Here is a 67,985-nt window from a genome sequence, read left to right on the forward strand (position 1 = left end):
GAAATTCAAGAGGTCAGGCTCTGCTACTAGAATTGAGATTTTCTAATGCTGCCTGTGCCTGCAGAGCAAGTTTGGTTATAGGCAGAGTGGTGCAATACTATTGTTGCCAAGGACCCAAGTGCTGTTCTGTAAACTGCTTTAGTGGAATAAAGGTGAAATGCTAATCTCCCTTGTCTGACTTTGGCATCTATCTCTAAATTGACTCAGAACACAGGTAGGGAAGAGAGGAATATTATATTTGGGGCTTCCTAAAATCCCTACAGACAGATGCGGTGAGGGCTGGGGTTCTAATACTCACACATGGACTGTAGACATGGCCCTGGGCCATAGATGGTGAGAAGCTGAACCGGGGACTCCTTCAGAAAGCCTGGATCCTCCAAAAGCCATCCCTTCCATTCCAAGGAAACCAGAAAATCCTCAGTCTTTTTCAGACATGGACCCCTCTAGGAAGCTCAGACTTTTCCTGAAGCTTTAGGTTGAAAGATATAAAAACACAACAGGAAGAAACCAAACCCCAAGCCTGTGCCAGAGATGGGATCTAAATTCGTATTACCTGCACCGTATGGGAGCCGCAAGGAGATAAGTTAACACAAAATCTGATTCAGGACCATCGAAGCCCCTGCGACCCTGCCAGAATCAAACCCAGGGACACTTTCACAACTGGGACACATGCAATGAACCAAGAGAAAACAACCCCCACAGAAGATGCGTGTACAAAAGTTAGTTACAGGGGCCAGTCCTGTGGCCTAGTGGTTAAGTTTGGCACACTCTGGTTCAGCAGCCTGGGTTTGGTTCCCGGGCGTGGACCAACGACACTCCTTCAAGGCTGTGCTGTGGTGGTGACCCACGTGCAAAATAGAGGAAGATTGGCAAAAGATGTTAGCTGAGGGTGAATCTTCCTCAGCAAAAAAAAAAGTATGAGTTACAAAGCCCTGAGGAAACAACTCTCCATGTGAAAGAGTTAGCAGATGTGCAAACAGAACAATCAGGACCAAAGAACTACAGATAGCAGATCAATATGAGAATCATTATTTAATATGTATTTATAATCATTAAAGAAAAAAAAGAGGGTTAGAAACCATAATAAAAGAAGAAAACACTAAGAAAAAGATAATGAATTTGAAAAAGTACCAAAAAGACTTTCTACAAATGAAAAAGATAGTCATTAAAATTAGAAACGTAAAGAGAGGTAAAATAGCTGTCCTGCCACAGTTCAAGATAAATAAGACAACGAGAAGCTGGCTTGTGAGGAAATTCCCCAGAAAGCAGCACAGAGATATAAAGAAATGGAAAACGTGAAAGTGTAATTAAGAGACATGAAAGGTACATTGCAAAGGTCAAACTTTTCGAAGTGGAGATCCAGAAGAAGAGAATGGAGAGGTTAGGAGATGGGGTGTATGGGTGGGGGGGAAATAGACAAATACACATATAAGAACAAAGTAGAACTAAAATTCCAAGCAGGAAAGTCCTAAAACAGGGGTGGGCAAGGTCAGAGTTTTGTTTAGGAGGTAGATGGGAGATACTGATTAATTTTAGTCTCCTGTGCATTTTAAAATTTAATGGAATGAACTCTCAGAGTGCAATAATAAGAAAACAAACAAACCAATAAAAATGGGCAAAAGGTTTAAACACACATTTCACCAAGGAAGATATACTGGTGGCAAATAAGAACATGAAAAGATACTCAACATCATCTGTCATTAGGGTAAAGTAAATTAAAACCACAGTGAGGTACCACTATTCACCTATTAGATTGACTGAAATTAAAAAGATTGATCAAAGCAAGTGTTGGCAAGTAAGTGGAAGAAACAGAACTCTCATACATTGCTGGTAGGAGTGTAAATGATACAAACACTTTGGAAAACTGTTTGACAATTTCTGAAAAAGTTAGACATACACCTACCGTACAGTCTAGCCAGTCCATTCCTAGGTATTTACCCAAGAGAAAAAAAAATCATCGTTACTGGATACAAACACAGGTTCTTTTACCCACCACAGAAGACGGGCCAAAGAAAACTGGAACTCCAGGCTTATGGCAAGGAAAGAGTTTCTATTTCGAGTAATGTCAGCCAGGAGAAGAGGGTAAGCCCTCATATTGTCTCTCTGGAAAGATGGGAGGCAAGGGGTTTTAAAGGTTGTGAGGAATGTGGCTGCTTGCAGGGAGGGGGAGCCTGTGGCCTTGCTGGTTGGCGCTTCCCCACCAGCCTTCCTTTGGCCTTGTGAGGCTGCTGGCAGGGAGGATGGTGGTGAGATAAGGGAATCCGCAGGTGGGTGTCCTTGGTCGTCTGCCCCCTGTGATGGGTGGTGGATTCTGGCGCCAGGGAGCTGGGGAGTTGGGGTCTGGGAAGCCTCAGCTTCTTGATATCGTGTGGGTATCAGTTTCCCTGTAATGAATCTCAAGAACTGGTAAGTAGGCACAACTTCAGTGTGAGCCAAGCGTGAGGCCACCTGGGCTTTTAACAATTTGTGACTTCTATTTGCCTGTGTGTATGGGGCATACAAAGGTTAAAGAGACCAATATAAACATATGAAGGAAACTAGAGAAGCAGGGAAGGGGATGGCTGTTTTTGGTTTTGACTTCATATATGCTGGGTTTAATGTAGGGAACAGATATCAGGGTGGCAACAGCGTTGTCCACACATAATCTTATGCACAAATATTCATAGCCACATAATTTGTAATAACAAAAACTATAAACAACCCAAATGCCCTTCAGTGTGTGAACTGATGAAACAAATTGTGAAATATCTATCAATTGATGAATTTAGGTGAATGGTAGGCATATTTTTATTGTCCCATTCCTTCAACTTTTCTGCATATTTGAAATTATTCAAAATAAAAATTTTGAGAAAACTCAGCTATATGTGTTCATAGGAGACATAACTAAAATATAATTACTCAGAAAATGTAGAGGTAAACATGTGGAAAATACACACAAGTAAACCCTAAACAAAAGAAAGCTGGTGTGGCTCTAAAAATATCAGATAAAATAGATTTTAAGGCAAGAAAAAAATTAATAGAAAGAAGTTCATGCGTCAATGATAAAGAACACAACTCTTCAGGAAGTCTGAATGCTTAAATTTATACTCATTTCACAATATTATCTCAAATATGTAAGGAAGAATTGTCATCAGTACATACAAGGAGAAATCAGCAAATTCACAATCACAGCAGAACTTTTTTTTTTTTTTTGGTAAGGAAGATCAGCCCTGAGCTAACATCCAATGCTAAGACTCCTCTTCTTTGCTGAGGAAGATTGGCCCTGGGCTAACATCCGTGCCCATCTTCTTCTACTTTATATGGGACACAAGCATGGCTTGACAAACATTGCGTTGGTGCACACCAGGGATCCGAACCTGCGAACCCTGGGCCACCAAAGCGGAGTGCATGCACTTAACCTCTGCGCTACTGGGCTGGCCCCCACATTTAAAATGTGGCAGCACATTTTAAGGCTCTTTCTAGGAAATACATTTATCAATCAGACAAAAATTGGTAAAGATATGGAGGACTTGAGGATATAATTCATATGCTTAATCTAAAGGGTGTTTATAGAACCCTATACCCAATAAAGAACACACATATTATCTGCAAACTGTCATGAGAACACATATTATTTGCGAACTCTCATAAAACATTCATTAAAATGAATAATCGTGTAAGCCACAAAGGATGTTTTCAACAAACATGAAAAAATCTATATCATTCTCTGCCTACAATGCAAAAAAAAAAACAAAAATAGCCAATGCTTGCCTCCCATAGATTTGAAAACTAAAAAACAAAAGAAATATACACTGATTCCAAGAACCTAGCCAGCAATTAATTCTCTGCATCAATTTCCCTTCTGCTTAAAATACCTAGAGAGTTCTTGTTTTCTTACTTACTTACTCCTGACTGATACCGTATTCATGGATTAGGATATGGAATATTTTAAAGAAGACCATTCCTATCAATTCAAACTATAAATCCAGTGGGATTTTAGTAAAAATTCATTAAGAGTGTTCAAGGAACTTCACAGACCAATTCTAAAATTCCTGGGAAAGGTGTAAAAATCAAGAAATTGAAAAGGTAGGAAAGCAATTTTTAAAAGTCAGGTGAAACAAAAAAGAGGAAACCTGCCTTATCAGATATTAGGATTTATAAGAGAGAAAATAGTGTGATATTGACCGAGGTCTGGGAAAAAAATAATAAAACAATGAAACAACTTTCCATCTAGAAACAAATCCACATGCATATTGAAACTTAGTATGTGAGAGAGAATAGCCAATTTGAAAATGGTGTTTGAACGATTGACTATCCTTATACAAAAATGAGATTCCTATATCGTATCAGAAACAAATATAAATTCCAGCTGTTTAAAAGAATTAATTGTACAAGACAAAATGTTGAAAGTTTTGGAAGATAATATAGCAGTAAACCTTTATAACCTAAGAGTTAAAATAAAAAGATTTCTTACAGGCATAAAACAACACAAACCATGAAAGAAAAGATTAACTGTTGCTTACATTAAAAAGCAAGAATTCATGTTCAACTATATACTACAAAGATATTAAAACCCAACACATAGATTGGTATAAGACATTTGTTACCTACAAAGCCGACAAAAGATCAATATTGATGATACATATAAAACTCCTAGAAATCAATAAGAAAAATCCAAATAATGCAACTGAGCATATGAACGGTGGAAAAACCCAAATGACACATAAACACATAAAAAGTTGTTCAACTTCTTTAGTAATTGGGAAAATGCAAAATAAATTATACCTTTTCATTTATGTAAAATTGGCAGAAACTTGAAAATTAGGTGTTGGTGAATATCCAGGGCAATAAAAGCTCTGACGAAAAATGTTCTGGTCAGAGTGTAAACAATAGTTTGAAAAACAACTTGAAAAGACCTATTTTGGATTTGAGAACACATAAAATTTTCTGGCCCAGAGTTCCACTTCTCTGAACATACCTGAGATAATATTGCCTAAGGATTGGCTTAGTGGCAAAACAATTGGAAACAACATAAATATCCACCAAGCAGAGAATAAACAAATAAACAGTGGTATATGCATTACATATCTTTGAAATTAGTAAAGAATCTACTTGTACATCGTGGATACATCTTGAAAACACCATTGAATGAAGAAAGCAAGTCACAGAAGGATGCATAGAGGAAGAGATTTATAGAGTTTATGGATCATACATATAAGATCTGCAGTTTAACAAGCATCTAGACGGGGAGAGAGATGCAAAGCCCCACTTCCTGCAGGTCCTCTCTCCCACCCCCACCATTTCCTACAAAGTGATTTTCTCAGAGCTTCTCCTTAATTGGCCTACACTGTTAATAGAAAAACCTCTAATATTTTCCCAGGGGGACAGAATGGAATAAATCCTTATAGGGAACACCTCATGTTCCTTCTATACTTTTAACTCCTGATCCCAAGGATGTCTCATCTAATGCAAAACCTTCTGATTTTGAAGCAGAGCTGGTTCTGCCACGTCCTTAGGAAGTCCTGCTCAGATATGTCTAGGAGATCTCTTTAAAATATATATGTATCAGTTAGCTAATGCCATGTAACAAGCAACCCTAAATTTCAGTACCTTAAAATAATGTGTTTATTAATGCACACAATGCCATCAGCTGGGCATTTTTGCTGCCCTGAGCCAGGCTTAGCTTAACTCAGCTAAGCTTACTCATGCTTCTGTGGTCAGCTGGTGGGTGGGCAGGGGGTTGGCTGAAGCTGAACTAGGATGGCCTCATTTGCACGTCTGGTGTGGGCTGAGGTGGCTGGACCTCTTATCTCTCATCATTCAGCAGGCTGAGACTTGTTGTCATGGTGTCTGAGCAAGATTTTAAGAGAGTGACAGAAGCATGCAAGGCCTCTAGTGACACAGACTCCACAATGGCACACTGTTACTATTTGCATTCTACTTGCCAAAAGAAGTCACAGGTTAGCCAGATTCAAGAGTAGAGAAATAGATTTTTTCTGTTTAGTGAGAGAAAATGAAAAGCCAAATTGCAAAAAGCCTGAAACAAGGAGCAGGGAAGCATCCTGGCTCTTTTTAGCAATCCCCACAGAGGGCATACTTAGCATCCATCGTTGTGTGTCAGTCAGGCTAAGTTACGATGAATACTGTAACCAGCAACACAAAGATCTCAGTGGCTTTTTTCTTCTTCATAACCCAGTCCACTAAAGGCCAGCGTGTGTTAGAGAGAGAAGAATCTCTGTTCCAAGTAATTTTTCAAGGCCCCAGTTTTGATTCTACCTTCCTCTAAAACCTCAGAGTTACTCTAGAATATTCCATATGTAACCCTCAGGTGAGGGAGAGAGAATGCGTGAAGGATCACGCAGGAGGTGTCAGAGGTCACACCTGGCTATGTCATTTCCATTGGCCTGAACTTGGCTCAGATTTCATTAACCATCTAACGGCAAAAGGAAGCTTTTTTGGTGCCAAGAAGAAAATGAAACAAGTTCATCTACACTGTCTTCATCTTTGAGGCTTCAGCCCAAATTCAAAGGCTGCAGAAGCCCCATTCTATATCCACCAACCTCCGTGTTCTTCCTCTATACACCAAAGGAACTGCCAATGCTGTGCTTAGGTCATCTTTTTTTTTTCTTTCCTTGCCTTTTTTATCCTTCAGAGATGGTTACCTTCATGAGACACTCAGTTCCTTCACACGGGGGAGTGGAAAGAGATCAAATAAGTGTCCCAGGGTCACTATCTGTCTCTGCCAGGCCTGATCTAGGTGTGGGCTTGTTTGTGCATCTGAAACTGCCAGCCCTTTGCATTCATGTAATCTATGCCTTCCTCGCATTTGAACATGAGCCAGAGGAGGCCATGTGAGGCTGTACTTGGACTCAGCTCCTTCCCGAGCAGAGGGAGCGCCCTCCACCTACTCCATGCTCACTGATCTTTCTAGACACTGTATCGCTGTGGTTACCAAGCCACTAACAGCTCCCCAGACTATGAGACCAGACACACTGGTTTTAAACTCCACCTCTGCCACTACAGTTAATTGCGTGACCTCTGGCCCGTTGCCTAACCTTTCTGAACCTCAGTTTCCTCCTCTTTCACCTTGGGATGATCCCACCTTATGGGGTTATAGTGAGGGCTGTCATGACCGTATAGCACGTAGTACAAGGTGGGCAGTCAATCATGGAACTTCTCTTCTACCTTCCTCGCCCATCCCCAGGCACCACGTGAGCGCAGCAGGGAGAGGAGGAGTGTGCCTGGAACTAGGCAGAGCTTTCTTGAGTGATGCTTCTGTGAGGAGACAAGCTTGTGGACAGACACAGGGAGAGGTGCTGTAGGACTTGGTCTCGGAGTGTGCAAACATGTGTTAGAGAAGGTAGAGTCATATTTACAAATAAGCCCATTTTCATTGTTCCAATGAAGTTTCAAAAACAAAAGCAGAAAGATTAGAGACAGAGAGGTGTAGGGTTTAATATGAGGCCGCGCATTGTTCTCACAGTTGTAAAGAGTAGGTTTTTTTTCACCAGAGCTCCTTCTTCTGGTAATTCAGAAGCTTGCCCAGATGTCACCTCCATTCCACAGCCTGTGAGGCTGTGATAGGCTGTAAGGCGATATCACTGGCTTTGTAGCAAACAGATGGCTCTTCCCATTCCCCTGACAGCCAGGTGTTAAGTCTCACTAGAAGGCAGTAATCATCTAATACTTCATTCTCCACGAACTCATCAAACCAGTGCACCTTTGTTTTTTCCTTCTGCTTCTCTATATGAAGCTAGCATTTATTCAACACAACATAGAAGAAGCCTCAAGCTTGTCTCCTCCTTATTTTGCACCTGACTTGGAGAATCACAGAATTTTTAAAAGAAGGTAATGGCCACTCCTCAAGGTACAAGCAACAGGCTTCCCACTGGGGTTCTCACAGCTCAAATTAAGAGACTTCAACCTGGCCCTGGACGTGGATGACAAGATAAGTGTCTAGTACCCTCTGTACTTAACAAAGAGTCATATACTTGGACCAACTGCTCTTTTTCCTAAACAAGAAGAAAAAAACATTAAAAAAAATGTATACACTTGGTGGAGATGTAGCCCACTTTCCTGAGGCAAGAGCTATCTGGTTCTCTAAACAAGCTTCGTCTTAACCTCATGCTCACTTTCTCCCCCAGTTCCCTCCCTCTCACTTCCAAATTCATTGTACACCCAAGGTTGGATTTTTTTAAAGAACCATTAGAGTAGGGAATGAAAGAAAAATACAGAAACATTGAAAGGGACTGGCAATAATAGGAAATTTTGCCATGCTCTGTGTACCCCAAGGAACCTGGGGCTGTGGGGCCCGGGATGTGCCAAGAGGGAATTTAATGGGGCATGAGTTAGTCCCAGAGAACTTCCAGGCCACTCTTGACTCCAAAGCATTGACTTCCTTCAGGGAACTTGGACAAATATGAAACCCAGTTCTGCCTACCTCTATGATCAGGGACCATGAGACCTCAAGAAGGTCTAACAGCTAATAAATGTCGACACCAAAGGCTTCCATCTCTTCCATAAGTTACTCCAATTACAGATTATCACTGCTTGAGACTTGGACCTTAGAAACTTTGCATTGATGACTTACAGTATTGTTGGTGAGCTGTGAATGGAGCAGGAGTTAGCTTGAGACATGCAGACTGAGGTGAGATAAGAGATAGCTCCAGAGGTGCTGGAGGTCAGGTCATGCCCAGTGTCCTTGGGACTGTACCTGCCTCCATCTTCATTTTGGAAATGGCTGTGCCATTTGCAAGTGGCATTAAGTAAGTGGAACCTAGAATTAGACTGGTAGACGCTGACCAGTCCAACAGGCCAGGTGGGCATACTTTCTCCAAGGTCTTATTCTAAACAGGATGACTCAGGTTAGTGACTGGGTCACTGGAGCTAGAGTCTCCAAAATCTGAACTAGGGAACTAAACAGATAAACTGGTTGGACTAAGGAAAGGGCATCAAGGCTGCAGCTCTATTCTTTTGGCTGACTGACCGTAGGGAAAGAAGATAGCAGAAGGGAGCTGCAACCAAAACTTACTCAATCCCTCATGTAATTAATACTGCCAGTAGATCTCAGATCTAATTGGCAGTGAGGAGTGTGGGAGCCCCTCAGTCATCTGTGTCATTGAGTCTTGGGTCTGAGCGTAACACAGTACCCAACCTGGAATGGGAGTCATGCTGCATCATCCATCTCCATCAGGAATAGCTCAGGGAGCTGAGCCTGCAGCTGGAGAGCATCAGCAGAACCAGCTGTGACCAGCTGGGGACTCAGAAGATGTGAAAGTGAGGCTAGGGCTAATGCGGCACTGAAAAAGTTGTATCTCTTACCGTATCCACAGCAGTTACCATACAGGAGCTCTTGATAATTGTCTAAGCTGAAACACACTAAAAATGACATTTCCTACCACCAGGAATTATTAACAACATTGACATGCAGAAATGAAAGGAAGGGGAGACTGGGAGCCATCCTTTAGCCTTGAAGCAAAAATCCAAGCCTGCTGGTTACTTCTTTCATAAGCTTCTAATTTATATCTTTACCTCCAAATTTTGCTTCCTCTGTGAATAAAAAACATCTGATGCTCAGAAGACAAGGAGAAGGAAAGAGAAATCCATGGAGGAAGCTTTAGCTCTGTATTGATGTAAGTACTTCCCAATCTTTATTTTTCAGCCATTTAGGGGGAAAAAAAAACATTTTAAAGGATAAATTTAGTTTCTTCTCTTTCTTAGAAAATTTAACTTTGGGCATAGACATCATGTTAATGATAAAGACAACATATTCCATCTGCAGTAACAGTGGAGGTCAATGTTAAAATTTATCAGCAAAATAGAATAAATATTTGTAGTACTAAGGGAAAAATTCTGACAGGGCATGGTGGCTACTTATAGGATAAAAAATTAAATTCTACCCCTCTTTGTCTAACTTAGCAACTGACTTTTAAAAACTTTAGTAACTTAACATTATATCTCCCTAGTGACAATGGTATTTTATCCCTTAGCATGTGAACACCAGGAGGACAGGGAATTTTGTCTGTTTTACTTACTGATATCTTTCTAACACATAGAACCTAGTGAACACTCAGTAAATATTGTGAATAAATGAATTACTTCAGGGCTTATGAAAGAAACAAGTTTGAAAGGATTACATCTGGTTATCTACAGCCTTATACCCATTTCAGTGCTTCAATGAGGGCTCAGCTATTCCCATGACTTCACCATCTCCTTTCACTTCCTTCTACTCAATAAATCATGGAGGTCTGGGTTTACCGAAAACAAGAGAAGAGATCTCTGATTCTGAGCATCCCATTTGATTCTGCTCTGATTCTTAAAGAATCCAGTGGAAAAACCAAAGGATGAGAGTGAGGCTGCAAAAATTCCTGAGAATATTTCAGAATGCACAGAGTAACGGGTTAGGGACAGTTGTGAAAGGACACAATTCCCCTCCCAGCCTCTGCTCTTGATCACAAAGAGCAGAATGGAAGGATACATTGCTTTCCTTTGGGACTTGAATTCTGTTCCTTGAGTTGCTTCTCATCCTCTTTCTCAAAAACCCTGTCATCATAACCATGTTCATAGTTAATACCGCCATTGAAATGCTCCCATTGACAAAGGGTGCCATTGTGCCCCTTCCCACAAAACAGTAATCATGCCTGTGGCTTCTTTCTCACTTGGATCATGGTAGGCTGTTTGGTCACCTTTGTCTGACAAGGAAGGGGCACAGTCAAGGTACTGATTCTGCCAGGCTCAGCCAAACATCCTGAAATGTTTTCCAACATTTGGAATTTGACAAAATCTCAAGCACATTTGGCTGTGGTCCCCCTTTTGCCCTTAATTGCTGAGCCCAACAGAAAATGTAATCCATCTGCTTCAGAGTCATTTTCCCAAAACTCATCCAAGTTTTCCTTGGTGAGAGCTATTTGACGTCCTTGTCTTCCTGGGCCTAACACCTTCCTTCTCACGATTTCTTTCTTGGAACTAGGATGCAGACAGAGCCAAGAGTAACAGGACTCAGTTTCAAACACAAGACATAATCTGCCAGGTCAGGTGCTGGGGTGGAGGGTCAAGAGTCTCACTCCCAGGATTACAGCCGCGAGACATCTGAGGGGGGGTTAAGGCAGTCTCCAGAACAAAAGTGTCCTTAGAAGGCAGGAGAACCCAGTTAACTGAGGATGGATTCCCCTCCACCCCAAGACAGCAGCAACTGGGAGCCAACATCTCACCACAGTTCCATAGTGAGAAAGTTGGAAGCAGAGACTCCACCTACTCCTGCGGTCTGCTGGTTGGTCAAATTGTGAACACTGGACTCAGAACACAAGACAGCTCACAAGATCCACCTAAGACCTTTCAATAAGACCCCGGAACTCAAAGTGAGACAAAAATGGGTCAAAGTCCTACCTCCTAACTAATATGGCACTTTGTAGTGTTGCAACCTTGGGCAAGTTCCTTAATATCTCTGAACTTATGTTTTTCCATTGTAAATAAAGATAATGAAACCTTCCTGGTATATTTATTGTGAGACTCAGGTAAGATTATGGAGCTTAGCACAGTGCCTAGCACTTGGAAAGCACTCAATTAATGACAGCTATTCAGACTGTTATTGTTATTTTTTATAACAGCTTTATTGAGATATAATTCACATACCACATAATTTACTCATTTAAAATGAACACTTCATTGGCTTTTGGTACATTCACAGAATTGTGCAACCATCACCATAATCAATCTTAGAACATTTTATCACCCTCAAAAGAAACCCTATACCCCTTAGCAGTCATTCCCCATTCCCCCTCAATCCTAGGCAACTGCTAATCTACTTTTTATCTCTATGGATTTGCCTATTACGGACATTTCATATAAATGGAATTATACAATGTATAGTCCTTTGTGACTGACTCCTTGTTTTCAAGGTTCATCCATGTTGTAGCATTTACCAGTAGTTCATTTCTTTTTATTGTTGTTGAATAATATTCCATTGTATGGATATACTACATTTTATTTATTCATTCATCAGTTATTAGAAATTTGGGTTGTTCCCATTATTTGGCTATTTTGAGTAAGTCTGCTATGAACATGAATGTACAAGTTTGTATGCAGAGCTATGTTTTCACGTCTTGTGGGTATATACCTAGGAGTGGTATTTCCGGGTCATATGTTAGGTCTAGTTAAACATTTTGACCAACTGCCAAGTGTTTTCCAAAGTGGCTGCACCATTTTATATTCCTTTCAGCAGTGTATGAGGACTCCCACTTCTCTACATCCTCCCTCAATACTTGTTATTGTCTGTCTTTTTCATTATAGCCATTCAACTGGGTTTGAAGTCATATCTCATTGTGCTTTTGACTTGCATTTCCCTGATGGTTGATGATGTTGAGCATCTGTAATGTCCTTAGTGGCCACTTGTATATCTTCTTTGGATAAATGTCTATTCAGATCCTTTTGTATTTTTTAATTGGGTTTTTATTATTGAGTTGTAGGTGTTCTTTATATATTTTAGATACAAGCCCCTTATCAGATATATGATTTGCAAACATTTTCTCCCAGTCTTTGGGCTGATTTTTCACTTTCTTGATGGTGACTTTTGAAGCAGAAAAGGTATTAATTTTGATGGAGTCTAACTCATCTATTTTTTCTTTTGTTGGTCATGCTTTTGGTGTCATATCTAAGAAATCATTGTCAAATCCAATATCATGAAGATGTTCCATCATGTTTTCTTCTGGGCATTTATAGTTTTAACTCGTACATTTCGGTCTGTGATCCATTTTGAGTTAATTTTTGTATATGGTGTGAGGTAGGAGTCCAACTTCATTCTTATGCATGTGAATATTCAGTTGTCCCAGCACCATTTGTTGAAAAGATTGTACTTTCCCCATTGAATTTTTTCCCACCCCCTGTGGAAAATCAATTGATTGTAAATGAGAAGGTTTATTTCTGACTCTCAATTCTAATCCACTGACTGTATGTTTATCCTCATGCCAGTACCACATTGTCTTATTAATGTTGATTTGTAGTAAGTTTTGAAATCAGAAACTATGAACCTTCCAACATTTTTTTTCTTTTTCAAATGGTTTTTCTAGATACAAGATCATGTTATCTGCAAATAGAGATAGTTTTACTTCTTCCTTTCCAATCTGGACACCATTTATTTCTTTTTCTTGCCTAATTTCCTGACTGGAACCTCCAGTACAATATTTGAAAAAAATGGCAAGAGCAGACAACCTTGCCTTTTTCTTGACCTTAGGGGGAAATCTTTCAGTCTTCCACCTTAAGAATGATGTTAGCTGTAGGTGGTTTGTGGAAGCTCTTTATCAGTTTGAGGACGTTCCCTTCTACTCCTACTTTGTAGAGTGTTTTTATCATGAAAAGCTGTTATTGTTATTATACGAAAATGCAGCTGTTCTGTTTTTTCCCTTTTTTCCTCTCTTCTTTCACTTTATGATTTCTTTCCAGCCCTGGGAGGACACTAGGATGACATCAGGAAAGAGGAAGCCATGGGCTGCTGTGTATCCCTTCCCTGAATTGCCTTACGAGCAAGCATCTGCCACCTCCTCCCTCCTGTCCGCTCTCCTGCCCTGGTGGTGCCCTTGTTGTCATGCCACAAGCTGCGTCCCTCCTGCTTTGATCTGCTGTGCTGGCCTACCATCTCCTGGTTCTGGGTCCCTGGTTTCCTGTCCCTCATCTTCAGGGTTCAGATCCCTTTTCTACCTTTTTCCAGGTGTCCTAGACTGCTGTGGCAGTGACTGGTGTTTGGAAAGCCAAAGTCTGTTTTCCAGGCAGTAGAGTTTCCTTTTCAGTCCTGTACCCAGTTTGACTCCACAAATATTTCATGAGAACGTTTTAATGCCAGGCATTGCGCTTGTTCAATCCTGATAATACTCGCAATAATCTCCTGATGTTATTCTTAGTTTGGTCCCATTTTACAGAAGAGAAAACAGAGGCTCCATGTGGCTAATTTGTCTGAGGTTACATTAATAGTAAGTGGCAGAGCCAGAAAGTGATTAGAGATCTGTCTGTTTGGAGCGAAAGAGAGGGACATGCATACAGTCGTCATTGCTAAGACGGAACTCAGGGCATCAGCTGACATGTTGGAATAGCCAGGAAGAGCTAGGAAAGTGGTGCATCTCATTTCAAATACAAGGTTTCTATTGCTCTGGCCTTTGCCACCTTAGCCAGCCCTCTCTTCCAAAATACACATGCTCAGCCACCCAGGACATGCTGAACGACTTCTTGCTATCTCTTGCTGTGCTTTTTCATATGCTGGTGTCTATGCCTCAAAAAACCTGTCTCTACTACTCAACTGCCAAATTCTAGATGACTGGCCAACTCCTATTCCTACTTCAAGGCCAAACATAGAAAGCACTTCCCCTGAGAAGTCTGTCCGAGTCACCGCAGCCTGCACGCCATCATATCCCATACATGCCTATGTCATAGTACTCACCACATTTATGTTCTCCTCTCTCTCCCCCAAAACCAATCACCAATAAATCATGAGTGTTTTCAAGGTAAGGGCCATGGTTAGTTTACTCTGTCTCCCAGGACTCAGGAGAGTTCCTGGCCCAATGTTTCTTGAAGAACTAATTGAATCTTTAGGATGAGCTCCTATAGACACAAGCCCTCTCTGGTAGGAGATTTAAAACCTCTCTCCACCCAAGTAGATGCTGGGACAATTTCTTGAACTCTTCCATTGTGGAGAATCTGAGTCTTAAACCAAGGGGCTCAAACTGGTGAAATTTGAACCTAAAACAGTAAAACCACTTTTCCACTCTGCAAAACATATCTCACAGTCCTGGCATATCACAAAGAGAACTTGAACAGTCACATAACATGCTGCCTAGTTATTGTTCCATTATTATGAAATGGAGCACATACTGTGTATCCAAGCGGACACACAAAAATACATATAAATGGATTAGCAATTCCTGTTTGGTTGATTCCAAACTCTGAGAACCTAAACAACAATGTGTTTCTGCCTTCTCAGGCAAAAAAGAAAAATTCTTCCCTGTAGTTGGGGAGGAGTATAGGAAGAGAAACTTTGGGGAAAGTGGACCTTCTTACGTGTTTTATGCCTTCCCCTTTTCTCTCCCACCTCTGGCTCCTGAAATGGCTGTGATCTGATGGGCTGCACGATGCAGTCACCCTGGAGGTATGTGGTACACCAGCACAGGTCGGGAGAGATGGAAGGACGTGCGTGGATGCTCCCTGCCCCTCTTTTTTTCTGGTGAAACCTCAGAGGCTGACACTCCACTTTCGAAACTGGATTTGCATGTGGGCCGCTCTGCAGGCTGCCTGATGCAGAGAGGATTCAAAGGGAAAAGACTTAAAGTGCCTGGGCTACTGCCCCCAGGCCAAGGTTGGAGGGGCTGTTAGAGATGGTGGAGCACCACGGGGAGAAATGAACAGCTATTAAGAATGAATAAATCTTATCAGGTCACACATCAGCCAGCCGGAAATCCTTGAAAGCTCATTTGTGTTCTAGGTATAAAGTCCAAAATGCTTGCCACGGCCTTCAGCACCTCCCATGGCCTGACTGGCTACTTCTTCAGCCATGTCTGAGGCGCCTCTCCTTCTCTTTCATTGCTCCAGCCATAGTGGCTTTTGCTAGTTCCTCAGTTTTACAGTTTCCTCAGACGTGATTGGCTCTCCTGCCTGAGGGGTTTTGTGCAAATGGTTCCTTCCATGTGGAACAGTTTTCTTCCCCAAACTTCACCCAGCCAACTCCAGCATGTTCTTCCTTGACCCCTCAGACATGGTTAGTGCCCCAGTTTTACAGCCTCTAGCACCCTTCACTTGCCCTTTCTCGAAACCCATCACCTTTTCAACAGCCTGTCCACTGTGTCTTCTTCACCAGACCATAGGCTTCTTGAGGGCAGGCACCAAGCCTTCTCATTGGTCCCAGGAACCACCATGCCTATCCCCTTGCTGGATGGACACCAGACTCTTGAGAAATATCTGTTTAGTGAATACTCGTCTCAAAGCTTTCAAAGATAATTCTCTGAGCTGACTGGGTGGTGCTACCAGAAACATGAGCCCCGAATAGGCTTTTCCTGCTGTGTCTCCCAAATCCAGCCTGGAAGCAGGAGGAGTGAAGGGCAGGCATTGGAGATGGAGATTCTGGGTGAGGAATCTCAGCCAGGGAGCCCTGCCAAGACTCTCACTGTGAAATAGGAACATTTTCAAGGGAAGTGACCCTCTGCTGGAACTCCTCAGCTCCAAGGTGGTCATTAACTTTGAATTGTTATGTGCGGTGAATAATTCGCCTGTGGAAAAATTTAGCACTGACAGTAGCACTCCTTTTGTCATTAAAAGCCTGAAATCCTAACTAATCTCAGCTGGAGTCAGTCCAGACTGTGCCACTTCCAGAACATTAAATATAACCCGCAGCCACACCACCAAAGCCACCCATTAACAAAGAAAGGACCTTAATACTGTCAAGGAAGGATTGATGGAAGGTAAGGAATCTAGAACCCCAAAAATGATGACTTGGGAAATAATTTGGCTTGAATTAAATTATTAAATAATAGTAAATTATTATTTAACGTAATCAAATTAACCCTCTATATCTGGGTGGGTTTTGCTTCCTGGGTGTTTTATTTGGTCAGTCTTCTGTAAATCGTTTAGTCACTTATTGATTCTCTGCTCAAAGACTATAGTCTTCATGCTTGTGTTCAATGACTCTATATGTAAAATTTCAACTTGATCTATTTAACATGAGGCATTTAGATTTAGTTTATCTAAAATTAAATTCCAGCTACATAATGATATTTTAATGACACATTTATGAGGTATTTGCTTATTTGCATAATTCCGACCATATGCCACAATGACTGGGGCAGGGATAGGCACATGGTTTAGAGGGAATCATGGAATCATGCGGCATCTACTGGAAAGAAATGCCCTTTTTTGCTCGGCATGAGCCTGGGAAGATGCAGGTCTACCTTTTGCTGTTAGCAGCAATCCTGCCACCAAACACAGCCCAACATCAAAGACAACTTGAAGAAGAAGAGAGATAAATTTGAATGTCAGTTTGAGCGCCGGTATCAACCCCTACCTGAGGCCACTCTACACCTGGCCTTGCATGCAAGTGAGCCCCAAATTCTTTTTTGTGTTCAAGCCATGAGTTAGGTTGGCTGTGACCTGTCAACCAAAGAGACCTAACTGATTCACTTTCACAAAAGGAGCAAGGCAGGAAGGAAGCTGCACACAACACAAGTATAAGTCACTCTGTATTTATTCGGCATTCAACACACTTCGCTTTGCAGAGACAAAACACACAGTCTGAGGAATTCCATTGTCATAAATCCCCTGCTTCCAGCTTTACATCCTGAATTTCCATGCCCATTAATCAAGGTTCAGTACCTTCACACACAGTGATTAAAAATTTTTCCGTGAGATCATCAAGGTTACGGCTTTGGCTACAGAATATCTTGAGCGGCCAAAATTCAGGAGAAAACATAGGAAACTAGAAGTCTTTTGGTGGTGGAAGAGGTAGACGACTTAAGTAGAATTCCTGAGAAAAAGGTGCAGAGTCAACCAGGCCACTAATTAATATTTCCCTGGCTGGGAACTATTGTCCCTCCAACATCTCCACACATTCTAGAAGGCAAATTCATCTTATTGCATATAAAGACACTTTATCACAATGCTGTGCTCAAAGCATTTGGCTTTGGATAACTGCCAGAAAGATCTGGATGCCTCAGTTTCCAGGAAAATGCAGAGCTAGTGGGGTATGGACAGCCTTTCCCCAGTGTCATATGGGAAAAAGAAAAACCCAGAAGTGGATGATGGGGAAAAATGGTGATCACATTATGAGCTCTGTCAGGCCCCCAATGTTTTTCAAAATGGTTTGATATCAAAACAGCTAGTGAGCCTCCAGGAGGAGGAATGGGGAGAGACTAACTGCATTATCACCTAGAATCCCAGGCACATCAAGTCCCCAACGCCCAAGGCAAAGGGACATCAGCGCGTGTCCTCCAGCCAGTGCACTGAGAGGCAACCCTGAGGGGAAGGCAGCGTCCAGCAGCCCCTCCTGGGGGCAGGAAATCACAGCCTGGGAGGAGCCAGCTTGCGGGGCTGGGTCATTCTTACCTTCTGTTGTCGTTCCTCCTCCCCCCTATCCCCCCAACATGGCACAATGGAACAACTGTTCCCTGTTGAGGACTTCCCTTTGCAAACATAACAAGCAGAGGCTTCCCTGATCTGACCCATATTCACAGTGGAAGAAGGCCGCGGTCCGCGTGGGGAGAGGGGATAGGAAGCAGGCGGGCGAGCCGGGCGTCAGGCAGACACGCGCAGGGACGCCGTGCTGGGGAGGGGCAGGCGGAAGGGCAGAGAAGGCTGAGCATCCACGGGCTGTGGCGCTTCCGGAGACACCATTCCCTGGACACGAGGTGCCCAATCCTCTTGCTTAGGTTCTCCCGGGGTAGTTCCGACAGGCTTTCACCAGCTCTTTCAAGAATTCAGGAACCCCTTTCTGCAAAGCAAAAGAGACTGTCACTTCTCTGTCCTCATGGCAGTCACTCCTGGTTCTTGGGGATGTGACAAAAGGTAAATAGAGATGGCTTTGGGAACAACAAAGACAACAGGGCCTCTGACCAGATTCCAACAGAACGTTGCCACAGATACTGACTGACGAAAGGTAAGAGCCAGGACGTGGGGGAGACTGCACGACAGGGGCCACGGTTACAAGACGCTGCCTTATATTTTGGCTTTTGCTGGTGAAAACCTAAGATATTTCTGAGACATCGTTTCTTGAAAAAAAAAAAACCAAAACACAGGAAATGGGGTTGGGATGGGTTGTTTGAGTCTTCCAAAGAAATGAGAGAAAGGACTTGCTTTACAGGATTCGAAATGGTAAAGATTTGGGGACAAGAGATAGACTATACTATTATTTAGTTAGTGTTGAGCACTGTGCAAGACTGTCCCCAAACACTGTCTTCTTTAATCCTACTCCACGAGGTAGGTAACATCCACCTCCATTTTTAAAAATAAGAAGATCTATGGCAGGGCCAGGATTCAAAATCACATGTGTCTGACTCAAAGCTTATGTGCTTTTTCACTCTCCCAAGGAAGCTGTTGAGGCCTCCAGCCAGAAAGTAGGACGTGCACAAAGCAGGCTGAATGGGCCCCATGAAGCCAGGCTCCAGGCAGTCTCTAGCGATCTGGGCAACACCTGCAGTTTCCCCTCCTTCCAGAAAAACAAAACAACAATAACAAAACTGGAGGCGCCCCCAGGCTTGGCCACATCTCGTTGTCTCCTCACCCATGTCGGCCTGTCTTACTTCTGCATAAGCCGATACAGGATCCAAGGGTACCACTGTTCCTACAAGGAGCAGGCTATTGTCCAGAGGATCCAGAGAGCAATCCTGGCGGGGTCTCGGGGCACCAGCAGGGAGGGGCTGGCATCCCAGCTAAGGACTCTTTGTCTTTTGTCCCAGCCTCCGTACTGGGAGGTGGCAACTCTCATCCCACCCGTAGTCACTCAACCAAGCTGCTTCATAAAAGAGCCTCATTAGGCCTGAGACAACCCCACAGGCTAAGTCAACATTTGTCAAACATGATTACCCCTCCTGCCTCCTGGGATCTCACCTTGGCAGCCCAGTCAATGAGCCGGGTCAGAATTTCGCCACCCAGGTTATCGAAGTAATACATGAAAACTAGAGAGGGGAAGAAAGGACCATTCAGAAGGAGGAAAACCATGAGAAAGATACAGCAACAAACCCTGCAAACCTTCCACCATCCTATTTTCTGAATACAGGCCCAGAAAGTAGGGAGGGAGGTAACACACGATTCAGGCATGTTCCCTGCTCTGCTTTGTCTTAGAGGATATCTATCTATAATCATTTTTGAAAACACAGCCACAGGCACATCTTGCTGCTATTTATTAAACACCTGGCAAGTGCCAGACACTTGGAGACAGTCTCTCATTTAATTATTTCTCTCATCACTTCTCCTAACAATCCTAAGGAATTGGTAAAATTACAATTATAATTCCAGTATATTAATGATAAAATGGAGGCTCAGAAAAGTTAGGTGACATGTCCCAGGTGACAAATCTAACAAGCCTCAGAACTCCGGTTCAGATTTTGCCTCAGACGCAAGGCCACACTCGTTCCAGCAGAGGAGGTGGCTGCAGGCTGCGCTCTCCACCCACAGCTTTCCTCCCCGCGGCTGGAGCTCAGGGCAGCCAGGTCCTGAGTGTCTGGGTTTCTGCTGAGTGGGAGCTGCGTCCTCAGAGACAGTCCCGCCAGCCGTCTTGCCCACCCCCAGGACTGGCGGATGTGTCCACAGGACAGCCTGCTGTGAATTCCTAAACCTGCTGGTTCACTTGGATGCTCTGACTTCACCTGGACAATGCAAGAGTCAGTCAAGAACGCACCGAGTCAGAGTTAGACACCCACCTTCCACTGCACCCACTCTCTGGGGTGACCTGAGTCTCTCCCCAGCTGTGGATGTGGATCCCTTGTCTATTTTGCACCCATGCCATTCTCTGACCTCAGGGAGCAAGCTTTGAGCACTTTATGTGCCTCTCAATCAGCACGGCCCTCACCCACGTGACCCTGACCCTCCACTCCCCTGGCGCTGTCTTTACCTTTGCTCCCGTTCCCGCCATCACTTGTGAGCGCCAGACTCTCCTTGTACTGCGTCACCCGGATCACACCGGACCTCTCGGGAAACTCTGGATGGGAGGTGCTCTGGGCCAGGACCACGTGGATCTTCCGCCCTTCCACGTCCAGCTCTCGCCTCTCCCGAATGTAGACGTACTGCACTGCCAGTCAAGGCATGACACCAATGCCAGCATTTCAGACGGGCAGAAGGAAAGCCCCACAAGCCGGAAGACAAGGGAGGTTGTTCTGTTCCTCCCACGTGGCTCTTGCTCCCTTGTGAGGTTGCTTCACTTACCTGCCCCGTCTCCCTACCTGCACTGCAAGACTGTGCCCATCCCACCTGGCATTCTCATCTGAGATCATGCGTCACCTCTGACAATGATTCCTTGATGCTGTGAAGCTTTTAATTAGGCAGGGAAACCACTCCTTCTGTCTCCAAGAAGGCACTATGAGATATCAGAGGATGGTCACTTATCTGCTGTGAGATCCTGGGTTAGTTACTCCACCTTTCTGAGGCTCAGTTTCCCTACGTAGGAAGATGGGGCAACACGGCCCAGCAGGGAGGCTTGGTGGGGGCACTAGGGAAAGACTGGAGCAGAATAAGCAGTCGATAAACAATGGGGTCATGTCTCCTTGTCCTGCACTCCCTCAAAGCTCTAATTACTGCCCTCTATGCACAGAGGATGGTCAAGCAACGTTCCCACACCTGGTGATCACAGGAAGACACACAAGCACCTGAATATTTAGAGGCAGAAGTCCTCTCTGGGTTAACACTGGTTCACCAAGAATAACCAAGCCATTTCATCCCAATAAACACTCACAGATCAACCATGGTACCTGTGGCACTATTCTAGGGGAGACAATTAAATCCTAGGAAACAATAAGAGTCACCACTTACTGAGCCCTTACCATGTAATAAACATCATGTGCTTTACACAGAGCATCAATTTTGATCCTGAGAAAGTCCCTGTGAGTTTGGTGTAAGTATCCCCATCTTCTAGATGACAAAATTGAGGCTCAGAGAGGTTAAGAAACTTGTCAAAGATCCCACAGCCCAGCTGAAGGCATGGAACCTGAATCTGAACCCAGATCTGGCTCCAAAACCTAGCTAGACTTTCATAGCTGGACAGGGCTCAACCCTTAAAGTTTTCATTATACTTTCGAATGACAGAATTTTAGGTTTCACACTAGAAGAAATTAAAAGCCTAAATCCATCAAAAAAATCACTCTAGGGCCAGCTTTGGTGGCCTAGTGGTTAAGTTCGGACACACTCCGCTTGGCAGGACGGGTTCAGTTTTCAGGCGTGGACCTACACCATGCATCTGTCAGTGGCCATGCTGTGGCAGCGACTCACATGCAAAAAGAGGAAGACTGGCAATAGATGTTAGCTTAGGCATAATCTTCCTAAGCAAAAAAAAAAAAAAAAAAGAATCAGTCTATGTATAGCACAATTACACCCACTATGACAGCAAGAACCACAGCCCCATGCCATTCAGGGTCTCAACAGCTGCCACAGTTGTCCCACCCCTCACTCAGGCTCCCTGCTGGATGGGCTATTGGCCCCACTCTCTACATACAGATGAGTGAAGTTCTTAAATCTTTTAGGGAAGAAATGATGTTGCTTTGGCCCTGGCTTACTCTTTCCTCGCAGAAAATATTGTCCCACTCTCTCCCACAACCTGCTCAGCTCAGGCGACAGACATCTCCTGACACTCCATTAAGGAAAACTTAATGTATTGATTAAAATTTGACAGAGGTCTTTGAAGGGTTGGAAGGTCCAGCGAGCAATAAAGCCTAAGACTGGAGAACCACCAGTTCCCTGAGGCCCAGGGAGTGAAGCGCCTTTTCCAAGCTCACACAGCAAACCAGGGAAGGAGTTCACACTCAACCTGGGATCTTTTGCTCTAAAACTAATGTTTTCTTCTATGGCACTATTCTCTGTTCTCAGAAGTTTAACAACCCTTATTGGAGAGACATATGTGCATATATAAAGACTAAGAAACTCATTATGGGATTGTGTGGCAATGGAAAGCCAATGAAATAGAACTTCGGGCCAGCCCCGTGGCTTAGCAGTTAAGTGCATGAGCTCCGCTACTGGCAGCCCAGGTTTGGATCCCGGGCACACACCGACGCACCGCTTCTCTGGCCATGCTGAGGCCGTGTCCCACATACAGCAACTAGAAGGATGTGCAACTATGACATACAACTATCTACTGGGGCTTTGGAGGAAAAAAAAAAGAGGAGGATTGGCAATAGATGTTAGCTCAGAGCCAATCTTCCTCAGCAAAAAGAGGAGGATTAGCACGGATGTTAGCTCAGGGCTGATCTTCCTCACAAAAAAAAAAAAGAAAAGAAATAGAACTTCAAGGAGCCCCAAGTGTCCACTCCTGAGAACACCTACCCAGCAGTGTCACCGTGAGGTCGGAGTGGTGGATCGTGCCCTGGTCAAGATCACCATCTCTGGAGACAGCTGGACCTGGGTCTCGAACCTACCTCTGCCACCGCCTAGCTGTGTGACCCTGAGCAAAGTTCTAAATGTCTCTTTGCCTCAATTTCCTTAACTGTGAAATGGGGATGATGATGCCTACCTTGCACAGTTGTTGGCAGGATTAGAGAAAACCACATAAAATCCAAGGGATTAAGTAATCCACAATTATTTGAAATATATACCATGTGTATCAAACTACCTAGTAGTATGTGGGCACTGAGCCAAGAAATAAACTCTTATGGAGTTTATAATCTAATTAGGGGCAGGGTAGATGAATATGTTTAGACAGAAAAACACAAAACCATACACAGAAAACACACCCACATGCTCCCTCTCTTTCTAGAGAAGAATTACTTAGGAACATACAGACCTATAGAATGTTAGAGCTAGAAAAGATCCCCACAATCATCTAATTCAGTGGTTTTCAAACTTTTTTTTTAATCCAAAGATCTTCTATTAAAAGGATCTTACACGGAAATTCAGGCTGTAAGACACTCAGCCGTTGTGATGGAAGAGGACAGTGAGGAGTGGAAACCTTGCCTGTCACTCATCCTCCCCCCGCCCCCACCCACCCAGCAGATGTCCACCCCGCCCTCCCAGGCTAGTCCTGAGCAGGCTTCCTAGAACCTTGAATGTCAGCTAAAACTCCCCACATCCCAGTCAACTGCTTCATGTCATAAATGAGGAAACTGAGGGGAAGAAACCAGCCCAGTGTCCACAACCAAGAATCAAGGAGGGATCGCTGTGGGGTCAGTGAAACGGGAGAGGAGACGGGAGAGCTGGGAATGTGGGGGCCTGAGTTCCCCGCTTGTCACTAACCACCCATATGTATGCCTCTGTCACTTCACCTCTCCAGGTCCCCACTTTCTCCTCTGTAGATTGAGGAGTGTATTAAACATTCCTTATAAAGAATTCTTTCCAGGTCCCCAAGTCTGTGGCCCTACAGTTTCAAACCCTAGGAAACTTCTCAGGAAAGTATGAGCTGCCCTCCAGTGACCACAATTACGGGACGTTCCATGTGGTCAGACCCAGAAATCACACTCGGACGTCTCTGAAAGCCACAGAAGAAGCAACAGCTCCAGAAGATGCTTCTGCAAGAATCAGAGACAATGTCCACACCTGCTGGACCTGCTGCCATTGGCCGATGGGCCAAGGGCAGAGAAACACTTAGAACGGCGAGCAATGGTGAACTTGGGAAAGGATACATCTTTGTTGGGCTTAGAAAAAGGGCACCTCACTTGCAAGTAGACCATGGTCTGTCCATTGCATTCTTTTTCATAGAGTTCTAAGGAGAACAAAAGAAGTTAATGTATCTGGAAGCCTCTTTGACTTCAATTAACAAGGAGCCTAGGGATGATGACCTCACAGAGTATGATAAACCACTAACTTACAAGGCACAAAACTCTAGAAAAAGTCAGACAGATTCATTACCACTGAAAGCTTGTTGCCTGAAGGCAGAGTCTAGTAGATATAAAAATACAGTAAAAATAAAAGAACCCAACAAAACTTATCCATCACATATCACAAAGAAGATTTCAGATAGAATGCAGTGAAACAAAATACGCCATCCAAAAATACATTTGCAGGTTATAAATCAGAGTAACCACCAGATGTCACTAGAGCTCCAATAGTTTTGCTTTTGAGCCCTTTCTTGCTTTTTTCCTGACATATTACAGCTAGCCTGGCACTGAGCCACCCAGTCTAGTGTGTTCAGCTGAGATCAAGGTCCCACAGAGGGCAGTGTCCTTCCTAAACAGCTAGAAAGTGGCACAACTGTGGCTCACCCTAAGATTCTTGCTTCCCTTCCAGGTGTCTTTATACTCTACCACAGCTACACTGACCAAATTTCCTTAATATTCCATCATGCTATTGTGTGCAAATAGCAGCCACCTCCTGGAGGGAGAATTCAGTGACATGCACACCCTCTGACCCCAAGCTGTGCAGTAAGTTTCTAACTAAGCACTTAGAGAAGGAGGCAAGCCAAGGCTGCCAAAATAACCAAAAGAGTCCCCTGAGGAGATGCTGATGGGGAAATATATGACTTAACTCAGCTTTTGAAAGAAAATCCATTAGAAGCAGACCACAGATGAAAGAGCTTGCCCGCCCATTGGTGCCACAAGAGGCTGGAGACAGCCCTTGAAAGGAAGGAAAGGAGTGGACATCTGTTGCTTTTGCGTGCTCAGTACTGACTCTCCTCTTCTTGGGCCAGCATCTTACTTCTCCTTCAGGGCATCACCCTACCCCTCCTTCTCAACTATGTGGTTTAAGCAGGACTGACTCAACTTTAGTTTCAGGGCTGGGAAAATGAGCAAGTCATGACCATGGTGATTAGTTCAGGGATGGTGCCTCAGGCCAGGGTCATAGTGAGATAGGTAGCTAGGCAGACATGAGCGGGAGATCACAGCTGGAGACCTTGCTGCATCAATGGAGTGTCTTACTGGCATCCAGACATGAGCAGTGAATCACAGCTAGAGACCTCGCTACATCAAAGAAGCGTCTTGATGGCATCCCACAAGATACAGACAGCAGCAGAGTCTGAGATCTTCAACCACGGCAATAAAAGTAACAGGTGCAAAAACAGCACATGCAAAGCCTTCTGCTCTACACCTCTAGAGGACATTGACCTTTCTTTAATTTACGTACAAACTCCATATGCATTAGCCTCCCTTCCTCGGGGGATGACTGCCATGACAGTTCCAGAGACTCCCCTAAAAGGTCAAGAACTCCCCCTCCCGACGTGTGGGTGGAGGAAAGACCATTATTGGCGGATAACCAGATAATGCAAATTCCCTCTAAACAGCCCAAATAAAAATAACATTAACTCAAGAATTGGGGCAGATGCATTCTCTGCCCACTCCCACTTGGAGTGTATCTGACCTTTCTTCTGATAAATCTTCGCTTTCCTGCTGCTGCTGTTGTGTCGGTGTCTGAATTCCTCTCTTACGCTGACCAAGAACCCGGGCCATCGGACTCTTCAGTCCAGTTGAAATAGCTTGCCACTCTAAAAAGTTTAGGCCAAAAAGTGGCTCAGTAAAGGCTCTCAAGTAGCTCACAGAATATCTAGGAGGACCAGAGTTAGGTTTAGGACCTCAAGATTGTTCCAGAGAAGCCAAATGGCTGCTGCCACTGGACTGGGCACCACAGCGTGAACTGCTGATGCTGAGTACCAAACACCAGAGGCTCTGCAGCTGTTTCCCCCAAAGTCAGATGCCTTAGCCGGGACCGTCACCGGAAAATGGATTTTTGCATGGTGCAGCTTCCTCACGTTGCTTTCTCCCAAACTGAAGCCACATGTGCGTCTTATTGTCAACGTCTATATCACCAGACTGAACCCTGGCTGCTAGGGAGACTGGGACAGAGAACGTCTGGCTTCGCCCTTGAATAGATAAGTATCACAATTCTCCCTAGATAGGAAAGGTATTTGAAAGCACTAAGTCACCCAGAACCACAACAAACGTCCACAGGAAATAAGCACGTGATCCATGCTGAGGCTCTGAGAGCCAATCCTGGACTCTGGCTGCCATCGATATGAAAGTGGAATTCTCATTCCTGTTCCTCTGGGGTTATTTCTATGGTTAGAATATAAGCTTGGATCTTCTGCTGGCCAACTCTGCCATGACCTGAGAAACTGCCTGAGAATTAGGTCATCACAGGAAAAAAGAGTCGAGATGGAGAAATTATTTAAGTATTAGATGCAGCTGACCTGGAATCCAGAAACCCATGGACTTTTCAAAGTCATGAACCAAGAAACTCGCTTTCCTTTCTTACACTGGCATTTGTTGGCTTTCTGTTACTTGCAACCAAGAGTCCTGACTACAGCAAGGGTCTTGCAGAGTTAATGTGCCCCTGGGCTGGCTCGGTAGTTCTCCTCCACCGTGACTGAGATGGCAGAGGCCACGCCCAGCTCTAAGTGGCAGGGGGACTCCCTACTTAATGCCTCTCATAACGCTCCACCACTTAGAGGGTAAAATCTAAGAACTGTAGCCTGGTGGCCAGGCCAGGCCCTTGGGGATCCTCCCACCCTAGCTCAGAGTCTGCCACCCCAACAACCCAACACCACCAACCTGCTCTCAGTGTCTGCACATCTCATGCTGTTTCATGCCTTCCCCACCTTACTCATGCTGTTCCTGGGCCTCAAATGCCTTTACACCACTCATCCCCTCACCCTCTCACCTCCTCACATATATGTATTGTTGTTGTTTATAAAACTTTATTTCATAAACATTGGTTATAAACTCTTATGTTTTAAAATACTTTAGTAGTTTAAACTATTATGTTTTATAAGCTTTTATAAAACATAGCTTGGACACCACCTCCTGTGAGAAGCCTTCCATGATGACCTAGGTATATGGGATGACAATGAACTTAAAGTGAGAACAAAGTAGCCCTCAGAGAAAACTGGACAGTGGATCTAAGAGCATGCAAAGAGCAAGTCCTAGAATAGCAAAGGCACATGTCAGCCCAGCACCTAAGACTTTCAGGCCAAAATGAAAAAAGAAACATAATATAGTAGAAATTAAACCTGGTGCTTTCTACTGGCTAGAATAAGTAACAATAGATTCTACTTTCTAATTCACTTTTAAAACATAGTAGGTGTCACTCACCTTCAACACATACGCCCCACTGTTTTCTATAGTCTAGGTCCATACAGACATTTGCAAGTTGATCCGGTGGGCAGTCCTTCAGAACACCAAAGCCTTTATACTTATAAAGTCCAGTCTCCTGTGAAAACAGAACAGGCAGAAACAACCTATTGATGTCCAAGTTGAGAGACAGCTGGATTACACAGCACAGGAAAAACAGCTGTTCATGCAACACCATTTATTGGGAGCCTTCTCTGTGGTCTCAGTGACACAATGGTGAGAAAACAGATGGGGCCCCTGCTCTCATGGGTCTTATATTTGGCTGTAGGCTTTGGGGGTGGTGATAGCTATAAACACTGTCCAGGTAATTTAAATAGGATATAAGAAGGGTTGTGTCATAAATGATGTCTGCTTTGGGGGCTGGGGGGCGGCATCCTATATAATCAGGTGGTCAGGAAAGGCGTCTATGAGGGATCGCATTCATCAGACCACCTTGTTCTAAATATTAGAAGGAGCCACCACGGAAGATGAGTAAAGCCCACTCTCAACCGGGTCCTCAGGTTGACAGATTGGAATGTTCAAAGAACAGGAAGTCAGGGGTCTGGAGAACTGGATGAGGGAGATGGGTAGGAGCCGAGGTCAGAGGGGTAGTGAAGGACTGGCCCCAAAGGGCTTTGGAAACTGATGGTGCTCAGGGCAAGCTACCCCAGGAGGCACCACTCTGGTATGTGGATTATTTCGAGCTGAAGACAATAAGGACTCAGAGAACTCAGGAAGAATATTTGAGTTTCCCCTCCCAAACTGCCTAAAGAATTTAAAACAAAAGATCTGTTTCAGGAAGGAGTTATTATCATGATGGCTGTAAAGATAATGTAGGATAGAGGTTACAATAGGAAAGACACCAAGCCCCTTTTATCAAAAACTCTGTCTCTCCCTGACCACATTATCTATAGATGACCCTGAAAAGAATTGTCTTCCTGGCCTCTGAAGTCCCAGACCACTACCCACCCCCAACACATTCCTCGCCTCTAGCTGCAATACTTAAGCAAGCAGCTTAGACACAGGGACGAGTTGCTCATTTCTGAGTTTCTCCCATGTATACATGTTATTAAACTTGGTATTATTTTCTCCTGCTAACCTGTCTTGTTAATTATTTGGCCAGCCATAAGAACGTTAAGGAATACAATTTTATACAATTTTAAAACACCTATGTCAATAACATTTGCCCACATAATACCACCTAAGAAGGTTTATCATCACTTGTCTGACAATGCTTCCCATGTAGTTTAACATACTGAATCAGCCTAATAAGTTTAGTATCTTTCTCTTTATAGGCAGAGAGCAAATTTCTTTGAGAAGTTCCAGGGCCCTTTGAAAATTCTCAAAGAAAAAAAGTAAAAAAAATACTTTATTTAAGATATGAATTTTGGAGGAGCTTGTCAAAAATATAAGCAGTCAAATCAACGCAAACAGAGCACTAACAGTCCAAAAAGCCTTAATAGAGAGACCTCAGTCTTTTGAACACAGGAAATTATTTTAACAGTTTTTTTTTTTCTGTCTTTTAGATAGACTTACCCAAAAGTAAAGAAAAATCTTTTATAACCTCTTTATCAAGTTCAAGAAAATTATCCTTTTAAGAGAAATAAGACCAAATTATAATTTTGTACCAGCTTACTCCTGATATTAAAACTCATTTACTTAATTAAATTCATTTTAATCTTAGCCAACTTGACCATGCATAAAACTCTTTTTCCAGAATTCCTCTTCCACAAACTTTCTATAACTTCCTTTTTACATTCAGAATTTGTCCCATGTCTTTCTTTTCCCTCCTAGTACTTGAGGACAAATTTATCTTTGTTAATCAACCAAACAAAATATTTCCATTCTTTGTACCTTCTTTATACATCTTACTTTCCATGTACACAGACATATTTTTCTTAATTTTTAGTAGCTTCAATCACGTATACTAATTAGAAATTTTAACCTTTAGAAACCTTAATTAGTAAGTAAAAACTAAGTAAGCAATTATCAACTTTCTTTTACATTAGTATCTTGTGGCTTGGAAAATTTATAAACACTTCATAACTTCTAGAAATATGTTACTTTATAGTACAGTCTCTTAATAGAACACAAGACATGTTTACCAATAGACCCAAAACACTTTTTAGTTTTCCTGTAATGAAAAGCCAAATGTAGACAAACGTACATTTAGCAATCAATTTCTAATATCTTATCTTATTTGGAAATGATGATACTCAGAGAATTTTTATCATAAAATTTAGCAAAACTCTAAAGTTTTAAGTCACCAAAAAGAGTTTGGAAGCTGTAACCACCATAACACATAATTATTGTTTAAAGTTCATCCAACATTCATCTTTTTCACAACTATTTAGTTACTTATTCCCAATAATTATTTAGATTGCCTACAAGACTTCATAAGACTTCAGATAAAATTAGCCATCATTTAAATTACTATTTTTGTTAACCAGTTCTGTAATAGAAATAATATCAGTCTTTTTCTACAAAATTTCATGTAAATTTCATCACCTCTTATACCTTTAAACATAGTTATAATTAAGATTTTTATCAATAGGTCTTGGTCTTCTAATTTTGGACAAGGGAAGCATTCCCAGTCAGACATTTTAAAACATACTCAGGCAAAGTTGATGTAACCTCTTTATATAAGATTAGCTCAAACATTCCAACCTTTATAATCTTATCAACACTTACACTTTTACATGTTCTCAATTCAATTGTAACCTGAGTCAGGGTCTTAAGGCTAGTCAAATTTTTCCCTTCATTTTTCTGGCCTTTTTTTAGGTAACAATTAAATAATTCTGTGAGAGCTCTCAAAACACTTTTTTTCCCCCCAATTTAGAAGTTTTCCCAATTCAAAGTATCCGTCATCTGGCCATTGACGAGTAGGATCTTCATTTGTATATTTATTCCAATAGTGACTCAATCCAATAAGCCTTTTTAAGGAAAGACCCAGAGGTAACTTTCCACGCTTAGAATAAATCTTTACCATGAACGAAAGAGGTGTCCCTGGTGAGGGCGCAGATGATGTAGCCCCCATGATCCACAGAATTCAATCCCAAAGATATTCAGAGAAAGTAAAGACCTTCGTTGCACAGGCGGTAAGGATGGTGTAGTGAAAACGGTGTCTCCGGTCTCCCACAATAGTGTGGGATGCCTCCAGTCACAGACCTGCTAATCTGTGACACCGGGCGGGCAATACTGGAATGGGATTTTTCCAGCACTAACAAGCAACGAAGGTTAAGATGACAAAAGCCCTTATGGACTGGGCCCTTTATGACAAACTCCCCTGAGAGCTTGGCACAGGCGGACAAAGAGACAGTTCGGAACCCCATTCTACTCGACTGGCCACCAAGGTACACTCCAGTAAATGCACCTTCCATATGGTGGAGACCAAGGAGAATATTCTCACTGGTCACAAAGCCAAGTTTTCTCAGGACACAGAACAAGACAGAGACTACTCTGGGAGGAAAAGGGATCAACATCAAAACCAAGAGTACTCTACTAAATTTAAACCAAGAGTCACTAAAAGCACAAGAAACTAGTTTCCCAAATATTTTCTCCTGCCAATCTAAATTTAGAAAGAGAAAAAATTCTCACCACTTCCTTCCGCCGGACCCACAGATAGAGATTCTGGGGGGCTGACGTGGTAAGAAGTCTTACCTTTCGCCGGCTTTCGTCAGGCGTTCCCATATCTCATCATCTGCAGTAGTCCAGGAAGAAGGCAGTTCTTCCAGCCAGAAAAGGCAACTTGCCAGCCAGTGTGGCTCCTGGCGACTATGCCAAAACTGTCGGGGGAAGAGGGAGAATCTCTCTCTGCCCTTTTCCCTAAGGTTCTTATGGCTGGCCAAATAATTACCAAGACAGGTTAGCAGGAGAAAATAATACCAAGTTTAATAACATGTATACGTGGGAGAAACTCAGAAATGAGCAACTCGTCCCTGTGTCTAAGCTGCTTGCTTAAGTATTGCAGCTAAAGGTGAGGAACGTGTTGGGGGTGGGTAGTGGTCTGGGACTTCAGAGGCCAGGAAGACAATTCTTTTCAGAGTCATCTATAGATAATGTGGTCAGGGAGAGACAGAGTTTTTGATAAAAGAGGCTTGGTGCCTTTTCTATTGTAACCTCTATCCTACGTTATCTTTACAGCCATCATGATAATAACTCCTTCCTGAAACAGATCTTTTGTTTTAAATTCTTTAGGCAGTTTGGGAGGGGAAACTCAAATATTCTTCCTGAGTTCTCTGAGTCCTTATTGTCTTCAGCTCGAAATAATCTGCATACCAGAGTGTTGCCTCCAGGGGTAGCTTGCCCTGAGCACCATCAGTTCCAATTCAAAGACAGAATTTTTCAATAGCTGCCTCTTTTTTATATAAAGGACTTGTGTATAAAAGAATGAAAAGGGGAAAAAACACCAGCTTCAAATCATATTAGTCCTTTTTATGCACAGAACGACCATTTCTAGATTCCAAAGTACAACAAGGGATTTCCCTTGTTTCCACGTTAAGCCACATCCTGGTCTGTGTGGGCTCTGGGCTAGAGTTGCCGCACTACACATCTCACTCCGGTCAAGGGCAACTAACAATTCCTGACGGTCATCTTGCCTAAAGGCTCCATTGTTAAGATGAAACCAGGGGCTCAGACCAATTTCAATGCAAAAGAAAACAAAACTGAAGCTTGTAGATGGACTCATACTTCCATGTGCTAATATAAGTTATTAGCTAATTGAACATGAATCGAGCCATCTTCTTAAACATCATGCTAAGGACTTATGTGAAGTCAAGGAGTAAACATGGTGAATCTTTGTAGAGATTCTGAGACTTCAAGGGTCTCCTGGCTCAGGTGGCATAACCCAGGGATTAATACAGCCCAGATTAGGAATTTCAGATGTATGTGAAAAACTCAGCCAGAAATGGAAGGTAACAAACATTGAAATTGAATTCATAAGGGTTTTCCAGCTGTAGAAGTATGCCACTCTATACCAAGGGTTTCCAACCATCAAATGACAAACCAGAAGATTTGAACTTAAGTGCTGTGCCATGGATGCCCCAGTGGAAGGGCAGATCTCAGGAGAAACACCTCCTTCTCCCTCCTGTCCGATCCCCTCATGTTCACATGTGGGAAGATAGTGAGAGTTTCTACATACCACATACTGACACCCACATACATTTTAATCAGCTTTGAAAGAGATACAATTAGCTCTTTGTTCACGAATATTGTGGCCCCATTTTCTACACACATTGAGTAAAACAGATAATTATGTGTTGAGATAATTATCTCCCTAATCTTACATGAGTTAGCTCTGGTTATCTGGATAAATTAAGGCAAACTCTTTCCTTAAACTGGTTCCCTTCCCCTCTTGAATGTAGTTACAGCCCTTAGTGACGTCAGTCCCACACACATCACAGAAAAGAAAAACAGAAAGCCCGCTAGGAAGAGAAAAATAGAACGATGTGATTTACATGAATACAAAAGAATGAACTATTGTCACAACTTCCTTTAAATACTCCCTTCGAGACAGAACTGAGAAAGGCCAGAACTCCAGAGGAACAAAATGCTCGGTAACACCTTTCATAGTCTCTCTATAAAATGTTCTTTTCAAGGGCTAAACAGTCCCACCCAAATTCTTGGATCAAAGCACCTTTTCATCCATTATTTCTTTTAAAAAAGGATCTCAGCAAATATGATCATATTTTTATTTTGTCTTTTAAAAAATAAAGTGAATTGTTTTTAATTATATACATAATTCATATTCATTGTAGGAAAATTGGAAAATGCCAAAAAGAATAAAGAAAATACAAATGGCATGTAACCTCATAATGCACAAATAGTTATTGGTAATCTTTAACATACGTCTTTTAAGTAAACACTTTTACATGTTACAAAATGGGAATAATATGGAATAAACAGCTTATATTCTTATTTTTAACAATATTATACCGAGGCTATGGAGTGATCACATCTAATTTAGTGATTCTCCTATGTTATTTCTCTTTCCAAATATTTTTACGACTATAAATATTGCTGGATTAATCTACTATTTAGTATGGACCAACTTGGTCCATAATTCTAAATTTTTCATTAGGAGAGCTTCCTTAGAGATAAATTTTAGGGTAAAGGGTATTAACATTTTAAGGTTCTTTACACTTTTTATAAACCTTTAAGAAAGTTTGTACCAATTTATACTCTCGCCAGTAGCAAAGAAGCAACTCACCAGGACTGGGCATCATTGTTTTTATAAAAAATTTGACAGGAAAAGGCAAAAATCTTAGCTTGATTTTGGCCAAGTTTTTATTATTGGTGTGTAAGATCTCTTTAAAATCAAAGATATTAACTCTCTGCAACATTTGTTGCAGATATGTTCCTAAGGTTATTAACATTTCCAGAAATGACTCCCAATAAGTTTACTCATGAGGTTCTTGGCTTTTCCAGAAGCTCGCCCAGAAAGCCACTTCCAAGAATAGCTCCATTTCTTTATCTAGAGTAAAACATGCTGCATACTTTCCTTTTTTTTTTTTTTGAGGAAGATGGGTCCTGCGCAAACATCTGTTGCCAATCTTCTTCTTTTTCTTTTTTCTCCGCAAAGCCCCAGTACATAGTTGTGTATCATAGCTGTGGAGTTGTAGTTCTTCTATATGGGATGCCACCTCAGCATGGCTTGATGAGAGGTGAGTAGGTCTGTGCCCAGGATCTGAACCGGTGAACTCCGGGCCACCGAAGTGGAACACGCGAAGTTAACCACTATGCCACCAGGCCAGCCCCAATGCATACTTTTCTAATGCTCCATTTATAGGACCTTTCATTTCCTACATTTCAGAGAGTAAAAGAATTATTTGATGGTAGAGAATCAGTCATTCTCTTGTGTAGAATACAATTACCAGAAGAAACAGAAGATTTGGTATGACATATACTCCCTTCTTTCTTGCTAAGAGAACCTCTATGGCAATGTGCACAGCTAGTAACTTTCTTGGTCTCCTATGCAGGTAGATGTAGCCATATGACACCTCCTTCCAGTTTTGAATACACGTGTTTGGAGCTGCAGCAGTTATTTTGTGATGAAGAGGTAACAAACATGAGAGGGCAGAGATACAAGACTCAAAGAGCGTTACTGGCATCATTGATTAGCTAAACCAATGGCAGAAACTGTTGATCTCTGAACTACGTCTTAGGTGAGAAAAATAAACCTCTCTTTGTTTGTCATTGTTAGTCCAGTGTTCTGTTACTTGCAGCTAAAATCAATCCTAATTGATACAAGTGATCCTTCCTGACAATAAATTTTACTTGAGTCTTGTGATCCAGGAAAACAGTGAAGGTTTAGAAATCCCCTTACCCTTTCTGTTCCAGAAAAGAGTTTATTGCCAAGAACCATCATTCCCCACAGGACTTAGATAAGACTCACAGAGGCCCCCCTTGTTTACCTATGACAAGGCCAGACACAGAGCCTCTAAATTCCCTTTCGTTGCCTCATAAATGATTAGCTGAACTCCTTGTGCCCACTGATCAATCAGAACAAGATGCTTGTTAACCGAACTGCTTAACCTTCTCTCCTTCTTCAAGGCCCCTAAATTTTGGCCCACCCTCAGCCTGAGCCAGCCCACAGCCCTTCCTGAGAACAGATTAGCCTCAGGTACCATATTCTCTGATCTACTTTCCAATCAAGCCACCTTTCATCCTGCTTTCCCACACATGGTTTCTAGCCTTGTTTATTCCCCTATATAAAAGAAAAAACTCTTTTTGCCTAATTCTTGAGACGCAAATCTTACGGTCCAAGCGTTCTTCCTATAATAATTCCTCCCCCCACCTTGGCAATAATCTTTTTGAATAGAAGTCTCTCCTTACTAAGTCCAGATTTGTTTGATTATTTTTTGTTTTTGTTTTTGTTTTTGTTTTGCTGGGAAAAATTCGCCCTGAGCTAAGATCTGTTGCCAATTTTCCTCTTTTTTTTTTTCCTCCCCAAAGCCCCAGTATCTAGTTGTATACTCTAGTTTTAAGTCCTTCTAGTTGTCCTATGTGAGCTGCCACCGCAGCATGGATACTCAGAGACAAGCGGTGTGGTTTCATGCCCGGAAACTGAACCCGGGCCACCAAAGTGGAGCACGCCAAACTTGAACAACTAAGCCATCAGCGCTGGCTCCAGATGTGTTTTTTATTTGACTTTAAAGTAGAAAAGCAGACTGACAGAATAGTGCTGATAAGACTTAGGAACATTTACAAGGAAGTATGACTATGTGTAAATTCATTAAGACAGTACAGAAGTACATAAGCATTGTTAAAATGCACTGTCAAGGAAGAGAAGTAAGAGATAAGGGACACTGTTAATGGACATTAAATAGAAGTATATTTAATTTGGCACAAGAGATACCTAAGACTCCACACACTCTGTTATAGAAAGTGCCATGTCCTTCCACTAAGTAACTCACAAAAGAATTATAAACTTGCTGGGACTCACTATGTCCTCGGCCCTGAGAAGAACTCTGGCACAGCCACACACTGGCTTTTCAGCTTGGAATGTGCTTCCCCTTGGTGATCAGTCATTGGTCACTGCAACCACCATGTCTTCTGATTTGAAGTTTTCCAATGACTTTGACCTGCTGTAAATTCTTTCACTACTATTGGTAATTGTTTCTACAAGTACAGTCCAGTTTCCAGTTTTACATTCATTAACTCATGTAATCTTTAACATAGCCTTGTGATATAGATAGGGATGTTGGTGTTGTCTCCATCTTCATATGAGGAAATGAAGCTCAGAGAGGCTGAATTACCTGTCAGAGTCCTACAGCTAGCACTTGGCACAGCCAGAAAGAGGGGAACCCTTCTACTTTCCACAGTGTCTCCTATTTAGCTCTACTCTCTCTGCACGTTTTCTTCAAACCATTGTTCCAAACGACAAGCTAATGGTTAAGGTAAAGAAGACCCATCGCATAGGGGCCTTACACCCTTTATGTAAAAGATGTCAGTGACTTGCCAAGAGTCAGCCAATGATGTTGTTGGTGGCAAAACCTGGACGAGAACCTGTTCCTTCTGATGCCCAAGCCGGTGCTCCTGCCCCAGACCACCCACGATGGACCTCCCATTGAGATGTTTCCAAGTCCCTAAGAGGTATTTTTTGGATGCCGCTTCTGGGGGGTTCAGACAAGGACCAGGGGGAAAGGCAGGAATGGAGAAAGGGTCAACATTATCACTTTCAATGGAGAGTGTCAAGCTGTCTGTCCATATGTTATTCCAAAGAGTTATCTCAAAGACTCTGTAGCCATAAAACACAGCCTGGTGGTTACAGCGTGGACTCGGAGTCACAGCCCAGGTAGGGTCTAAGCTTTTCCACCCGCTAGCCTTGCTTTCCTCAGCTGAAAAGTGGGTCTAATAAGAGTTTCTCCCTAAGGGAATATTTATGAGCATTATTAGATAATCCATCTAAGTTCTTACCATGGTGCCCAGTACATAAGTACTTAGTAAGTATTACATATCATTTTCATTAATAAGATAGGTATGATGATCCCCTTTTTGCAAATTAAAGAACTGAGTTTTCAAGACTGTACCACAACGCACATTTTTAGGGAAACTACCATCCACGGAATACCTGCTCTAAGTTGGGCACTGTACTTGGTGATTAATGACCACAACAATCCTGTGAAGTCAGCATATCACCTCCGCTCTATAAATGAAGAAGTGGAGGCAGAGATGGAGCCATGGTTTGGCAATTTGCTACTGATATCATTAATGTTTAAGATGTTCTGTTATTCTGGCTAACTTGTCTAAACATCAAGCTGTTATATTTCTTAATAATGGTGATTCGAATGCATAAAAAAACCTGTGCAATTTCTTTGCAATAGCATTCATAGGGTTAAAAGATTTTGAGAAACATTACTGCCAGTAGTACACTTATTTGACCTAAGCAGAATAAATTCTGTAAGAGCTAATGTGTTTATGTATGAAAAATGTCAAAATGTCATAATGTTTGCATTTGACATTTGCAATTCCCACAGAGGAGTAACCCCTGGTAGGACCCCCATTCCTCCTACCTGGCCCCCCGACCTGGAAGAAGGCATCACTCATTCTCTTCTATGTGTGATGTTTATCTGCATTTACGTCACCAACCACAACACAGCCTTGACTAATCATATTTCTCTAATCCTGTAAATGGACTCTTGAGTGTGCATTGAATTTTCTTTGCCTCTCACTTAAGAGTTCATTTCCATTCCTCTGGGGCAAAGGAAGCCTCCCCAGTCTACAACTGTGGAAGCTGTCCAACTCCAGCCCCTCTGTGGCAAGTAACAGACTCAGATGGTGTGAAAAGTAAGCATTTTTCACCAAAGAGAGTCACTTCTAATGGCAGAGTCAAGCTGCACTGCCACTGGGAGGTGTGTATCAAGATGGTGAAGAAAGATATTGACTAAACCTGATTTACTGTTTTATATCTCTCTAAGAAAACGTGGTAGGTCTGATCCCTCAGGATTGCGGACAGCTAGGTAAGATAATAATGATAGCTAACACTTATCGAGTGCTTACTGAATACCAGGCACAGGGCTAATACTTTACATGTATTCTCCCACCTATTCAACACAATGATAATACGAGAAATGGACCATCAGAAAACCCATTTTTCAGACAAGGAAACTGAGATTTGAAGAAGCTCTCAGAAATATGTGGAAAAGGCAGATCTACAGAGACAGGAAGCAGATTGGTGGTTGTCTGGGATTGAGAGTGGGAACAGGGAATGACTGGAAACCAACAAGAAGGGTCTTTTGGGGGTAACACAAATGTCCTAAAATTAGATTGTAGTGAAGGTTGCATAACCCCACAAATTTACTAAAAATCATTGAATTGTATACTTAAAATGAGTGAATTTTATGGTATATAAATGATACCTCAATAAAGCTTTTAAAATGAAAAAGGAGTTTATGAATCTCATCCAAGTCACACAACTAATGATGGCAGAACATGGACTGGAAGCCAGTGATCAGACAGCCAAGTTCATGTTCTACGGAACTGCCTCCAAATTGTCCCTGACCTCTCCAAACATAGCGTTAGATGAGTAATAATTTTTCTGGAGAGCATGTGGCTCTAGCTAGGGTGACCATATAATTTATCATTTCAACCAGCACACTTTTGAGCATGAAAGAGGTGTTGGAAAAATTTTCACCTGGACAACAGGTGTAAACCAGACCTGAGGTGGGTATACTGGGACAACTATACCCAGCTAGAGCTCACAACCAAACACGATTTCATTTACTACGTGCTTCAAAATGTATCCTCTCATTGAAACCCTGTACAAATTTGGCAGTACAGAGGCTGGCCCCATGGCCTAGTGGTTAAGTTCAGCACACTCTGCTTCAGTGGCCTGGGTTCGGTTCCCAGGCACTGATCTACATCACTCATCAGCGGCCATGCAGTGGCAGTGATTCACATACAATATAGAGGAAGATTGGCACAGATGTTAGCTCAGGGAAAACATTCTTCAGCAAAAAAAATGAAAAAAAAATTTGGCAGAACAGAAATTTTCTCCAGTTTAGAGTCTCAGTAAACTGAGACCCAGCTAGGGTCTTAGGCTCATAAATCATAAATGACAAAGCAAGTAAGCATCAGAACCATCCTTTAGAGCACAAGTTGCCAAATCTGCCATCTGGCTATTTTTGAACAGTCCACAAGCTAAGAATGGTCTTTACATTTTTAAATGGTTATATAAGTACCTAGATAATATCCTGTGTTTTGCCACCTGGCACACAAAGCCTAAAATATTTACTATTTAGCCCTTTATAGAAAAAGTTTGGCAATCCCTGCTTGAGACCACTGTGACCACCACTTCCAAAACATACAACCTTGGAAAACTCTGAATTACTATAGAGCCATATTGCAATTACAAATATAGGAGGGGTATCATTATGTCATAAGCCCCAAATATAGTTACATTTTAATTTGAATCACATGGTGGTTCACCATTTAAACTCAGACCACTCTTCAAAGTAAATCTGCCAATCTTGAGCACACCATATAGGATAACTATCAAAACATCTTAAATAATTCATATTCCAACTCAGAAAAACAAAGAAAAAGAGAAAATCTTGAAAGAAGCTAGTGGGGGAAGAGGGACCACTTTGCTGATGGAAGAACAAAGATGAGAATTACAGCAGACATCTCATCAAAAACGATCTATGCAAAAAGACAGTGGAGTTAAACGTATATTGAAAGAAAAAAGCCACCGACCTAGAATTCTATATCCAATAAAACTTTCCTCCAAAAGTAAAGAAGAAATAAAAACTTTTTCAGACAAATAAAAACTGAGGGAAATCCTCAGCAGCAGACCTACTTCAGAAGAAATGTTAAAAGATTTTCAAGGAGAAAAAAATGATATAGGTCAGAAACTCAGATCTATATAACATAAAAAGTGCCTGTTTCACTGTCTTAAAGCTTCTTGAAGGTATGAACTTTGTCTTATTCATCAGGTATCCCCAGGGCATAGCATAATACCAGGCACACAATAGGTCAAGAAAGACCACTTGAATGAATACATGAACAAATATTTTGGAGTGTTCTTTTCATTTGAATACATTCAGATAACCCAAAGGCAGCTATGGAAAGGTGTCTATTCTAAACTAAACAGCAGGATAAGGTAGTGTTGTGTATTTCTAAGCTTTTCTGTGTCTTAAAAACACATTAAAAGTCTAAGGCTAAAATTCAAAGGTGCGTATTTGCATGGATTCTCCCTTTCTTATAAGAACATCTTCCTTTACATAATTTCCCTGAAGGGTAAAATAGCCTCCCATAATAATGTCAGGGAATGGTGAGCTTGAGGAGTTACAAACTATTCCCATTGCAGAGTCTGCTAAAATTCTCCTTCAACTCGTAGGTGGTGACTCTAATGTCAACAGCAGGTTGGAAGACCAATCAAGAACCATCCACCATTTGGAATTGCCCCTGATTCAGCCCCTGGTTCACCCAGGTATTGGTGTGGTATTATGTCCAAGGATCCAGAATGTTCAAATCTTTCCCAATAAGTCACCTCTTCTCTCAAAGAGTTCCCAAGGCCCAATGAAAATTAGAGTTTTGCTTTATTAATGGCTACCTTCTGTAATCCTCATGCAGAGATCTGATGAAAGACAAGGAGAGAGCACGAAGTTTTGCTTATATCTGGAGACAGAAGTGGGGGGATTCTACCCACCCCTCTCCCCTCACTCTCCCAAATCTAAATCTTGGGACCAGCATTCTCATACTGCCTCATACCACATGCTCATCCTGAGAGAGAAGTAAGGAGAGGGAGAACTGAGGATCCAACATATCTATCCAGTTGTGTGCTCAGGGAAGATGGAAAAGAAGAGAGAGAGAGACAGCTGGCCTCAGTCCGTGGCAGGAAGGAGAGCTATGCCATACATGGGTGCTCAGCTCTAAGACATGGTGGCCCTTCCCACTAGTAAAATATGGCTCAATAGGTGTTCTGGGTTCAATAATTGTTCTATCAACCATTCTGGTACCTAGTCCTCCCTGGGGGGAGAGGTAGAAGTGTGGAAGAAGAAAGCAGAATAGTCCTGTAATCCTGAAGTAAAGAAGCTCAAGATGCAATCTGGATTATGATCCCACCTGCAGGAATGGTTGTGGAAGCTTCTCATCCATTGAGGTAAATCTGCTATCATGGAGTTAAATCTGTACCTCCCTCTGAAAGGCCAAACTTTCTCTGAGCCCAGCCTGGCTAAACACAGAGTTTTCCCAGTAATGCCAGGCTCTAAGTATTTTAGTAGGTCAACAGCATAGAAAGAACAGCCCCTGGGAAAGAACTCTCTGCTCCTTACCAAACTCTTTGATTAGATCTGTGAAAGGACAAAGACAGAATGTAGGCAGTCCCTTCTCACAGTGCCAGACATTTAGACAGAAATGTAAGAAGTCAAGGTCTCTTCAGTCCAACATTTACTTCATCTAAACAGAAGATGTGAACCCCTGTAGGCTAGTTTCACACTGTCTACCGGCATGTCACGGTGACTACTGGCATGGTAACACAGCCCAAAGCTCAGACCAGACCTGATTGCACATTACTGGGAAACCTTTTGTAAGCAACCTGTGGCCTTTCTCTGCCAGAGGAACTTCTTGGCTCTGCTCAGGGGACTGCATCACTCCTAAGAGGCCACTAATTTAAAAATGAGGGAGGGAGTCTTAAAATGGGCATTGCTTTTGTCTTAAGATATTCTTTTTTCTCACTCATTCCTTTCTGTTTCCATTGCTTCTCATCTCTAGAGCACTCTCCTGCCTCTCAATCCCAGAATTCCCTAAGCACCAAGCTAGATGCTCCCCATACATCAGTGGTTCTCAAAATATGGTTCCTGGGCCAGTACCTCCAGCATCACTTGGCGACTGGCTAGAAATAAAATACAAAAAAAAAAGAAGAAGAAGAAAATATATAATACAAACACTCATGTCCACACCAGACCCACTGAATCAGAAACTGGGAGTGGAGTCTGGATTCCAGATTTTAACAGGCCCTGCAGGAGATTCTGATGCATGCTCAATCTTGAGAACCACTCTGCCACATATCATTTCATTCAAGGATTGTTGAGAGCTCAACAGTTCTGAAAGGTAAGTATTATCCTTGTTTTGCAAATGAGGAAACTGAGATTTCAAATGAAAAAGTAGCTGACCAACATCACCTGGCTAGTAAGTGGGGTGTGGCCCCTGGCCACTCTCCAACCTCAGTTTCACCTCAGTCCTAGGGCCTCTGGTTCTTCCTGGAAAACAAGGCAAGCTCAGCCTGGCTCAGAGACTTAGCACTCGGCATTCCCTCTACTGCAGTGGTTTCAAACCCAGCATGCTCATTTGAATCTCCTGGGAAGCTTTAAGATTAAAAATAAAAACAACAAGAGTGACGTCAGTATCATAGCAGAGTGAGTTGTTTCCTTTGTTTCTCCCCTCTAAGTTACAACTAAACATTCGCTATCTAACGGAGGATTCCTCACACAAGAGAACAGGACACCTGCGAGATCCACGCAGCTACACATCTGCAGGTGGGTGCACTGGATCTCTGGGAAGCAGTGGAACTAAGTGAGTGGACTCTTCTGCCTCCCCAGCTGCAGTGATCCAGGTCACGGATCCTCACACAGGAGCCATCTCAACTGAGTGGTGGCAATTGCAGCCTGGCCCACATGCAAACGCTTTCAGAGTGATAGCCTGGCCCTTGGGTGCACACACCTATTGTGGCAGCCCCATGTGTGGGAATGCTCCCACACAAAGATACCCCACGTGCTGAAGGCAGTGGCTCAGCCCACACAAAGGAGCCCTGCCCACATGAGTAAGACCTGCTGAGTGGCAGCAGCCAGCCCATGCTAATGCAGAGCAGCTTGACTGGCACAACTATAAGCAACTGAGGCAGGAAGAGAAAACATAGCCCCTGCTCCCCCTGCCCCCAAAGCAATGACAGGTAGAATTCGTGACCAAAAGCACACGAACGACAGCAGAACCTGTAACCCAGTCCCCAGTGTGGGCAACCCTGACACCACGTCCACCAGCAGCAGGGGCTGTACACAAGTCCCACCCCAGGCCCCCGCCAGCTACAGTCACACTTGTGAACCCAGCACCCCTGACAGCAGTGTACCCAGGACCCCAAGACAACCCAGGAACAGCAGTGCAGGTAGTGCATGGGACAGCAACATCCGAGTCTGTGGAGATTCAGTGGAGGAGCACAAGACCCCATTGACCAGAACCAAAGTAACCAAAGCTGTACCCAAATGAGAAAATGTGATTACTACCACAAATGCACTGGCAGAGGATCAATGTGTCAAACACCACGAAGAACTAGAGTAACACTGCAGAGCAGAAGGAAAATGACAACTCTCCAGAAACCAAACATGAAGTCACAGAAGACTACAATGTAACTGACAGAGAATTCAAAATAGCTATCATCAAGAAACTCAACAAGTTACAAGAAACTTCAGAAAGACAGCCAACGAGCTCAGGAATAAAATAATGACCAGAAGGAACACTTCACCAAAGAGATTGAAGCTCTAAAAAAAAAAAACCAAACAGAAATTGAAGAACACAATTAAAGAGATAAAAAATAACATAGAAAGCATAAAAACTAGAGTACACTTTATGAAGGAGAAAATTAGTGACCTTGAAGATAAAAACCTAGAAATGCTTCAGGTGAACGAGGAGACAGAACTAATATTTTAAGAAAATAAAGAAATTCTTTGAGAAATAGCTGACTCAATTAGGAAAAGTGACATAAGGATTATAGGTATCCCAGAGGGAGAAGAGAGGAGAAAGGAGCAGAGAGCTTATTCAAAAAAATGATAGCTGTGAACTTCCCAAACTTGGGGAAGAGACTAGACATAAAGTACATGATGCCAACAGAACTCTGAATTAGATCCATGCAAAAAGAACTTCTTCAAGGCATATAATATTTAACCTGTCAAAAGTCAATGACAAAGAAAAAATATTAAAGGCAGCAAGAGACAAGAAAATAACCTACAAAGGAACCCCAATCAGCTTTCAACAGATTTCTCAGCAGAAACCTTACAGGCTAGGAGAGAAGGGAATGATATATTCAAATTACTGAAAGACAAAAACTATCAGCCAAGAATACCCTATCCAGTGAAATTATCCTTTAGGTATGACAGAGAAATAAAAGCTTTCCCAGAGAAACAAAAGCTGAGGGAGTTCTTCACCACTAGACCTGCCTTACAAGAAATGATGAAGGGAGCCCTCCTACTTGAAACAAAAAGGCAAAGGTTTACAAAGATTTGAGCAAGGAAATAAATATACAGATGAAATCAGAAAATTGCAGGTCTCTATCAGAACAGGATATCAAACAATTATAACATAAAAGATAAAGGAAAAGAAAGAATAAAATAACTATAAACACTTAAATTTAGTCACAAACTCACAACACAAAACAGAATAATTTGTGACAACAATAAAACAAAAGAGGAAGACGAAAGAGATGGAACCTGCTTAGGCTAATGGAGACAAGAGACTATCAGAAAATGGACTATCTTATCCATGAGATCTTTTATACAAAACTTATGATAACCAATACAAAAATCAGAGCAGAGCCACAAATCATAAATAAAGAGAAAACTGAGAAAACCATCATAGAAAACCACCAAACTGAAATGGCAGTCAGAAATACAAGGGAAAAGAAACAATGGAAATATAGAACAATTGGAAAACAAGAGACAAAATGGCAGTATTAAGCCCTCACATATCAATAATCACTCTAAACGTAAATGGATTGAATTCACCAATCAAAAGACACAAAGTGGCTGGATGGATTGAAAAACAAGACCCAACAACATGCTCCCTCCAGGAACACATCTCAGCTCTAAAGACAAACAGTGTCAGAGTGAAGGAATGGAAGACGATATTCCAAGAAAATGGCAAGCAAATAAAGCGGGTATATGGAGCAAGCCTCGTGGTGTGTTGGTCGAGCTCATGCACTCCAATTCAGCGGCCTAGGGTTCACAGCTTCAGATCCTGGGTGCAAGCCTACGCACCACTGATCAAGCCATGCTGTGGCGGCATCCCCTATACAAACAGAGGAAGATGGGCACAGATCTTAGCTCAGGGCTAATCTTCCTCAGCAAAAAGAGGAACATTGGCAATAGATGTTAGCTCAGGGTGGATCTTCCTCACCAAACAACAACAAAAAAAGAAAGCGGGTATAGCCATACTTACATCAGACAGAGCAGACTTCAAGATAAAAAAGATAATGAGAGACAAAGGGGCAGTATTTAATGATAAAAGGGACATTCCACCAAGAGGACATAAGACATTAATATATATATACCTAACACAGGAGTACTAAAGTATATAAAGCAATGATTAACAGCCCTGAATGGAGAAATTAAGAGCAAAACAATAATAGTAGGGTACCCCAAACCCCACTTACATCAACGGATAGATCATCCAGAAAGAAAGTCAACAAGGAAACAGTGGCCTTAAATGAAATACTAGACCAGATGGACGTAATAGATATATATGGAACACTTCATCCAAAACCAGAAGAGTACATATTCTTCTCAAGTGCACATGGAACATTCTCAAAGATAGACCCTATGTTGGGAAACAAGGCAAGCCTGAACAAATTTAAGAAGATTGAAATCAATCAAGCATCCTTGTTCAAATACAATGCTATGAAACTAGAAATCAACTACAAGAAAAAACCTGGGAAAGTCACAAATATGTGGACACTATACAATACGCTACTGAAAGACCATTGGATCAATGAAGACATCAAAGGAGAAATCAAAAAATACCTGAAGACAAATGATGATGAAAACACAATGTACCAACTCTTATGGGATGCAGTAAAACAGTACTATGAGGGAAATTTATAGCAATAGAGTCCTACTTCAACAAACAAGAAAAATGTCAAATAAGGACCCTTCAACTACACCTAGCAGAACTAGAAAAAGAAGAACAAAGCCCAAAGTCAGCAGAAGAAAGGAAATAATAAAAATTAGAGCAGAAAAAAATGAAATAGATACTAAAAAAACAATAGAAAATCTCAATTAAATTAATATCTGGTTCCTTGAAAACAAACAAAACTGACAAACCATTAGCCAGACTAAGAAAAAAAGAGAGAAGTCCCAAATAAATAAAACTAAAAATGAAAGAGGACAAATTACAATGGATATCACAGAAATGCAAAGGATTATAAGAGAATACTATGAAAAACTATATGCCAATATATTGGATAACCTAGAAGAAATGGATAAATTCTTAGACTCATACAATCTCCCAAAACTGAAACCAGAGGAAATAGAGAACCTAAACAGACCAGTCACAAGTAAAGAGATAGAAACAGCAATCAAAAACCTCCCCAAAAAGAAAAGTCCAGGACCAGATGGCTTCTCTGGAGAATTCCACCAATCATTCAAAGAACAGTAAATGCTTATCCTTCCCAAACTATTCCAAAAAATTGAAGAAGACAGAACATTTCCTAACACATTCTATGAGGCCAACATTACCCTGATACCAAAACCAGACAAGGACAACACAACGAGGGAAAATTACAGGCCAATATCACTGATGAACATAAATACAAAAATCCTCAACAAAATATTCACAAATCGAATAGAGCAATACATTAAAAGGATCATACACCATGACCAAGTGGGATTTATATCAGGGACACAGGGATGGTTCGACATCTGCAAATAAATCAATGTGATACACCACAGTAACAAAAAGAGGAATAAAAATCACATGATCATCTCAATAGATGCAGAAAAAGCATTTGACAAGATCCAACATCCATTTATGATAAAAATTCTCAATAAAATGATTATAGAAGGAAAGTACCTCAAGATAATAAAGGCCCTATATGACAAAACCACAGCTAACATCATACTTAACAGTGAAAAACTGAAAGCCATTCCTCTGAGAACAGGAACAAGACAAGAGTGCCCACTTTTGCCACTCTCACACAACATAGTTCTGGAAGGTTTAGCCAGAACAATTAGGCAAGAAAAGAAATAAAAGGGATCAAAATTGGAAAGGAAGGAGTGAAACTCTCACTGTTTGCGGACGACATGATTCTATATATAGAAAACCCTAAAGAATCCATCAGAAAACTATCAGAAATAAACTTCAACTACAGTAAAGCTGCAGGGTAAAAAATCAACCTACAAAAATCAGTTGCATTTCTATATACTAATAACAACCTAGCAGAAAGAGAAGTCAAGAATACAATCCCATTTACAATCGCAACAAAAAGAATAAACTATCTAGGAATAAATTTAACCAAGGAGGTGAAAGACCTACACACTGAAAACTATAAGACAATATTGAAAGAAGTAGAAGAAAACATAAAGAAATGGAAAGATATTCCATGCTCATGGATTGGAAGAATAAACATAGTTAAAATGTCCATACTACCTAAAGCAGTCTACAGATTCAACGGAATCCCAATCAGAATGCCAATGACATTCCTCATGGAAATAGAACTAAGAACCCTAAAATTTCTATGAAACAAGAAAAGACCCCAAATAGCCAAAGCACCCCTGAGAAAAAAGAACAAAGCTGGAGGTGTCACAATCCCTGACGTCAAAATATACTACAAAGCTGTAGTAATGGAAACAGCTTGGTACTGGCAGAAAAACAGACACACAGATCAATGGAACAGAATTGAAAGCCGAAAAATAAAACCACACATCTACACACAACTAATCTTTGACAAAGGAGCCCAGAACATACAATGGAGAAAGGAAAGTCTCTTCAATAAATGGTGCTGGGAAACCTGGACAGGCATGCACAAGAGAATGCAAGTAGACCATTATCTTACACCATACACAAAAACTAACTCAAAATGGATTAAAGACTTGACTATAACACCTGAAACCATAAAACTCCTGGAAGAAAATATAGGCAGTGCACTCTTTGACATCAGTCTTAGCAGTATCTTTTCAAACACCATGTCTACTCAGGCTAGGGAAACAAAAAAAAAATAAACAGATGAGACTCCATCAGACTAAAAAGCTTCTGCAAAGCAAAGGAAACCATGAGCAAAAAGAAAAGCCAACCCACCAATGGGGAGAAAATATTTGCAAATCACATATCCAACAAGGGGTTAATTTCCAAAATACATAAAGAACTCACACAACTAAACAACAAAAATCAAACAACCCAGTCAAAAAATGGGCAGAGGATATGAACACACATTTTTCCAAAGAAGATATACAGATGGTCAACAGGCACATGAAAAGATGTTCAGTATCACTAATGAGTAGGGAAATGCAAACCACAACTACAATGTGATATCGCCTCACGTTCAAATGGCTATAGTTAACAAGACAAAAAATAACAAATGTTGGAGAGGATGTGGAGAAAAGGGAACCCTCATACACCACTGGTGGGAATGCAGCCTGTGCAGCCACTATGGAAAATACTATGGTGATTTCTCAAAAAATTAAAAACAGAAATACCATATGATCCAGCTATCCCACTACTGGGTGTTTATCCAAAGAACATGAAATCAACAATTCAAAGAGATTTATGCATCCCATGTTCATCACAACATTATTCACAATAGTGAAGATGTGGAAGCAACCCAAGTGCCCAACAATGGATGAATGGATGAGAAGATGTGGTATATATATACAATGGAATACTACTCAGCCATAAAAAAAGACAAAATCATGCCATTTGCAACAACATGGATGGACCTTGAGGGTATTAGGCTAAGCAAAACAAGCAAGACAGAGAAAGACAAACACTGTATGATTTCACTCATATGTGGAAGATAAACAAACGCACGGACAAAGAGAAGACATTAGTGGTTACCAGTGGGGAAGGGTGTGAGGGGGAGGGCAAGAGGGGTAAAGGGGCACATATGTATGATGACAGATAAAAACTAGACTATTGGTGATGAACATGATGCAGTCCATACAGAAACCGATATATAAGAATGTACCCTTGAAATTACACAACGTTATAAACCAATATGACCTCAATAAAATAATTATTTTAAATAAATACATAAATGATGTACAAGGCCACACAAACAAACAATAACAAAACTCATTTTATTTTGAAGCACTTCAAACATACACAAATGTAGAGAGAACAGAGTAGTCAACCTCCATATGAAAACAGAACTTTTCAAAAGGACTATCCAATCCCCCCCACAGGTCACTTCAATCTGAGACTCTAGGGTTGGGCTTGGTGACGCTAAGGTGCATGAGCTTTGAGAAACACTCTCTGGTACATTTCTCCTCCAGATATCTGCATGACTCAATCTCTCACCTCACTTCTATCTCCACTCAAATGTTCCCTCCATGGAGAAGCTTACCAAACTCCCTTATCTAAAGGACATCACATCACCCCTGGCTACCCCTGCCATACCATCTCTCTGTCCCTTCATCCCACTTTACTTTCTTCATAGCCTTTCTCACTGAACATTTTCCTGTATACTGTGGGTTTAGTCTCATCAATGAATATGATTCATTGTTTGAGAAGCTCTTTCACAGAAGCAGCAGCGCCATCTTCCTGTTCCCTGCTTATCCCCAGCTGCCTGCATGAGGAATAGCACCTGGGAGGCATTTGATGAATATTTCCTAAACGAATAAAGGAATGATAGTGGTGCAGAGCTGAGACGTTAATCTGTCTCCAAAACCCACCCTCTCCCCAAGATGCCACGTGGCAGCTCTGGAATACTTTTGCTGAACCTCCAGAAAGAGAATATAGTTCTTAACTTGAAGCAAGCTGTATATTTGATATTGAGTTTATCAAATTCCTAGACTGGGTCATGTCTAGTTACTAGTTATGAGGTCTGGTGGTGCTCCCTCAACAACTCTGAGTCTCATTTCCATCTGTAAAATAGGAAAATAAGCCTGTCCCTGCCTGTCTTCCAGATTTGTTGAGAGAGATAAGTGAAAACTTATATGTGACAGCATTTTCTAAATTAAAGCACCATGTAAAGCTAAGTTATTACCATTACAACCTGGTAATGGTTGTAATGGGGAGGAAAAAAAGAGAAGAAGACCAGACGGAAACAGAGTAGGCAAAGAAAGTAGAAAAAAGAAAGGAAAGGAAAAGATGATGGTGTTGGACAGAATTATTTTGAAGAAACTTTCTAAAGAAGTTAAAAGTTCATAGAAGTCTAAAATTCTATGATTTAATAGAAAAAGAGAAATGAAAAAGTACCAAAATACTGTATATGAAAAGTAGTAATTTGTCCAAGAACAAGATTCAGAATTATTTTTGTCTACTAAGAAGCCACAATATTTTCTTTACTTTAAAATATAATGTGTTGTTATATTGAAAACTTTCAAGTGCCTCTACACTTATTTCAGTTGTTTCAAAACATGTAATAATAACTTTGTCACATCATCATTTACATCATGATCACAGCTCACTACAGCTTCTTAGCCAATCATGGACGGCTACACATGATCCACACACATATCAGGTCATTCCTCAGGGAACAGCCAGCCTGGTGGACTAGATAAAAGCCACTGTAAACTCTGTTTACCCTGAAAAGGCGGAACTGTCCGATTCTTCCTATCTTATAAATTCCAAATGGTAAATCCTGATGAAGCAGCTCATATGCTTTGTATGCAAGCCATGTTGGACTGGCTTTATCACGATTGAAATATTCATCCATTGAATACGCCCCTTCCCCAGGTCGTGGTAAATACTTTGATAAAGAGGGCACTTTTTGTGCAGGCACCACAGGTACCCTTACTGCTATCCAAAAAGCCTTATCAGATTACCTGTCTCAGCTTCCTCTTATGGGTCTTACACTAGCCAAGAAAATTAGAGTAATTAATCTGAAAACGGAGAGAGAGAGAGGGCAGAATAGAGGGACTCATTCCAGTAGAGTAGAAGTCTTTAGATGGTTATTAAAAAATAGAATGGATGAAGTGGATTTCCATGGGGTTTAAGTAAAGGTGTTAATGCAGCACTATCAAAAGTTGGGTGGACCTACTGCTTGTCCCTAAAATTAAAGGGCCCCAAACCAGTCCACTCTATTGACCCCAGTTGGAGGAATTTAAAAAGCCAGAAGGCAAAGATTGCAATGAGAAACTTGACCTGGAAACGCCTGGGGCAATGGTCAAGCAGATTAAGCCATAAGAAGATTGACAGAGAGGCTAGGGTCTTCTGGTCTGACCCCTACTCGGGGACCCAAGGCCATAAGCACATGTGTGGGAAAATGGCTGGGGTGGGGGTGGAAGAAGATACAAGTAACGGCAACAACATGCATGGTGGATTAGACAACACTGGTCCACAAGACAGAAGGGGATTAGGGGAGACAGGTGCAGGTCTGGGCATAGCGTGGGACAAGCTGAATTCACCTCTGAGCAGAGCGGTATTCAAAAGAAAAGACTGTCTGGAGATTAGAGGGAACTCTCTTCCAGGAGGAGAGTAAAGCAAGGGTGTAAACCTGGGAAGAAAATGAGGCTTAGCAAAGTGGGTCAGGCAGCAAATAATGCTGGATAATGCTAGAACCCAGGAAGGGTTCTAGGAAAGGGCTCTTACCCAGACCCAATAGGGCCTCTTAACGTTTTAGTACAGATGGAAAAGAAAGTGACCACGGGGCAATGAGCCTCCATTCCAGCTGCTGAGGCTCGACGGCACATCTACGGGAATCTTATGGCCCTCCAAATTTATGGAAGTTCTCTCGGAGCGCTTCTAATTTACATCAATGTACCATGACTACCCTCATTCCCAGAACAGGTTGAAATGAGTCATATCTTCTCTATAGTCATATCTTTTCCTAGTGATAGAAACTACTCAGAACACCACTCATGTCCTCCCCACAGGAGGGATGTGGGCCCCGTTACAGAACAATACACAATACAAAGCCAGTCACTCTGTCTCACTCACAGGCAGTGGATAATCTGGGGCAAAAGGCACAAAAGCAAAAAAGCACAGGCCAGTGTGGGGAGGGAGGTGGTGTGGTCCGGGTTGCATGGATGATGTTGTAAGGAGACGTATGGGTGAGTCATGGGAGATATAGCTGGAGATGTGAGTTGGGACCGAAATAGCTCAGTGGAGCCCACCTGGCAGCACCTGCCTTCTTTCAGAGGCAATGCAGGAGCGTGTCTACGGCACACGTTTGGAGCTGGACAACTGAGGTCCGATCCCAGTTCGAATCTCAAGCAATCAACTTAACCCTTGCATATATTCCTTTCCATATAGCTACAAAGGTGGTAATCATAGTACCTTACATGACGGTTGAGGTGAGGGCTGAGTAAGTCAATACATGTAAAGCACTTAAACAATGTCTGGAACACAAGAAAGCAGGAAATGTGTTAGCTATTACAATGGTTGTTATTATTATTAATTCTATAATCAACAGTGCACTGAAAGGGAAGCAGTAAGATCACAGCTTCTCTTTCAGGTGCTTGATTGCCTGTAATGTATAGGATGGAAGGGATCAGAGAGGGGGAAGGCCTCTAGTGGGAAGGGACACTAGTTAAGAGGTCACTGCAATTCTGGGTGAGAGGTGCCACCCAGAGTGCCAAACATAAAGGAAAGAAAGGGAACGGAACCAGCCAGATGTCAGACATGTCTGAGCAGTCCAACTGACAAAACCTGGCAAACACCTGGATGCAGCTGATAAGGAAAATGAAACTGTCAGAGAGAAGATAAAAGGATTCTGTCTGAAAACATGTCCATTTTTGCACCAAGGAATTGCAATTACACTAGGGAATTAATTCTGCCTGCTCTAGACTGTGCGCCTCTCGTTCATCTTCTTATACCCCATGGCCCTGGTCCACACAGACATTCAGAGCTCCTCCCTGCTCTAACTCTGGACTACTCTGGTCCTCTGCCAGGAAACCTTGATTGCACTTACCTTGCCTAAAGGCGACTTTTAACCTATTTGCCATGCAACTACTACCACACAGAGCAACTGATGACAGGGTTCAGGTGCAGGGCCACCCTTCCACCTAGATGGCTACCTGCTTCCAAAGGCCTCCAAGAGCGCCCCACGACTTGCTTAATAACCCACTCCACTCCTCCTCCGCTTTCCTCCTGAAGCTTCAGACTAAAGTTATTAAGTGCAACTTACAAAGAAGGGGCAGCAGCCAAAAGAAGCAAGTAGCTAAAATGACTAGAGACGATAGTGGGTCCTTTCGGCAACACTCCTGCCCACACACCCTGCACACTCAGTCTCTGAAAAGTCCAGACTCTTTCACACCTATATTCAAACCCTAGGATACTCTTCTCCCCACCCCCCGCCCGAAACACACACCATTGGCATCCATCCTGGAGGGGCATCCATGTCTCCTAAGGCAGGTGCATGGGGCTAAGAACCAGCAAACCCACTTTTTAACTTTATCATTAATTTCTAAAAAAACCACTTCCCCCATTGGGCCTCAGAACTGAGGCTGAATTCAGATGACTGCCCAACTCCTCAGGATCTGCCCCGGGCACGTCAGCGGGAGGCATCGCCCCTGCGCTCGCTGTCCCAGCTCCAGAAGACCCCCCCCCCCACCGGTCCTGACTCCGCGGCCGCAGCCCCACACTCCCCGCGGGGAGGGTGGCCCCGGCGCCCCGCGGTCCTGCAGCGGGCCGGCCGCTACCTGGTCCTGCAGCCGGTAGATGCTAATGCCCATGGCCTCCACCAGCAGCTCCCATCCGGCGACGGCCAACACGGGACGCCTGAGCTCGGCGCAGGCCTCCCGGAATTGCTCCTCCGAGAACCCTCCGTCCGCCCCGGCCATCCCTCTGCAGCCGCGGCTCCTCGGCCCAACAGGCTCGGTTTGGGTTCCCGAGCGCGGCAAGAGGGTCCCGCGTGATTGGCAGGGAACGGAGCAGTGATAGGGGAGATAGCGGGATTCATGTGGAAGGAGGCTAGAGGGAGGTGGAGCCAGCGAGTGGCGGGTCTAGAAAACTGGGCGGGGCCGAGCAAGAGGTGGGGCTGATAGAAAAGAAGTAAAACTAGAGAGAAATTGGACTTGATCTGGGAAAAGATGGAGGGGCTGGGGAAGTGGGGAGGCTTTTAGACGGAAGAGAAAAGGAAGACGCTAATGTCATCTCAGAAACGTCTCCGTTGCCCCTGTCATACTCCGCCCCACCCGCACACCTTCTGAACCTGCTTGGGTGTCTCTTTTTTACCTTCTCTGAAGAAGGTAAGGAAAGTCTCTGAGCGCTTTGGGAGACTTGGGAGGTGAGATGGACAGAAATTCTTGAAAATCTCAGGGGTCAGATGCAAGAACTATATTTCAATATAATTTCTATTCTTTCTGTTATGCATTGAAAACTTTATTCTGAGAAGGAGGTCCATGGAATTCACCAGAAGGCCAAAGGGGTCCATGGCACAAAAACAGTTAAGGAACCTAACCCATAATGGATCTACAAGGTAATTTGCCACCCTGGAGGGTGAGAGATGATCTAAAAGATAGCATGGTATCCACCCAGGATTTCTGCAACTTGCATGATTTAGATCTTTGTGCAACTCAAAGATCTTTTTATTCCCTCAGGTCCCTTGAGTGTTACTGTATTTCCTACCAGCAGACTGTACTTGGCTTTGAATAAAGTAGGTAGTTTAAACATCAAAACAATGTAACACCCCGTGGGTGCCAATAAACTCTGGAAACCCATGTTTCCTAATCTGTAAAATGGGTTAAGAATTGTGCAGCCAGTTACAATAGAGGAGGAGACTACATAAAATAAACATAGAACAAGTTTACACAATGCCTATCAAAGTAAGTGTTCAGTAAAAATGTCCACTCCTTTTACATTACTATATTGAAATGTTTCTCCTTCTGGGCTTGAAAGAGAGCCTTCAAGTTGATGGCAAACTCTATGTTTCTGCCCGTTTCCAGGAAGAGAAATAAGATCGGATTCAGCAGCATAGATAAGTTACGTCTTTATTCAGTTGAACGTTGGTTCTGTTTTGTTTTATGAGGATGGGAGGAGGGATGTGGTATTTTCCTAGGCTAAATGCACAAGAGATTAGAGACATACTTTCCTACTATTTTTATAATGCTTCTTAAGTTTTCTCTTCTTCATAAAAACTATGTTATATTTAAACTAAAATTCAATTGCTTAAAAAAGCAATTTCATCAAAAACCATTGGCTATGAAGTATTTTCAAATATCTTCAAGGCATCCCGTTATAAATGTGTGCTTTGATGACGCTGCACCTTTATCACTGTATAGCAATAGATTAATGAAGATAAGAGTATAAACGGCATCATGCAAGATAGAGGATAAGAGTATAAATGGCATTATGCAAGATATAAGGCAGGAGATTGAAATTGTATTTATTGCATGTGTTTAAAGGTGTGTTTACCTACTAAATTCAGAAGGTAAATACATATATATTGGGGTATGTTGAGATGTATACCCATGTTTATTTTATTACAGTTAATGAAGGAAAGAATCCTTTCCTTCATTATATAGTTATTTTGTGCAATCTCAGAATTCTAGAACAGGCTTGGAAAGAGGTCTAGAAAGGCCTATTCTCCTTCAGGACTTGACTATTATAATAAGCCTGCCTGTTTCTTTGTGGAAACACCCTCTAGAGAAGCTTCCAGCAACATGAGAGCTGAAGTTCTTGGCCTCAAACATAGAAATGCTGGATAAAATATACCAAAAATAGTCTTAAATCTATAGTTTCCCTGTTTAGGAAGGGCAAGGTCAGAGTTTTCTTTAGGACATAGATAAGAGGTACTGATTAATTTTAGTCTCCTGTGCATGTTAAAATTTAATGGAATGAACTCTCAAAATGCAATAATAAGAAAACAAACAAACCGATAAAAATTGGCGAAAGATTTAAACAGACATTTCACCAAAGAAGATATACTGGTGGCAAATAAGAACATTAAAAGATACTCAACATCATCCATCATTAGAGTAAGGCAAATTAAAATCACAGTGAGGTACCACTATTCACCTATTAGATTGACTAAAATTAAAAAGATTGATCAAAGCAAGTGTTGACAAGCATGTGGAAGAAACAGAACTCTCATACATTGCTGGTAGGAGTGTAAATGGTACAAACACTTTGGAAAACTGTTTGATAATTTCTTAAAAACTGAAACATACACCTACCATGCAGTCTAGCCAGTCCATTCCTAGGTATTTACCCAAGGCAAAAAAATAGCATTGTTACCGGACACAAACACAGGTTTTTGGGCCGGCCCCGTGGCTTAGTGGTTAAGTGCGTGCGCTCCGCTACTGGCGACCCGGGTTCGGATCCCAGGTGCGCACAGACGCACCACTTCTCCGGCCATGCTGAGGCCGCGTCCCACATACAGCAACTAGAAGGATGTGCAACTATGACATACAACTATCTACTGGGGCTTTGGGGGAAAAAATAAAGGAGGAGGACTGGCAATAGATGTTAGCTCAGAGCTGGTGTTCCTCAGCAAAAAGAGGAGGAATAGCACGGATGTTAGCTCAGGGCTGATCTTCCTCACAAAAAAAAAACACAACAAAAAAAAAACACAACACAGGTTCTTTTACCTGCCACAGAAGATGGGCCAAACAAAATTGGAACGCCAGGCTTATGGCAAGGAAAGAGTTTTTATTTCGAGTGATGTCATCCAGGAGAAGAGGGTAAGCCCTCACATTTTCTCTCTGGAAAGATGGGAGGCAAGGGGTTTTAAAGGTTGTGAGGAATGTGGCTGCTTGCAGGGAGGGGGAGCCTGTGGCCTTGCTGGTTGGCGCTTCCCCACCAGCCTTCCTTTGGCCTTGTGAGGCTGCTGGCAGGAAGGATGGTGGTGAGATAAGGGAATCCGCAGGTGGGTGTCCTTGGTCGTCTGCCCCCTGTGATGGGTGGTGGATTCTGGCGCCAGGGAGCTGGGGAGTTGGGGTCTGGGAAGCCTCAGCTTCTTGATATCGTGTGAGTATCAGTTTCCCTGTAATAAACCTCAAGAACTGGTAAGTAGGCACAACTTCAGTGTGAGCCAAGCGTGAGGCCACCTGGGCTTTTAACAATTTGTGACTTCTATTTGCCTGGTGTGTATGGGGCATACAAAGGTTAAAGAGACCAATATATACGTATGAAGGAAACTAGAGAAGCAGGGAAGGGGATGGCTGTTTTTGGTTTTGACTCCATATACGCTGGGTTTAATGTAGGGAACAGATATCAGGGCAGCATCAGCATTGTCCACACATAGTCTTATGCGCAAATGTTCATAGGAGCATAATTTGTGACAACAAACTGGAAACAACCTAAATGACCTTCAATGGGTGAATTGATAAAACAAATTGTGATATATCTATCAATGAGGTACTACTCCCCAATAAAATTTTAAATGATTAAAATGTGAGTATGAGTGTGTGCATATTATATAAGACATTATATAATTATGTTATACAATACGTATTACGGAATGCATGCAATTTAGGATAAATAATTCTATTTAGGAGTGAAATAGCATGATACTGCGATTTATATTCAAATAGTTCAGTAAAAAAAATTGTGTCATTGATATATAGATAGAAAAAGAAGCAAAACTGACAAAATATAAACATTGGATGAATTTAGGTGAAGGGTTGGCATATTTTTATTGTTCTGTTCCTTCAACTTTTCTGCATATTTGAAATTATTCAAAATAGAAATTTTGAGAAAACATGTCCTATATGTGTTTATAGGACATGTGACTAAAATATGATTACTCAGAAAATATAGAGGTGAATGTATGGTAAATACACACAAGAAAACCCTAAACAAAAGAAAGCTGGTGGTATGGTTCTAAAAGTATGAGACAAAATAGACTTTATGGCAAGAAAAAATTAATACAAAGAAGTTCATGAGTTAATGATAAAGAACACAACTCTTCAAGAAATCTGAATACTTAAATTTATACTCCTTTCACAACATAATCTCAAATGTGTAAGGCAGGAATCATCGTCAGTACGTACAAGGAGGAATCAGCAAATTCACAATCACAGTAGAATATATTAAGGCTCTTTCTAGGAAATACATTGATCAATCAGACAAAAATTGGTAAAGATATGGAGGACTTGAGGATATAATTCATATGCTTAATCTAAGGGTCGTTTCTAGAACCCCATACCCAGTATAGAACACACATAGCATTTGCAAATTGTCATGAGAACACATGTATTATTTGCAAACTTTCATGAAACAGTCATTAAAATTGATGATCTTGTAAGCCACGAAGGATGGTTTCAACAAACATGAAAGAATCTATATCATTCTCTGATGACAATGCAGAAAAGAGAGAAGAAAAAAGAAACAAAAATAGCCAATACTTGCCTGCCATAGATTTGAAAACTAAAATATAAAAGAAATATACATTTAATCCAGGAACCTAGCCAGCAATTAATTCTCTCCATCAAATTCCTTTCTGCTTAAAATACCTAGAGATTTCTTGTTTTCTGCACTTACTCCTGACTGATACCGTATTCATGGATTAGGATAGTGAATATTTTAAAGATGACCATTCCTGTCAATTCAAACTATAAATGCAATGGGATTTTAATAAAAATTCATTGAGGGTGTTCAAGGAACTTCACACACCAATTCTAAAATTCCTGGGAAAGGTGTAAGAATCAAGAAATTGAAAAAATAGGAAAGCAATTTTTAAAAGTTGGGGGGGAAAAAAGAGGAAACCTACCTTATCAGATATTAGGATTTATAATAGACAAAATAGTGTGATATTGAACGAAGTCTAGGGAAAAAAAAATAATAAAACAATGAAACAGCTTCCGTCTAGAAACAAATCCACATGCATCGTGAAACTTGGTATGTGAGAGAGAATGGACAATTTGAAAAATGGTGTTGGAACGATTGACTATCTTTATACAAAAATGAGATTCCTATATCATATCAGACACAAATATAAATTCCAGGTGTATAAAAAAACTAATTGTATAAGGCAAAATGTTGAAATTTGTGGAAGATAATATAGGAGTAAACCTTTATGACCTGAGAGTTTAAAAAAAGATTTCTTATAGGCATAAAACAGCACAAACCATAAAAGAAAAGATTAATTTTTGTCTACATTAAAAAGCAAGAACTCCTGTTCAACTACATACTACAAATGAATTAAAACCCAACACATAGATTGGTAGAAGACATATGTTACCCACAAAGCCGACAAAGGATCAATATTGATGATACACATAAAACTCCTAGAAATCAATAAGAAAAGTCCAAATAATGCAACTGGACATATGAACAGTGAAAAAACCCAAGTGGCATATAAACACATAAAAAGTTGTTCAACTTCTTTAGTAATTGAGGAAAAGCAAAATAAATTATACCATTTCATTTATGTACAACTGGCAAAAACTTAAAAATTAGACGTTGGTGAATATATAGGGCAATAAAAGCTCTGACGAAAAATGTTCTGGTTAAAAAGTAAATAATAGTTTGAAAAACAACTTGAAAAGACCTATTTTGGATTTGAGAATACATAAAATTGTCTGGCCCAGACTTCCACTTCTCTGAGCATACCTGACAGAATATTGCCTAAGGATTGGCTTAGTGGCAACAAAATCAGAAACAACATAAATATCCACCAAATAGAGAATAAACAAATAAATAATGGTATAGTCATTACATTTTTTTGAAATTAATAATGTAATTGTACATCATGGATACATCTTGAAAACACCGTTGAATGAGGAAAGCAAGTTGCAGAAGGATGCATAGAGTAAGAGACTTTATAGAGTTTATGGACTATACATATAAGATCTGCAGTTTAACAAGTATCTAGACAGGGAGTGAGATGCTATGCCCTACTTCCTGCAGGTCCTCTCTCCCACCCCCACCATTTCCTACAAAGTGATTTTCTCAGAGCTTCTCCGTAATTGGCCTGGGTCATTAGTAGAAAAATCTTTAAGCTTTTCCCAGGGGGACAGAATGGAATAAATTCTTATAGGGAACACTGAAAGTTCCATCTAAACCTTTAACTCCTGATCCCAAAGATGTCTCCTCTAATGCAAAACCTTCTGATTTTGAAGCAGAGCTGGTTCTGCCACCTCCTCAGGAAGTCTTGCTCGGATATGTCTAGTAGATCTCTTTAATATATACATGTATCAGTTAGCTAATGCTATGTAACAAGCAGCCCTAAAATGCAGTCCTTAAAATAATGTGTTTATTAATGCACACAATGCCATCAGCTGGGCATTTTTGCTGCTCTGAGCCAGGCTTAGCTTAACTCAACTGGGCTTACTCATGCTTCTGTGGTCAGCTGGTGGGTGGGCAGTGGGCTGGATGAATGCTGAACTAGGATTGCCTCATTCACACATCTGGTGTTGACTGAGGTGGCTGGACCTCTTATCTCTCATCAGTCAGCAGGCTGAGACTTGTTGTCATGGTGTCTGAGCAAGATATTAAGAGAGTGACAGAAGCATGCAAAGCCTCTAGAGGCCTAGACTCCACAATGGCACACTGTTACTGTTCGCATTCTACTTGCCAAAAGAAGTCACAAGTTAGCCAGATTCATGGAGTAGAGAAATAGATTTTTTTCTCTTTAGTGAGAGAAAATGCAAAGCCAAACTGCAAAAAGCCAGATACAAGGAGGGGTCAAACATTCTGGCCATTTTTGCAATCCCGACAGGAGGGATACTTAGCATCCATCGTTGTGTATCAGTCAGGCTAAGTTACCTTGAATACTGTAACCAGCAACCCAAAAATCTCAGTGGTTTTTTTTTTCGTTCATAGCCCAGTCCTATAAAGGCCAGTGTGTGTTGGAGAGAGAAGAATCTTTGTTCCAAGTAATTTTTCAAGGCCCCAGTTTTGAGTCTACCTTCTTCTAAAACCTCAGAGTTACTCTAGAATAGTCCATATGTAACCCTCAGGTGAGGGAGAGAGAATGCATGAAGGATCCAACAGGAGATTGTCTTCATCTTTGAGGCTTCAGCTCAAATTCCAAGGCAACAGAAGTCCCATTCTATAGCCACCTAATTCCATGTTATTCCTCTATACTCCAAAGGGACTGCAAATGCTGTGCTTAGGTCATCTTTTCTTTCTTTCCTTGCCTTTTTAATCCTTCAGAGATGGTAACCTTCATGAGACACTCAGTTCCTTCACATGGGGGAGTGGAAAGAGATCAAATAAGTGTCCCAGAGTCACTATCTATCTCTGCCAGACCTACTCTAGGTGTGGGCTTGTTTGTGCATCTGAAACTGCCAGCCCTTTGCATTCATGTAATCTATGCCTTCCTCGCATTTGAACATGAGCCAGAGGAGGCCATGTGAGACTGTACTTGGACTCAGCTCCTTCCTGAGCAGAGGGAGCACCCTCCACCTACTCCATGCTCACTGATCTTTCTAGACACTGTGTTGCTGTGCTTTCCAAGCCACTAACAGCTCCCCAGACTATGAGACCAGATACATTGTGCTTAAACTCCACCTCTGCTATTTGCAGTTAACTGTGTGACCTCTGGTCAGTTGCCTAACCTTTCTGAACCTCAGTTTCCTCCTCTTTCACCTTGGGATGATCCCACCTTATGGGGTTATAGTGAGGGCTGTCATGACCGTACAGCACGTAGTACAAGGTGGGCAGTCAATCATGGTGCTTCTCTTCTTCCTTCCTCGCCCATCCCCAGGCACCACGTGAGCGCAGCAGGGAGAGGAGGAGTGTGCCTGGAACTAGGCAGAGCTTTCTTGAGTGATGCTTCTGTGAGGAGACAAGCTTGTGGACAGACACAGGGAGAGGTGCTGTAGGACTTGGTCTCGGAGTGTGCAAACATGTGTTAGAGAAGGTAGAGTCATATTTACAAATAAGCCCATTTTCATTGTTCCAATGAAGTTTTAAAAACAAAAGCAGAAAGATTATAGACAGAGAGGTTTAGGATTTAATATGAGGCCACGCATTGTTCTCACATTTGTAAAGAGTAGATTTTTTTCCACCAGAGCTCCTTCGTATGGTAATTCAGAAGCTTGCCCAGATGTCACCTCCATTCCACAGCCTGGGAGGCTATGATAGGCTGTAAGGTGCTGTCACTGTCCTTGTAGCAAACAGATGGCTCCTCCCATTCCCCTGACAGCCAGGTGTTGAATCTCGCTAGATGGCAGTAACATCTAGCACTTCATTCTCTATGAACTCATCAAACCAGTGCACCTTTGTTTTTTCCTTCTGCTTCTCTATATCAAGCAAGCATTTATTCAACACAATGTAGAAGCAGCCTCAAGTTTGTCTCCTCCTTATTTTGCACTTGACTTGGGGAATCACAGAATTTTAAAAAGAAGGGAATGGCCACTCCTCAAGGTACAAGCAACAGGCTTCTCACTGGGTTCTCAGAGCTCAAATTAAGAGACTTCAACCAGGCCCTGGACATGGATGAGAAGATAAGTGTCTAGTACCCTCTGTACCTGACAAAGTGTCATGTACTTGGACCAACTGCTCTTTCTCTTAAACAAGGAAACAAAGGACGTTAAAAAAGTGTATGCATTTGGTGGGGATGTAGCCCACTTTCCTGAGGTAAGAGCCATCAGGTTCTCTAAACAAGCTTCTTCATAGCTTCATGCTCACTTTCTCTCCCAGTTCCCTCCCTCTCACTTCCAAATTTGTTTATACACCCAATATTGAATTTTTTGGAGGACCCATTAGAGTAGGAGATGAAAGAAAAATGTAACAACTTTGAAAAGGACTAGTGATAATATGAAATCTATGCCATGCTCTGCATACACCAAGGACCTGGGGCTGTGGGGCCCAGGATGTCCCAAGAGGGAATTTAATGGGGCATGAGTTAGTCCCAGAGAACTTCCAGGCCACTCTTGACTCCAAAGCTTTGACTTCCTTCAGGGAACTAGGACAAATATGAAACCCAGTTCTGCCTACCTCTATGATCAGGGACCATGAGACCTCAAGAAGGTCTAACAGCTAATAAATGTCGACACCAAACACTTCCCTCTCTTCCATGAAGTTACTCCAATTACAGATTATCACTGCTTGAGACTTGGACATTAGAAACTTTGCATTGATGCCTTACAGTATTGTTGGTGAGCTGTGAATGGAGCAGGAGTTAGCTTGAGACATGCAAACTGAGGTGAGATAAGAGATAGCTCCAGAGGTGCTGGAGGTCAGGTCATGCCCAGTGTCCTTGGGACTGTACCTGCCTCCATCTTCATTTTGGAAATGGCTGTACCATTTGCAAGTGGCATTGAGTAAGTGGAGCCTAGAATTAGACTGGTGGACACTGACCAGTCTAACAGGCCAGGTGGGCACACTCTCTCCAAGGTCTTATTCTAAACAAGATGACCCAGGTTAGCGGCTGGGTCACTGGAGCTGGAATCTCCAAAATCTGGACTAGGGATCTAAACAAGTAAAATGGTTGGACTAGGGAAAGGGCATCAAGGCTGCAGCTCTATTCTTTTGGCTGACTGAATGTAGGGAAAGAAGATAGCAGAAGGGAGCTGCAACCCAAACTTGCCCAATCGCTCACGTAGTTACTACTGCCAGTAGATCTCAGATCCAATTAGTAGTGAGCAGTATAGGAGCCCCTCAGTCATCTGCGTCATTGAGTCTTGGGTCTGAGCATAACATAGTACCAACCTGGAATGGGAGTCATGCTGCATCATGCATCTCCATCAGGAACAGCTCAGGGAGCTGAGCCTGCAGCTGGAGAGCATCAGCAGAACCAGCTGTGACCAGCTGGGGACTCAGAAGATGTGAAAGTGAGTCTAGGGCTAATGCAGCACTGAAAAAGTTATATCTCTTACCATATCCACAGCAGTTACCATACAGGAGCTCTCTTGATAATTGCCTGGGCTGGAATCCACTAAAAATAATATTTCCTACCACCAAGAATTATTAACAACATTTATATGCAGAAATGAAAGGAAGGGAAGACTGGGAGCCATCATTTTGCCTTGAAGCAAAAATCCAAGGCTGTCGGTTACTTCTTTAATAAGCTTTTAATTTATATCTTTACCTCCAAATTTTGCTTCCTCAGTGAATAAAAAACATCTGACGCAGAAAAGACAAGGAGAAGGAAAGAGAAATCCCTGGAGGAAGCTTTAGCTCCATATTGATGTAAGCACTTCCCAATCTCTATTTTTTTAGTCATTTGGGAAAAAAAACATTTTAAAGGATGAATTTAGTTGCTACTCCTTGGAAAATTTAACTTTGGGCATAAGACATCTTGTTAATGGGAAGGACCACCTATTCCATCTGGATTAACAGTGGAGGGCAATGTCAAAATTTATCAGCAAAATAGAATAAATATTTGTAGTACTAAGGGAAAAATTCTGACAGGGGACGTGGCTACCTATAGGATAAAAAATTAAATTCTACAGCTCTTTGACCACATCAGCAACTGACTTTTAAAAACTTTAGTAAGGTAACATTGTATCTCCCAAATGACAATGGTATTTTATCCATTAGAATGTGAACTCCAGGAGGGCAGGAAATTTTGTCTGTTTTATTTACTGCTGTCTTTCTAATGCATAATGAACTCTCAGTAAATCTTGTGAATAAATGCATTAATTTAGTGCTTATGAGAGAAACCAGTTTGAAAGCATTACATTTGCTTATCTCCAGCCTTACACCCATTTCAGTGTTTCAACAAGGGCTCAGCTGTTCCCATGACTTCCTCATCGCCTTCCTCTTCTTTCTGCTCAGTCAATCATGGAGGTCCTGGTTTACTGAAAACAAGAGAAGAGCTCTATTTGAGCAACCCATTTGGTTCCTCTCTGATTCTTATAGAATCCAATGGAAAAACCAAAGGATGAGAGTGAGGCCTCAAAAATTCCTGGGAATATTTCAGAATGCACAGAGTAAGGGGTTGGGGATAGTCGTGGAAGGACACAATTCCCCTCCCAGCCTCTGCTCTTGATCACAAAGAGCAGAATGGAAGGATACATTGCTTTCCTTCATGAATTGAATTCTGTTCCTTCAGTTGATTTTCACCCTCTTTCTCAAACACCCTGTCACCATAACCATGTTCATAGTTAGTATCCCCCTTGAAATGCTCCCATTGACAAAGGGTGCCATTCTGCTCCTTCCCATAAAACAGTAATCATGCCTGTGGCTTCTTTCACAATTGGTCTGTGGTAGGCTGTTTGGTCACCTTTGTCCAAGAAGCACGGGGCACAGTCAAGGTACTGATTCTGCCAGACTCAGCCAAACATCCTGAAATCTTTTCCAACATTTGGAATTTGACAAGATCCAAGCACATTTGGCTGTGTTCCCCCTTTTGCCCTTAATCCCGAGCCTAACAGAAAATGTAATCCATTTGCTTCAGAGTCATTTTCCCAAAACTCATCCAAATTTTCCTTGGTGAGAGCTATTTGACTTCCTTGTATTCCTGGGCCTAACACCTTCCTTCTCACGTTTTCCTTCTTAGAACTAGGAAGCAGACAGAGCCAAGAGTAACAGGACTCAGTTTCAAACACAAGACATAATCTGTCAGGTCAGGTGCTGGGGTGGAGGGTCAAGAGTCTCACTCCCAGGATTACAGCCGCGAGACATCTGAGGGGGGCGTTAAGGCAGTCTCCAGAACAAAAGTGTCCTTAGAAGGCAGGAGAACCCAGTCAACTGAGGATGGATTCCCCTCCACCCCAAGACAGCAGCAACTGGGAGCCAACATCTCACCACAGTTCCTTGATGAGAAAGTTGGAAGCAGAGATTCCACCTACCCCTGCTGTTTGCTGGTTGGTCATATTGTGCACACTGGGCTCGGAACACAAGACGGCTCACAAGATCCACCTAAGACCTTTCAATAAGACCCCGAAACTCACAGTGACACAAAAATGGGTCAAAATCCTACCTCCTAACTAATATGGTACTTTGTAGTGTTGCAACCTTGGGCAAGTTCCTTAATATCTCTGAGCTTCTTTCCATTGTAAATAAAGATAATGAAACCTTCCTGGTATATTTATTGTGAGACTCAGGTAAGATTATGGAGCTTAGCACAGTGCCTAGCACTTGGAAAGTACTTAATTAATGACAGTTATTCATATTGTTATTGTTATTTTTTGTAATACCTTACTGAGATGTAATTCACATATCATACAATTTACTCATTTAAAGTGCACACTTCAGTGGCTTTTGGTATATTCACAGAATTGTGCAACCATCACCATAATCAATTTTAGAACATTTTATCACCCCAAAAAGAAACCCTATACCCATTAGCAGTCATTCCCCATTACCCCTCAATTCTAGGCAACCACTAATCTGCTCTTTATCTCTTTGGATTTGCCTATTATGGACATTTCACATAAATGGAATGATACAATATATGGTCCTTTGTGACTGACTCCTTGTTTCCAAGGTTCATCCAGATTGTAGCATGTATCAGTACCTCATTTCTTTTTCTTGTTGAATAATATTCCATTGTATGGATATACTACATTTTATTTATTCATTCATCAGTTATTAGAAATCTGGGTTGTTCCCATTATTTGGCTCTTATGAATAATGCTGCTATGAACATACAAGTACAAGTTTGTGTGTGGACCTATGTTTTCATATCTCATGGGTATATACCTAGGGGTGGTATTTCTGGGTCATATGTTAACTCTATGTTAAACCTTCTGAGGAATTGCCAGATGTTTTCCAAAGTGGCTGCATCATGTTACACTCCCTTCTGCAGTGTGTGAGGACTCCCACTTCTCTACATCCTCCCTCAATACTTGTTATTGTCTATCTTTTTCATTATAGCCATTCTACTGGGTTTGAAGTCATATCTCATCGTGGTTTTGACTTCCATTTCCCTGATGGCTAATGATGTTGAGCATCTTTTATGTGCTTATTGGCCACTTGTGTGTCTTCTTTAGATAAATGTCTATTAGATCCTTTTGTATTTTTAATTGGGTTTTTACCTTTTTATTATTCAGTTGTAAGTGTTTATAATTTTATATATTTTAGATACAAGCCCCTTATCAGAGATATGATTTTAAAACCTTTTCTCCCATTCTTTGGGCTGTCTTGTCACATTCTTGATGATGTCCTTTGAAGCAGAAAAGTTATTAATTTTGATGAGGTCTAATTTATCAATTTTTTCTTTTCTTTCTCACGCTTTTCATGTCGTACCTAAGAAATCATTGGCAAATCCAATGTCATGAAGATTTTCCCCTATGTTTTCTTCTAAGCATTTATAGTTTTAAATCCTATATTTAGGTCTGTGATGGATTTTGAGTTAATTTTTGTATATGGTGTGAGGTAGGAGTCCAAGTTCATTCTTTTGCACATGAATATTCAGTTGTCCCAGCACCATCTGTTGAAAAGATTATACTTTCCACATTGAATTCTTTGGCACCCCCTGTGGAAAATCAATTGATTGTAAATGAGAAGGTTTATTTCTGACTCTCAATTCTAATCCATTGATTTGTATGTTTATCCTCATGCCAGTACCACATTGTCTTCATTAATGTAGATTTCTAGTAAGTTTTGAAATCAGAAACTATGAACCTTCCAACATTTTTCTTCTCTTTCAAGATTGTTTTTCCTCATAAAGATCATGTCCTCTGCAAATAGAGATGGTTTTACTTCTTCCTTTCCACTCTGGATGCCTTTTATTTCTTTTTCTTGCCTAATTGCCTGACCAGAACCTCCTGTACAATTTTTGAATAGAAGTACCAAGAACAGACAACCTTGCCTTATTCTTGATCTTAGAGGGAAAGCGTTCAGTCTTCCACCTTGAGAATGATGTTAGCTGTGGGTTGTTGGTGGAAGCTCTTTATTGGGTTGAGGAAGTTCCCTTCTCTTCCTAGTTTGTTGAAACTAGGTGAAAAGGTGTTATTATTATTATACAAAAATGCATCTGTTCTCTTTTTTCTCTTTTTTCCTCTCTTCTTTCCCTGTTTTGATTTCTTTCCAGCCCCTGGGAGGACACCAGGACGACATCAGGAAAGAGGAAGCCATGAGCTGCTGTGTATCCGTTCCCTGAAGTGCCCTCTGAGCAAGCACCTGCCACCTCCTCCCTCCTGTCTGCTCTCCTGCCCTAGTGGT

General features: G+C 41.8%; 1 protein-coding gene across 2 annotated transcripts; it reads right to left on the reverse strand.

Moving 5' to 3' along the window:
* Positions 1-17,170: 17,170 nt before the first annotated feature.
* On the reverse strand, positions 17,171-53,897 carry LOC131417326 (phosphatidylcholine transfer protein-like). Of its 2 annotated transcripts, none has more exons than XM_058560613.1 (6): positions 53,684-53,897; positions 27,663-27,780; positions 24,264-24,343; positions 20,555-20,726; positions 19,552-19,619; positions 17,171-18,436 (listed from the first exon to the last, which is right to left on the reverse strand). In XM_058560613.1, the coding sequence occupies exons 1-6, from the start codon at positions 53,822-53,824 to the stop codon at positions 18,371-18,373; spliced, it is 645 nt and encodes a 214-aa protein (XP_058416596.1). In that variant the 5' UTR covers positions 53,825-53,897; the 3' UTR covers positions 17,171-18,370. The 2 variants fall into 2 exon arrangements, with proteins under 2 accessions (XP_058416596.1, XP_058416597.1); XM_058560614.1 differs by lacking the exon at positions 53,684-53,897 and adding an exon at positions 31,341-31,718.
* Between the last annotated feature and the right edge of the window lie 14,088 nt (positions 53,898-67,985).

The sequence above is a fragment of the Diceros bicornis genome, chromosome 18 (assembly GCF_020826845.1).
Source record: "Diceros bicornis minor isolate mBicDic1 chromosome 18, mDicBic1.mat.cur, whole genome shotgun sequence".
Classification (NCBI taxonomy): domain Eukaryota; kingdom Metazoa; phylum Chordata; class Mammalia; order Perissodactyla; family Rhinocerotidae; genus Diceros; species Diceros bicornis.

Bases quoted from the DNA above. Each gene is read 5' to 3' on its own strand.
- LOC131417326 (XM_058560613.1), bottom strand. From the start codon at position 53,824: ATGGCCGGGGCGGACGGAGGGTTCTCGGAGGAGCAATTCCGGGAGGCC. The intron at 27,781-53,683 runs GTAGCGGCCGGC...CTGTTTTCACAG, and splicing joins TCTACCGGCTGCAGGACCAG to GAGACTGGACTTTATAAGTA. The intron at 24,344-27,662 runs GTGAGTGACACC...TGTTCTCCTTAG, and splicing joins GTGGGGCGTATGTGTTGAAG to AACTCTATGAAAAAGAATGC.